Genomic DNA, 72,089 nt, shown 5'->3' on the forward strand with positions numbered 1-72,089 from the left:
TGAAGTATTGGAATGTTGCCGGGGCATTGCACAGGCCGAACGGCATCACTTGTTATTCATATAAGCCGTACTTGGTACGGAACACCATTTTCCACTCGTCCCCTTCTTTAATGCGCACAAGATGATAGGTCCCTCTAAGGTCCAATTTCGTGTAGATTTGGGCTTCCTTGACCTGGTCCAGCAATTCCGGGATCAGGGGTAGAGGGTAGCGGTTCTTGATGGTAACTTGGTTTAATGCACGGTAGTCGATGCAAGTCCTCAATTCTCCTTCCTTCTTCGGTACGAAGAATAAGGGAGACGCTGCTGATGACTTTGAGGGATGGATGAAACCGTTGGCCAGGTATTGCTTCAGATATGTCTTCAGATGTTGGTTCTTGGGTTCGGTGAGTGGGTAGATACGGGAACAAGGAATTCGGGCTCCAGGTATCAGATCGATCTGGCAATTATAGAGCCTATGGGGCAGTAAAGTATTTGCTTGTTCCTTTTGGAACACATCTTGAAAGTCCTGGTATTGAGTTGGTAATGTAGCAACCGCACCTAAGACACTTATCGCACCTTCCTGAACAGATGAGCCGGCATGCTTCCCCTTCCTCCCTTTGGGATAGCAGGTATGTGTGCAGTCATTGGAGAAGACCAACTCTCGGGCACGCCAGTTGATCCGTGGGTTATATGCGACCAGCCACGGCATTCCTAGGATTAACCGGAACTGCAGTGCTTTAATGAGATCAAAAGTGATGGTTTCTCAATGGCCATCTTGACATAGGAGGGTGAGTTCAGTGGTACATTCGGACACGGGACCGGAGGCGATTTCAGTGCCATCTACAGTGGTTACAGTCTCTGTGGTGGGCTTAGAGCAGAGTGGGAGCCCCATCTTTGCTGCAAGATCCTGGTCCATGTAATTCCCGCTATCAATGTAAGCTTCTAACAAATGCATCTTTGATGGCTGTTGATGGGTAATTAGGATCATGGGTAAAGCAAAATGGGAGGTCTGTAATTGGATTTCTTCGCTCGACAATTGGAACCCTACAATTGCTGGGCTTGGTAGTTTTCCAACTCCTCACTTGGTTTCTCTTTGTCTGTGGCTCCTACAGTTCTTCTTGGTGGTTTGACTGGACACTCCTTGAGGAAATGGCCTGCCTTTCCGCAGTACAAGCAAAACTGCTGTTCTCTCCTCTTGTCCCGTTCGGCTTTGGTTAAAGGGGGTCTAACTTCTCCTAGTTGCATTGGTTCGACAGAACTTTCTGCTCCCCGCTGGGCATGCTCCTTGGGGCGCACACACATGGGACGTGCATCCCGTTTGCTTCAATCTGATCTCCGATCTTGCAACCGATGGTCGAGTTGTACCACCAGATTAATGAACTCGACACAGTCCTTGGGTGGGTCCACTACTTGGGCCAGTACATCCTTTAACTCCCCTCGCAAGCCCCGGTGGAACAAGGTGGTTCGTTTGTCCTCTGGCCATTCTGCTTCGACCACCAGCCTATTAAAGGTGGCTATGTATGTCAACAGATCTTGGTTCCCTTGACGAAGGGACAAAAGTTTGTTGTCCAGGGCCTGTCCATGGGAGCGACGGGCGAATAATTTTTCCAGCTCCTGTTGAAAGCCCCCGAAATCATGTAACAGCGGATCATCCTGGCTGATGAATGGCACCGACCAGTCTGCTGCACTAGCACTCAAGTAGGACAAAACAAAGGCCACTCGCGACTGGTCATTGGGAAACGCCCCAGGTCTGCACAAAAAGTGGAGGCGACACTGATTCATGAAGGTCGCGTATCTTTAGGGATCCGCCGAGAAATGCTCTGGTGGAGCTAGTGGAACGGTGCCAGGTAGGTTGATCTGAAACGGATTACTTGTGGGGGTTGGCACTGATGGGCTAATTCTGGGCAACGGGGCTTGTCCGGCCTACGATTGAGGGAGTTGTCTGCCAAGATCATCAGTTCGTTCTTTGGCCACAATTGGTTCCCTCCGCAAGGCATTGGTTTCTTGTCGGGCTGAATGTACCTCCGCGCGTAACTGACCCAACAATTGAGCCAACTGGTCGGTTTCCGAGGTTTCCATACTAGGCGCCCGGGTGGATTATAATGTTTAGGCTTCGCGTTCTGTAACGCTCACCTTGTATCCACAGGGACACCACCCGACTGGACTGGAGCGCTTCTGTGTTGAATTCGCCTTCCCCGGGGACTCGTGCTGCCGTAGGTCTATTCTGGAAGACAGGAGTTCAGTTTTAGCAACAATCACCTTCTCTCAGGGCCCGCCTCCCACGTGTTCCCCTTGCAACCCCCTTGAGCCTCCCTCACCTTGTATTCAATAAGGTGGACTCTCCCTTTTGCTGTTCTGTGCAGGGGCACGTTGTGGCTGGGCACCTTTCGGCCAAGTTACTTAACTGGCGTGGGCCCGGGAGTCCAGGCCGGCTGCGACTCAACTCTTGAGGTAAGTCTTTAGTTTTGAAGAACGTGTGTCCGCAATAGTTGCTGCACTGTTAACCTTCTCCTTCTATCGTAGATGCAGAAGGGATGATGAAGACGCCGAGCTGATGGAGAGGGCGGTGCTTGAGAAGGTAAGAGAATGTGCGGAGCGCGGTGCTATTAGCGTCCTTTCAATAAGGCTAACCTGTGCTATTCTTCCTTGCAGGTCGCCAAGAAGTTCCTGGAAGAAATGCGGCCAGTTGGAAGCGCAGCGTCGTGTGGAAGATGTCCGGACTGCTGTTGAATTCCAAGAGAGCTTTGGTAGGTAAGCGGAGGCTGAAGGCAATGGATCGGTAGTCGAATGCTTACTAATTGTCCTCTTCTTGTCTCTCCTCTCTAGGATGTTGCTTGCGGAAGAAGACAAGCTCCAGGGAAGACTCTGAAGCGATTGGGGAGCTGGAAGCGAAACAGGTAAGGAGGAATAATGGTGTTCTTCTTCTCTCTGTAGATGCAGGCCAAGGATGCTGTGAGCAGGTCTTGGTGAACGTCACGCTGAGAGTGCATAACAATGCAAAGCGCGTGCCTCAGCTTGGGCGTGGCTTAAATAGCCAGCAGGTATCCCAGGTGCCTCCAGGGCGGACCACCCCCTGGATGCTAGACTGCATGAAGCAGTTCCACGCCGAACCTTGTGGGGGCAGCCATGTTGGTCCATTCCCCAATGGAAACTCCGCCTGCCATATGAGCCTGGCCCAAAGGCGCCAGGACTGGCTCCAGGACAACCGAGGGGGCATGATTGGGCCCTTGGGGCCTTGCAGGAATACTGTGGCAAGGGCCAGAGACCCCGTGTTCCCAGGCCAGGGGTTATGGTCGTGACAGTAGACAGGGGTGCGTGCGCCACTGAAATTGTTTCTGAGGACGTTGCCTGGTATTCCAGTTCTGGTGCGGCTGTTGGTCCAGATTTTGATCCGCAGTATGCAAATGCCGGTGCACAGTCGGGGTATCTTGATATTGATGTTGGCTGCGCTTCAGTTGTTGATGTCCGCGGTGAAGGTGGTTCTGAGGAAGCAACCGGAGTGGGAACCGGTGTGTCCACCTCAGACCCCACCGCCCGGTTAGAATTAGCAGTCATCCTGTGCGGGCGAGGAAGATGCCTTCCAAATTTAGAGATTATGTCGTAGGTGTCATTGTGCAGTAGGCCCTTGGGTCTTTTATGTTATATCACAGTTTTGATTCTAGTTTGGTCTAGTTTCTTCCCCTTATCCTTGTTGCGTGCATGATTGAATGGGGGTGCATAGTGTATGAATGGTTTGCGTGTGAGGGGGGGTTTAAGTTGTGATGCGTTGTGTATATATTGTCGGCGTAATGGTGTTTGGTAGAATTATGGGGGGGAGAAGTGTTATGATGTGTGTTTGCTTACCTTGCTGGAATCCTACAGTGGTAAGATTCCATCTCTGCTGCACGCACTTGTTTACTTCTAAGAGGGTTCCAGGTTCCACTGAGGAGCGGTTAGGGGGTGTGATGGCTGAGTCCTGCTGGGCTCAGGTTGGTTGCAATAAAGGTATTGCTTAACCCTCAAGTGTGTCGTCTTCATTACCACAAATGTGTGTGTGCATTTGGCTGAGATTAGAGAGTTAGGTGGGCTGGCAGAGATCCAGTATGCAACCCATGAAGGTCAGGCATGTGGATGGGTGCTGAGGTGGTCGCAAGAGTGTGCGTAGGCTGTTGCTGCATTCTGATGGCAGTGGTATTATTCTGTAGTCTGGTGCATGGAAGGGAAACATTATGTGTCCAGTTAGACCAAATGTTGTCATAAGTCGTTACTGCATTCTGATGCGTGCGGGAGGGTAGCCTGAATGGAGCGTGAATACGTACCTAGCCTAAGGGTAAGTGTAAATTGTATTTTAAGGAAAAAAAACAGATGAAAATAAAATGAGCACAATAAACCGGGCACACCCAAAAAAAAATAAAGCTCACAAAAATAGTGACAAAAGCTTTCGCTAACTTTAATTAACCTCTTACACTCCTCCTCTCTTGTCCTTTCGCCTTTTTTTCTCTAATTGTGGATTCACACTGTTCCTCCCACCAATATCATAGTAGAACAGGAAGTAAGCTGGGCCTTTTATAGATTTCCAAAGCCCTCCCCGAGGTTTAATGGCTCTGACTGGCTGACTCAAAGCTCTCGCTGACGCTTGAAGGTTCTGATTGGCTGACTCAAATTCTTATAGGTTGGGAATGTTTACTTGAGATTCGAGCAAGAGTTCAAGGAGCAGAAAAGCATACGGGTAGGCACGAGTCTGTTTGAACTTGACCCGCAGGCCTGTTTTTTCGAAAGTTTATTGAAGACTAACCAAGAGCTTTATAACGAAGCTACCTGTTGATAAGGAAGGAATAGAAAGATTCACCGTTTTTGGCTTAAACCTTTCCTCTCGCTTCAAATAGTGAGCAGAACTAGGTTGCTTTGTTGCCTGTCATATGACCTGTACAAATCATGTGGAACCAGTTAGCGCCATGTTCTTCCCCATTACATGTCGGTACGTAATTTGGCCCAGAATGTTTGCTGTATTTCTGTATTACTCAATCTTCGGAAATGCCACAAGGGGCATGTGCTCCAATGTTTCCGCTGGCTCTTCATAACTTTACATAATGGAGCAGACGGTGATGGGAGAGGCGCAAGTTGCTAAATTGTACATGTTTCTTCTGTTCTTCCCAGGCTTTCTGCTTACGTCTTTGCCCAGGCCTTCAGGTTCAGCTGGCGGCATGGTGCCCTGGGTCATGGGATCAAGTTGGGCTACAAGCTGGTGACATATTGTGAGCAACCACCGGGGTGCCCTGAGAAGATACTGAAAGATATTGAGACAAACCACTTAGATGGCCAGCAGACTGTGGTGACTGTGATCAACTATGGGAATATGTGGCCAGATTCTTCAAAGTCATTCCTTGTTCCAAAGGTAATGGTATCCATAGTTGTGTCATAATGCCTTCATCAGCCAATCAGAATTTAGTATCGCCTTCTGGCTGCATGATATTATATTGTGTGTGTAGTCATGCCTAGTACTGCCAACTACTGTATTATTTGAAGCGCTGGCAAAGCCAACAGTTTTGACTTTTTTGTAGGCATAGGATAGGCTTTTGCCAGGTACTGCCATAATGATACTGCCTGACCATGAGATGGCAACAGCTGGAAAATGGTGTGAATACCTGGGCATATGACACCAGTGTCAATGTCTATTTAATACCTGTACACAAGCTGCAACTGTTGGATTTATCAATGATTATTTCTTACAGGACTTCTGTTCATGGAACAGATACAAGGACATATATATTGCTTATAAATCAAGTGGCTGAAGGCGCTAGGAGCTCATTAAGCAAAACTCAAGCCATTAACTCTCAGAAGGCTTCCTAGAAATAGGACTGGCAGACCCTTTACAACAGAAAGTCTGATTTTACTGCATAATAGAACGAGGTCAAAGAGATCCCAGGAGGTTGTGTTTTGTGAAGGGGGGGGACGGGAAGTGGATGCGAATGGGCATGGGGATTAGCATGGCCATGGGCCTCATTCCGAGTTCGGAGGTAACCACGCCGCTATTTGCGGCATGGCTGCCTCCGAACTCGTCCAAACTCCAGCCTGGTGAATGGAGTAATTACCGGTCCATTCCGAGGTCGGAGGGACCGGTAATTCCCCATTCACCAGGGCCTTTCCCCATTCCCATTTGAGCCCCCATAGGGCTCAATGGGAAGGCGGCAATAACGGTACTGTAAATTACGGTACCGTTATTGACCCCGGAGTCCCTTTGCGGGTCCCGTCCTAACGACTGCTAAAAGCAGGCATTAAGGAAGGACCCGCAAAGGGAACTCGTTGTAGGGCGGTAAGAGTTTAACGGCACCGGTCTCGTTAACGGTGACCGTTAACCCTTACTGCCCTACTCGGAATGATGCCCCATGACTGGTCAATGAGTGGGTAAATAACCAAACACCGCCCAAAGGCAGTGTGTCTCTACTCGCATCCCATCGCCCTCCTATCTGTACTCCTATTCAGTAGTTTTGACTTATAGGTGGGACTAAGGTGCCACCTAACAGAAAGAAACTAAACATGGAGTCTGCCAATGGAAGGATTGTATCAAGAAATCAGCCTTTTCTAACATAGACAATGCACACGTCCAGGCTCCAAAGTAAAAATATGATTTATATTTTCACGGGACAGAGTTTGAAAAGGTAAATAAATACTTGTCTCTTTCAACAAGCAAAACATGGTACAACACATTGGGCCTCATTACACGGTAGGCGGTGAGCCATGGCGCTATTAGCGCCATGGCTCATGCCGGTAAAATACCGGCACTGCCTTGGTGGAAAGGGGATTTACCGCCCCATTCCAAGGTTGGAGGGGCGGTAAATCCCCCTTCCACCATTGCCCTTCCCCATTCCCATTTCTGCCCCATGGGGCTCTATGGGAATGGGGAAGGCGCTAATTACGGCACCGCAATTTTGCGGTGCCGTAATTAGCTCCGAGGTCCCTTTGCGGGTTGGATGTTAACGCCTGCAAAAAGCAGGCGTTAAATCCCCCAACCCGCAAAGGGACCTCGTAGTAAGGCGGTAAGGATTTACCGGTACCAGTATTTTACCGGTACCGGTAAATCCTTACCGCCATCCGTGTAATGAGGCCCATTGACTTACACACAAGCATCCTATTTCTAAATCTAATTAGGCTAAATTATACATGCCTGATATAACAAATACAAAATTCTGGTGATAGAAGAAAATAGCCTGTTTTCACATAGCTCTCACATTCTTGCTTTCTTGGCTATGCTCCTGGCAATAACCTTAATTTTCAAGTGTACCGTTTTCTTTACAACCACAATCTAATCTCAGTTTGCCAGTTCAACTTCACTTTTTATAAAAACACCTTTTTAGGTTTTTCTTTAGTTTACATCTTAGCACTATAGAGTCAGACAGATATTGAAAACACAGGTGCTTATCAGCGTCCTTCTGCGCTCAACTCTATTCCACTGTACTACTTACCGTGTATACCATGTGGATGTTGCAGCCGCACAATTGCTGCTAGCCAATCAGGTGGTCAGGAATACAGATGCATCTGCCAGTGACTTCCCATGTTCTTTGCCGGCCTCTCCTGCAGGTCTCAAATTTTCTTTTGGTCGTATTCCCAGGAATCCCTCACCACTTGCCTCATCACCCACCTGGAATCCCACTCCTCCTTCACTAATCTTTACGTTTTCTTTCTCCGGCCTCTTGCTCCTCCTTCAAGGTCTTCACTGCATAGCCACGGAAAACAGTCAAGAGACTCGCTCCCTTGACTATTTCATGAGGCCATCTTCATTTGTATATTTATTTAAGGGAAACCGTTACCTTAAAAAAAGGCCTATTAGCACTCGATTGTTACCTGACACAGCTGGTAACGGCCATCAGCCCTGGTGGAGGCCCTCGCTGCACTTGGGCCTTTTTGTATGTGTTGGGGTCGGCCTCCAGCCATCACACACGCATACAGCCACACGCACCCATGCATGCAAGGAAGACACGCCGGAGACGTGTGATGGCTCCGGTCTCCGGCGCGAACTGCCGGGCACCGCCTTTATTGAACTAACGCGCATGCGCGAGCCCCATAGCTGCTCGCGCATGCGTACTTCGTGTACGCAGTACACAACATCCCTCCTTTTCCCCCGGAAACAAACAATTAACACTTCCTTGCAGAAACAACAACAATTTACAACGGACTGCAGAAGTACAACCTGGTTCCTTCTTCAGATTTGCAACAACGCCTTTCCCCGCCTATGGTGCAGGGTCCATGATGAAGTCTCTGAACCTCTGGGGAAGTCGTCGTCCGGCCCTGCTCGGGTACCGTGGTGCACCGTCACCAGGGGCCTCCGATGTCTCGTGATCTGCAGTTGGGGTAGCTTCTTCCACCCTTGTCTCTTCCCCTTGTTCCGGGACTTGTTCTGCTGTTGCCTCGTCACTAGCGGCCTTGATGCGCTTGAAAAACGACACGTTTCTGGTGACGGTTCCTCTGGCATTGGCTGCGGTGACCATTGTACCTTTCACATGTGTTACCCCCAGTGGTTGGGTCTCGTACGTTGTCGACAGCTTTCCTTCTGCTCTTCTGTTTCGTACCAGCACGGTATCCCCAACCGCAATCTGTTTTTCTGGCAGTCTCCTCCGCGCTGTTTCATTCTCGTTTCTCCATGACCTTTCTAGTTGTACTTGGTCATTGTCGATCACTCCTGGTTGTCTCCCCTCTGACTCCGGTATGAGTCCTCTTGGGATCCTCTTGAAAAGTGCCTCCGCAGGGGCTATTCCAGTTGATCGATGCGGTGTTGTGCGATACTCCCGGAGAAAGTCGAACAAATTCCGTCGGAGGTCTTCACCTCCATTTTCGGATGTGCGACACACCTTATTTAGTGTCCGCATGAAGCGCTCCACTTCTCCATTGGCTCTTGGCCATAGTGGGGTGACCTTTCAGTGTTTTATGCCTCTCTCTTCGCAGTATCGAGCAAACGATTGTCCTTGGAAATGTGACCCATTGTCGGAACATAACTCGAGGGGAAACCCATGGGTAGCAAATATCTTGTCCAAGGCCAGGGTGGTGCGGTCAGTGGCCTGGGACTCGACCAGTCCCACCTCTGGATATCGGGACCATTGGTCAGTCACTACTAGGAAGTGTAGTCCTCTTCCGGTAGAGCCAGAATCGGCATGTACTGTCCCCCAGGGTGAATCGCTCCTTGCCATGGTCTGAATCGGGGGTCCCTTCTCCGTTGGGCTCGTTGCTTGGCACGGGATGCATGCCCTTACGTACTCTTCCACTCTCTTTTCCAATTTGGGGAACCAAACTTTGAGTCTGAGACGTGCCTTCATTCTAGTCATCCCTTGGTGTCCGTTGTGTGCCAACTGAAGGACCTTCGGCACGAGTGACCTGGGGATCACAATCCGGTGCCCTCTCAGCAGGAGATCATCGGCAGTCACTGATAGTTCCTGTCGTGCACCCCAGAGCAATTGCAAGTCCCTTTGCGTTTCTGCGTTTCTTCGGGCATTGTTCAGAAGGAGCTCCTGTGGCTACCGCACCTTTCACTCTCAGAAACGCCTCATCCGAGTTCGATTCGTTGGCAATTTCTTGTCTTGTCAAAGCAATGGGAAGCGCCGACTCGACGACCATGTGAATAGTGTCCATACAGTTTGCAACCTCTGTGGTGTCTCTGGGTCTTCCTGCGCCAGGGTGGCAAGACAAATAGTCTGCAGGTTTATGCGTACCTGGGCGGTATACCAGCTTCACCCCGTACTCCATGAGGGATAGCATCCACCTCTCTATCCGAGGTGGCGGTTTGGATGAAGCGCCTGCCAGGATGGGCAGTAGGGGCTTGTGGTCCGTCACCACAACAACAGGTTTCCCCAGAATATATAATCTAAAATGTTTACAGCCCCATAGTATTGCGAGGGCTTCGCGTTCAATTTGAGAATATCTTCTCTCTGTGTCTGTAAGAGCCTTGCTGGCGTATGCAACGGGTCGCATGGATCCCTGTTGATCCGCCTGCACGAGAACCGCCCCAAGTCCCACTGGACTGGCGTCCACTATGATTTCGGACTCCCGGGCTGGGTTGAAATACGCCATGGTGTCTTGTTCAGACAGGGCATCCTTGATGGCCGTGAATGCTCTCTGTTCCTTGCCAGTCCACGTCCATGCCACTTCGTTCCTCGTGAGTGCTCTCAGGGGTTCAGAGAGAGATGCTAAGTCTCGAATAAACCGCCCACAGTAGTTCACCATCCCTAAGAAACTGCGGACTTCTGCCGGGGACGTGGGAGGTGACGCCTCTCGAATGTCTCTCACCTTCTCAGGATCTAGGGATATGCCTCCCGCATGGAAGACAAATCCAAAAAATTCCAGGCGGTCCTTCAGGAATTCGCACTTTTCTTGGTGCAGCATCAGGACGAGGTTGTAGAGCCTGTGAAAAGTGTTTTCCAGACGCTTGATATGCTCTGCTTCAGATTTGGCAAAGACTAGGACATCGTCTGACATGTTTATGACTCCTTTTAGTCCGGACAGAGCCCCCCTGATAGCATTTTGGAAGACTTCTGCCACCGAGGAAATTCCAAAACTGAGCCTTTTATATTGATACAGTCCTTCGTGTGTTGTAAAGGTTGTAATATATCTAGACTCTGGGTGGAGCTCCATCTGGTGATAACCCGCTCTCAGGTCTAGTTTCGAAAACAAATTCGCACCCTGAAGTTCGCCAACGATGTCGTCCAGAGTGGGAGTGAGATGACGTTCTCTTTTTATGGCCAGATTAGGAAGTCTCATGTCTACGCAAATGCGTACAGCCCCAGGCTGTTTGGGCTTTGGGGCCACTACAATAGGAGAGACCCACGGGGTGGGCCCTTCCACCTTTTCAATGATATCTCGTTCCACTAAGTCTTGCAGCTCCTTTTCCACCTGAGCCCTCAGATGAAACGGTATGCGACGATGTTTCAGCGCCGTTGGTCTGACAGACTCATCAATGTGGAGCCTTATTGGCTCAGCCTTCAGTTTCCCTATGCCCCTGAAGAGCTTCTCAAAGCGTGTCAGCAGGCTGTCCAGATCTGTGTGATACACAGCAAAAGTGAAATGAACCAGGTCGAGTGCTTCAGATGCTGCGCAGCTTAAAAGAGAGTGCGGACTGACGTTGGTTACAAAAAACCTCGCTTTGATGCTGTTTTGGCCATGGGTCACTGGGGCTACAAATACCCCTTGGATGGGTAGCAGAGTATCTTCACCAAAAGCGTATATCTGGGCTTTGGAGGGCGACAGGGTTGGTGGGCCTGCCAGTGCGTTGTAATGTCTGTCTGCCAGTGCGCAGAGTGAAGCTCCCGTGTCAATGAGGACTGGGGTGGGAATCTCTCCAATGTCCACAGTACATATGGGTCTTCGTCTAGTACCAGGGCCATTTGCGATGCTGGAAATGAAGAACATTTCTTCCTCCTCTTCTTCCTCTTCTTTGGCAATGTGTAGGTCGTGCACGTCCTGTTCAAGGGACGATATGCCCCTTGCCGTGCGAGCGCCACCTCTACCGGCCCTCTCTGGTCCTCTGCTTGCTGCTACGGGCATGGCAGCCCTACACATCCTTGCGTAATGCCCCGGTATCCCACACCTGCCGCATGTTCGTGATTTGGCTGAGCATTCGCCCCTGTGTGGGAGGTCATATCCACAATAGGAGCACGACTGAGGGGTACCTGAAGTCGTGGGTCCTTCTCCCTTCTTCGGTGTCCATCTGGCCTTCCCAGGTGTGAACCGTCCGACTGCTAGAGCCTCCTCCTCATTCTTGGGATGCGTGGCTGCGTCCATTTTCGATCCTCTGGCCTCCGCCAGCTCATATGCTCTTCCCATGTCCAGGATTTGCCAGAGGGTCAGCCCTGGTTCCCTCAGGACTTGCCTCCTAAGTTTTCCTGAGCAGCAACCTTGCAGCAGTTGGTTGCGGACCATTTCCTCTTCGTTGACCCACCTGCAGGAGCTCGCTAGGTGTCCCAAACGGGCACAAAACTGGTCCAGTGACTCTTCGCTTTGTTGTTTTTCTGCCCCCATGACAAACCTGTCGAAATCAACATTGGCTAATCGTAGGAAGTGATCCCGAAGTGCTTGCTTGACAGCGTCATACGTCGCCACTGGAATGTCAAGGGAGTCATATATTTTCTGGACTTCAGTGCCTGCGGAGTACATCATGATGGCGATCTTTGCCTCGTCTTCAGTCTCCCACGAGGCTCTGAACATCATTTCCAGTCTTTTGACCCATGTGAGCCATTTTGGGCCAAGTTTTGATGGGGGCCCCATAGTATCAAATTCGGGCATGGGAGCCAGAGTGGTGCGCACTCTGCGTGGTATTGGGGCAACGGCGCCCTCATCATCTGTTTCTTCACCCATCACGATAGGTACTCACAGTATTGCCTTGGCAGGTTGATGGGTGATCCGACTCCCAACTGTGGCAGAGTCTACCTGTTGGCTCTTCTGCCACTTTCTGTGTCACAGCCCTGGTTCAGCTGGGCTGTGGAGTGTCCAAAAACTGTTGCAACTGCTTGCAACGGGCAGATGGCGCACGAGCACCCGGAACGGGCCGCAACCACTGCGTGTGCCGTAGTGAGTGAGCACTCAAAATGGCCGCCGGCTGTTAGAGCGGGTCCGCGACTGCGGAGTTGTGCTTCGTTTCGATGTTTGTTGCATTATTGCGAATTGTAATGACCCTCAGGAACTCAATAACGAATGTATTACCCCTTTGCTTCCTAACAAGTGAACAATAAATAAATAATTGCCCTGAAATGTCCCACAAGCTGAGGCAACCATTGTGACAATCGCTGCCACATCACCTATACCCGTTTCGGAAGAAGTCCATCATCAGGAGAATGGCCTTGTAAGCTCGGGAGAACAACCAATGATTGACGGCCTGGTACAGTTGGCTGTTCTCAAACGCTTTTATGTCTCTGTTTCCTGATACCTGGCCAGGTGTCGATATTCTCCTGATGATGGCTTTTTTTTCTGAAACAGAGATATTATGTAACATCGATTTTACATTTTAGCTGGGTGAACTGGTTTAAATTCAACAACTGTGCCCAACGCCTACAGCATATATAATTACATTTCTACATTTCATTAAACCCTCCTTTGGTGTCGCCATGACAGGGTTAAGCATAGTCCACCTTGAGGTAATCACTAGCAATGCAACAGCTCACCGGAAAGCTTGCAAGTCCTGTACCACAGTCCCAGCTTGTTTAGCATGTCATTTTGCGTTCTTGTGTGGTGTGGTGTGTCATATTATAAAAAGCGGAATTACAAGAACCAGCATGCAGTACGATGCGATCCGAATAGCCAGGACTTGCTGATCTTTTAAAACCTGATTTGGGATAACTTGATATTGCTCTGAGCTGCACCATATATTTTTCTACTTTTAAGCAGCAAAGACACAGGCCATAATAGACTCTGCGATAAAGTCCTCTACTTGTAATCATTGTTACATGCATTCTTGCAGAATATTTACCAGGAGGCAGATATTGAAAAGCCAGCTGGGGGCTTTGAAATGCATATTTGCTATCACATTTCTAATGATCAAACATTAACACTTAGCCGAAGCAGCATCTGATCAGAGAATACAGTCCCTCCCATGCTTCATTCATAGCAGCCCTGTGAACATCAAACACATATATATATATATTATTTTTATTAATTTGATTTAGTTGCTATGCAACTTTACAAATTAGACAAATTAAGAAAAATTATAAAAATACAATTTACCTATACACAATGTCGCAATAGATGAAAAAACAAACCACAATCAATTGAAATACCAGTCTATAAATGGTTACCTACAGTTTTAAAATTGTTCACAAGGAAGATGTTTATCAACCTTACAGTACACGTTGGTTCATTTCTTTTTCTAAACACTTCGTATTATCAATTGGTGGTATAATTGATGTTGAGATTATCAGAAATTGCTCTTAAACCCAAAATTGACTATAAGTTAGTTTTTGTTCTGAAAGGATGCATCTAGTTTGATTCTCTTTAAGTATCTAATAACGGCTAAGTTCATTGATATGTGTTGTGCATTACACATCTTGATCCATACATTTTTTAAGGTGATCGTTTTATACTCTTCAAAACTTTCGAAAAGTATTCTTCTCTTACGTTGATTAGAGCGTCACATTCACACATTATATGCTCAACTGTTTCCTGTTTAGTTCTACAGTATCTACAGCTCATGTCAAATTTCTCCATCTGGCTTGTTTCGCTCTAGTGGGGCACAGGTCAAATCGGAACCGCATGATATTCGACTGAAAAAATAGGTCAGGGTGTCTCAATAAATATTTCGGAAGCTCATTTAATTCTTTCCATCCTAGACTTTCTATTTTAAACCATTGGCATTTTTCTTATTGTTTTTGTCCAGTCCATCATCCAAAACTTCTTCTTAGCTCTATTTGGATTATTCAACGATAGATCATCACTTATGTCAGCTTCCTGCATCATGGACCTGCACTCCAGATTTCCAAACGTTTATCATATCTTTTCTATCATCGGCAAAAGCATGTGAGATAATGTTGATCATTGTAGATTCAAACCTAACTTTGTCGCTACATGTGGCATATAGGAGGAGAGCGTTCCAGTTAACAGCTCTCAGCGATACTAGGCCCAGCTCATAGCGGATGATGTGCATAGGAAAGCTTTTTGGGAGTCCCAAGATCCTTTTCCAAAATAGAGCCTCCAAATATATACAGTTTGGATGGTCTGCGGTTATTCTACGTGAGGCACCATGTGCAGCAGTTGGAAAAACTTTTTGCCTGTAGTATGTTATGATGGGAACACATGTGAATTTGCCATATTTGTTATGTATGTATGTTTCTTGAGAGCACAATGTTCGCATTTTAAGCATCACTTCATCTTTATATGGGGTGTCCATCATTTTATCATTTATGTTTGTTCCGAGGTATTTATACATCCTTGTTGCCTGTATTCGATTTCCGCCAATGGACCACAATTTAGTCTTGTTTTTGGAGAAGATTGTTTTTTTCCCAATTATCAGTATATTTGATTTGTCAGTGTTTATTCGCAGGTCGTTTTCCTTAGCATGGTTTTCAAGGGCACTGAGAGATCTATGTAGACCTATAGGAGTTCGGTCTATAATTATAAGATCATCTGTGTATAGAAGATGACCTATAATCTTGTTATTTATTTTAGGAGGGAAAGATCTTAGCTTTTGTAAGTGATTATTGATATCACGGATGTAAAAGTTAAATAATGTAGCCGCTAACAAACAATCCTGCCTAAGTCCAATATTTGTGGGTATAGACCTTGATAAGAGACCTTCTCTATTAAGCTTAACTTGAATTGATGTTCCTGTGTAGAACTGTTGTATTAGGATAAGTAGGTTAGCGGGACAACCAGCAGCTTTTAATTTATCCCATAACATTGGGCATGAAACTGTATCAAAGGCCTGTTTACAGTCTATGAAGGCAATATAGACACACTGCTTGCTTCTTAATGTTTTAGAGCTTGGACTATCAAAAGGTTTGGCGCATTGCCAATACCTGCAACAAATCCAGATTGTTTTGAGTCTAGTAGCTTATTGTCTTTTAGCCATTTATTAAGGGTATTTAACACAATTTTTGCAAAAATGTTCCCTATAGTATTTATTAAGGGCAATAGTGTATAATTGTTAGGGTTTAACCTATCACCTTTTTTGAAGACTGGAAGAATGATCGATTTCTTCAATGATTTAGGGATATATCTGAATTCTTCTATGTTTAAGTAGATCTACTTCAGTATTTGAGACCCTTTTGTTGGATTCTGTTTTAGTGTGGTTTTAGATATGTCGTTGGGCCCCGGCGCCCTAGATGTACTACATTTTTTATCATATTTTCGATGTCTATCAATTCCATTTCCAGTTTGTCTTCTTCTGGTCTATACTTTAGATAGAGGTCTTGCTGCTGGTATTTATCGTAGAAAAGGGAAGTGAAATAAGTAACCCATCCCTCTTCCCCAATACCATTCAATATATGTGAGAGTCTATCCGTCTTCTCACCATCTTTCAAAAGTGATATTTCTGCGCTTGATTTTGATGATATGGCTCTCAACATATATTCGTTCTGCGTTTGTATTTTTTTACTTTTATGCATTTTTATGAAGTTTTTATATTTCGTATTTACTTTGGCACATTCCTTATTATACTCACCATGATTGTTCATTCAGAGCAATCGAAGGGCTTTTCTTTTAGCTGCTTTGGTGTTTTTGATCACCGAGTCATAAGGTTTAGTAGCTATTTCCCAGACTCTATTATTCTCATCCGTTATTGCTTTGAAGTTACATAGCTTGTTGATATAATTTTCTTTCTTGTTCAAGATTAGTTCAACCAAAAGTCTGTCGAGTTTGGTGTTTGTTAATTTTATACGGTAGAGTCCTTGATTCAAGACAAGGCGAGGTTTATACTAACTTCGGGCAGAAATAGCGGGAGTAGCAAATGTTATAGGTATGATATTGTGGTCACTCCTGATAGTTGGAATGATCATGACATTTTCTATTAGGTCCAGGTAACTCTTTGATATAAATGCATAATCTATAATGGCCTGCGCTGAACCTTTTTTCCAAGCCGATTGTGGGGGAACATCACCTTGAACGCAACCGTTCAGCATACACATATTTCTGTCTTTCATTAGAGTCAGCCATTTGGTCGCTCGCATATAAGCATTCTCCTATTCATAGATATGCAGTTAATGTTTAAATCACCAGCGATCATAGTCAGGCACACGTTTGGGTCAGTAGCAATCATTCTAATAAGCTTACTACTAGATCCAGGAAATCATCACCATTGGTGATTATTGGGTTCCAGTATGCGTTGATTATGGCTATTGCAGGAGCCGTTGTGTGCTCTATATTTAAGGGCTCAAATATTTACAATTGTAGACCACGGTGTGGGTTAGCCCATGTAGTGAGTTTGCGTGGGGTATCTAGCTTAAGGGCAGCTATTAAGCCCATACTGGGCATTCCTTTGGCAGGTTTCAGAGCGGGGTACCCAACATATGTGATGGCTTAGCCAGACAGGTAAATATGTCATCTAGGTCTCTTGTAACAATATTAGATCATACAGCCTTAAAGGTTTACCACTCTCCATTTGCATCAAATGTGTATAGCCTCTTGAGTCCAGATGGCTATTTTTAATTTTGGTAATTGTTGCTCAGGGTTAATCTGTTGTGGTTGTTCATGGATGGCTGCGGGCACTGCTTTCTTTAGTCATGCCCATTAACTGATTTTGTTAACCGGAGATGCTGGGGTGACTTCTTCAAAAAACACATCTCTTTTTAATTGGCCATTTGGACCTTGACAATTTATTTGTAGCGGTATGTATTTAAGAGCAGGGCCGGGTGAAACGTCTCTTTTAGGGGAGAAGTCATAGTTCATGCTAGATTTTGTTTTCCCTTTCAATGATTTTTTAATTTGCATACTAAGGCCTCTTTCTTTTAAACTGTGCCTTTTCGGCCCAGAGTATATGCCCTATTATAAGGGATGGGACGTGGATGGTTGCTGTGTCCATCCGCCTGCTTCTGTCAATCTTTACCGCTTCAATGTACTTAGATTGAACAGATCTAAGAGCTGGGATTTTAGTGGAATGTCGTTAAAAAGGTGGATCCATTTGGTAAGGGGTCATTACGCTGTCTTTCAGGCAATATCGTAAAACTCCTAGTCGCATATAGCTCAGCTTCATTAGACTTATTTCTTCTAACCTGTTCTTTCCATATTTGTTTAATCTTTTTTAATGAGATGGGCTTCTGGCTCTTGAAGGTTTGCACATTCTACTTTGATGACTATCTGTTGGGTGCTTTTCATATTCGCCATTCAGGATCATGGATCTTTTCGAGTCTATAGATCCGATTATTTGGATTAACAAGTTCAAGCATCTTTTTTCCAATAGTTTTTTTCCTTTTCAACCTCTACTAACTACTTTTTCATGTAACGTGTCAGAGGAAGCTTCTGCACACACAGGTGAAGCACTCTTATCAGGCATAGCATTTGCGCTTTTATTTGTGTTTGTATTTTCATTCTCTGAAAGTAGCATTACTTGTATGCATGAGTCTACTCACTGTAACTTGCGAGTAAAGTCTTGGTAAATCCCTATTTTCGTTTGCCTGAATGCAAACTTGCACTATGTTTAGCGGATTAATAGGTACAGCTTGAGCAGCTTTTAGAGGGACTTGGTCACCAAAGGTCCTGAGGGTATTGAGAATTACAGCTGAGTATCCCTGGATCTGACACTTGATCAGCATGCACATCCGCTGATGATTCCGGTATAAGAGTTTTTAATGGCTCATTTAATGGCTCATTTATCAGTGTAACAGACTTTGTTGCCACAGATTTCTTGTTATTAGACCACAGATATCGTATATCAGTGCCTGCAGATTTCGGGCGCAGCATTGGTTTTTTTTATCATCTTTTTGGTGGCGGGGTTGGGACAATTAGTTGATTATTCGCATTGCTCTGTGGGTGGTGGAGGAGGAGCAGCTTTCAGCGCAAGGGCCTTTAGACCGCTCCGCATAGCAGTGGTAAGAGCATTCATTGTAAACTGAGTAAACAAACAGGCCTTGCCTCCTTAGATATGTCGAGTTACTCACTTTCCCAACTCGACAATCGGGGACAAGGTATTTGGAGGCCGCGAGAGGCAGTCTGCATGGCTGCTCAGCTGATCAGCTGAACAGCCAAACAGTCAGCAATCGCAGTCGGCACTCCCACGAATCGCGCGTGCAGGTAGCACGCATGCGCAATAATTTGAGCACTTCTGGGATATGTGGGAGGGGCCTAAGTTAAAAAAGGAAATAATGGTGTTTTAAAAGCTATACAAGTATATAATACAAGTATATACTATTAGGCCCTTCCAATAAGCCTAGCAGGCTTGGCACGTTGTAGAATTTGGAGTCCAGAGATAATGTTGATAAATGGCTCCATCCGTGAAGGAGCAGTACACACAGGCGAACAGTCAGCACTCGCAGTCGGCACTCCCAGGAAGCACGCCCACAGGTAGCGTGCATGCACAAGAATTTGAGCACTTCTGGGATATGTGGGAGGGGACAGGCTTGTCACTTTGTGGAATTTGGAGTCAAGAGATAATGTTGATAAACGTTTTGATCCGTGAAGGAGCAGCACACACAGCCGAACAGTCAGCAATTGCAGTCGGCACTCCTAGGAAGTGCGCGCCTGCGAACACTAAAGAGAGTGTGTGAAAAGACACAGTAATTTTTGCAATAGTGAGGCCCAGGATTGGGATATTTTATGACAGCTCTGCTCTGGGCTAGTTAACCATAACATGTTCATAATTGTGGAGAGGGTTCAAGCCCCCTCCCCAAGCCAGCGGTCAGTGCTGCCCCTGTAAATATACATTGATAGATGATACTGAGCCTCATTACGAGGAAGGCGGTAGGGGGTTAACGGCGCCGGTAGAAGTGCCGGCGCCGTTAACCCCCTACCGCCTCATTATGAGGTCTGCTTGTGGGACCCGCTGAAGCCTGGTAAAGCCAGGCGTCCTTAGCGGGTCCCGCGAGCAGACCAGGATGCTAACAACGGGCCCACCATTAACAGGCCCGTTGTTAGCATCCTCCCCATTCCCATTGAGCCCTAACAGGACTCAAATGGGGATGGACCTGGTCCAGGTTCCTTGAATGGTGAAATAGCAGGCTCTCCAAAGTTGGAATGGCCCGGCATTTCCCCATTCAAGGAACCCTCCTAGATAAAGCTGCATTCCTCTGTAAGGATCCTGATAACACTGAAAAGCAAGGCCTTCTATTTCATAGAGCTAAACTATGGTTACCTACACGTAAAAGTCAGGAAACAATATTATCATGGTGTTATGACCTTCCCGGAGCAGGGCATTTTGGTGTTAAAAAGACTTGGGAGAAACTACAAAGTATTGCTTGGTGGGATGCTCTGAGAAGAGATACCACAGAATATGTTAAAGGATGTGGGGTATTTGCTTGTGCCAAGGTCCTGAGGCAATGACCCCAAGGACTGTTAAAACCTCTCCCAGTCCCACCAGGTCCTTGGCATACCTGCTCACTTGACTTCATCACTGATCTTTCATCGGACAAGGGTCAAACAGCCTTTTTAAGAGTTGTCAATTCTTTACTAACATGGCTCATGTTATTGCTTTGGAAAAGGTGCCTTCTGCCCCGGTTTTTGCCAGCCAGTTTATTCATCATATTTTCCATCTATATGGCATACCCTGAGTATTGATTACTGATCAGGGGTTGCAGATTCTTTCAGTCTTTTAAGTTGGTAAACGATTGGGTATCCAACATCGCCTCTCATCGGCTTACCATCCCCAGACGGATGGTCAAAGTTAGAGGGGCAACCAAACTCTTGGCCAATACTTGCAATGTTACGTTATGGAAAATGAGTAAGAGTGGACAGATATTCCGTGGCAGAATTTGCGTACAATGACTCGTATCATGTTTCATTGGATGATACCCCATTTCATGCGCCTTATGGTTATCACACCCTTCCACTTCCTATGTTTAAGACATTCAATTATAGGGTGCCTTCTGTCAAGGAACAGATACTACGCATCTCCTCAGGACTTTGAATCAGTCGGAAACATTTGTACCTGGCTCAAGTACATGCTCAACGCTACTCTGCTTAGAGGAGAATACCCGCCCCTCTATACAAGAAGGGCAATCGCTTATGTTTGTCCACTACTCAAATTAATGTCCCATCAATTACCAAGAAATTCAAGCCTCGATTTATCGGTTCTTTTTCTATTCTCCTTGTCATCAACCCTATTGCCATGGAAATGGAGCTGCCCTCTCAGTATAAAATGGATCCTGTTTTTCATGTTTCCCTTTTGAAGTCTGCTGTTCAATCACAGGTATATCCCAGGTACTTGTCCTCATCACTTCCTGCGGTGGGGACCGCGGATGACTACGAGGTGCAGTACATTGTTGATTCCTGCTATGGGAGTCGTACTCTACAGTATCTGATTCACTAGGAAAGGGTATGCGGTGGAGGAGCGATCTTGGGTTTCTTGCCATGATGTCATGGCTCCGTGCTTGGTTAAGCGATTTCATAACAGGTATCCTTGCATGCGGGACGGGGTGGGGGCATGATTTTAGGATACGTCCTCGGATGTCATAGCTCCGCCCCCAAGCCTGCCTAATGCCAGGCGGATGCCCCGCTTGCAACAACGCTCACCGGTGACTGGTTGCAGGACATCACGGCTGGCACAGCGACCCGGGGGATCCCCCATTGCCGATACTGGGGGATCTCAGGCGCTGCAGTCTCCATTAACGCTTCCATAGAGTTAATGGAGTCTGAGGACCTTTCCTCTTGCTTTTAACTTTGCATGTTTTCATTCACATAAAAAGACCTCAGAAACAAGATGCAGTGTCTCTCAATGGTAATACTTTCTTGTTACCACGGACATGTGCATCCTGACGCCTTGTAAACCATGGTCATAGGTAATTAGGTTTAGATTAACAGATACGCTTATAAACGGCACCAGAACCATTCACAGGAGTTCCATTGGTGCCAGAAAGAAGTTAATCAAGCTGCTGATTGTGTTGTTGTTATATAGGTCTTGTATCTTCAGGCCACCCTACTTATATTTTCGTTTTGACATTCTGTAACTCCTGTTTTCTGTGTCACCAGTTCCAGAGGTGCTGTGTCCAGTAGCACTCCTGCCTGGGGGCTCTAGTCACACAGGCTGTTTATTAGGCTTTTGGGCTTGGTCCTTCAGGGAGGGGTAGCACAGCATCTCAAGACTTTCAAGAGTTACTGTCTTCACCAAGAGCAACCTGACAACAATTCCTTACTGATCACTCTACATGAGAGTCCATCCGCGGCCACCAGTACCTTTCCCTCACTTTCCTCTTAGTTATTGAAACACCCGGGTGTCCTTCGTGAGCAAGTTGGACAATCTGTTCCCTAACTTACAAAGGGTGTATCATTTTAAATTATCTCTGTAACCTTTTGTGGGGGTTATAAGAAAAGGGTTGACAGTTATTGTCAGTGACGTATTGGGAGTTAGTGGATGACAGTTACCTTGTTATGCTGTTGAGGTACTTTTATTTGGAATGATAAATTCAATTAATTACTTCATCTTTGTGTTCTGGAATTAATTACATCATTTTGTGGCAATAAGTGGTGTGTGGAATGACCTTGACAGTAACAGGTCGGTCAGTACGACAAGGTGCTGAGGAGGATCTCAATACAGAGATCGGTAGTGTGGGGACACACTAGGAGGTAGCTGGCAGAAGGAAGAAGGTGGCTACTGGAGAGCGGTGAATCACAAACTGCAGTGTCAGCTGGTGTGTGTGTACCCGTATATGTGGTACGCTAAGACTACTCGGCTGTCGTTTGAACAGTGAGGGCAGGGCACGTAAGGCAGGCGAGGGAGATGGACGTTGCTTATGGCTGTATGTAGGCAATCGCAACTGTGATTACACTGCTGGGACATAGTGCACTGCTGCATTAGAACCTGCGCCTGCCCTCAGGACATCACCAAAATATTTCTCGGTTAGGCGGGCGGACCATGGCCTGGAGACAGTCTATGCATATGTATAAAAGAGTGCAGGCCAATAAGAAAGGCCAGATTACATGACATGCATGTGGCAGCCATCTTTATGTCAGGCAATATTAGCCCAATCGAGCCCAGATAAGTGCAGTGGCCATTTCTGAGACAGTCAATGGCAGTTGGTGTCTGAGTGTCAGTGTACCTAAATATGCTATTTGGGAAGGAGTGTACTAAACAGCATTACTCACTGGTGAGCCTCCTCATCCCAATACAGTTCAAAGGTTATCTGCATTACTCACTGATGAGCATCCTTGTCCTTGTACAGTCCAAAGGCGATATGCATTACTCGCTGCTGAGCCTTCTCATCCCAGTATTGGGCAGTTAGCATTGGGGAATATTTTCAACAGTATTGAGTAGCTGGATGTATGCAGAACTTGGATCGCCCGCCGACATTTTTTGCCACCCAAGCAGAGCCTTCTATACCGTGGGAAGACTGGAAAGACCTAATCAAGGTTTATTTTATTGCATTAGGGGGTGAGAGGCTTTGAGACTTACTAAAGTTTTCAACCTTGATGTGCTGTTTGGGGACGAATGCGGTCAGAAATATAAAAAAGTTGTCTGAAGAGGGTGGAGAAGGGGGAAGAGGATGGTAGAGGTGAGGGTGGGGGGTATGTATGGGAAGGCCATGAAAAATAGAGGCACAATTTGGGAAACGAATAAATGTGGACTTGGAGAGATCCACATTTTTCTTGAGAAAACAAAATGTGTGAGAGTCTGTGGTCAGATTTATTGCTGACCTATGGGGTTTATTGGCATTGTGTAAGTTCACAGGGAGAGAGGATGAAAACATCCAGGATCGATTGATGATGCACACGTCGAATTCCAAGATTCAAGAACGGTTCTGGCAGGCCAGAAATCCACCTTTGCAGGAAGCATTGTCTATCACAAAGGGAATGGAACTATCGAGCATGTGTTTGAAGGAAGTCAATGCTAAAATGTCCAAAGAGAACACACAGGTGGCAAAGGAAGACAAGAATGATAGAGACACAAGGGGGGGTATAATAAAGAAAAATAACCGGTTGGGGCTGACTAGTGGTGGTGGGTGTTGTATAATAAATACTAGTAAACGTGAAATCAACTTTGAGTTTTATTGGAGAAGTCTCCGGCAAGCTACTCAACCAGCCAGCTATCTCCGAGTCATGTCCGTTTCGTTCTCCTCGAATCATAACAGTCTAGATCGAACAAAACGAAACGTTCACAACACGGCACGTCACCATACATTCTAGGTTAATACATTGTAACATCTCCCTTTCCAAGATTTCCAAAACATGGGGTTTAAACTATATACAACAATGCGCAAGCATGAGGAAGGAGAGATGGGGGAAAGGAGGAGAGGCAAGGAAAGGAGAAAAACAAATGAGTAACATGTATACCATGTGATGCATAACAATCTCCACTCTATTACCGGATCGCTAAAGGATGTCCCTGGATCCCAGGATATAAGGATTATAGGTTTAATAATAAATGAAATCTTTTCTGTAGTTGGGTGTAACTCTTCTGGCTCTTGACGATTCCCCAACTTCCCTGCATGAAGGTCTATGACCCACTCCATACACTGACTCGTTCACAAATCTTCTGTCCATTTTTCTCTCATCCACAGTTTGTTTGAATTCATGAGGGGTGTTGTTAATGTTCTTCAATTCATTTTCTCTTGCAATAGTGATGTCATCACAAGACCATTTCTCTCCATTATCAAGCACAACTGTTTTCTTAAAACACCTTGTTATTTTCTGAGGGTTGCGGAACTTGGACTCTCCCTTCAAAATTCTTTTGGGCTCTTTTACTCTGACCCAATCTCCAACTCGAACATCGTTTTCCTTCACATGTTTATGCTGATCATAGTATTTCCTGTACTGTTCCTGCCTCTTCTTAACTCTCTCCATGACTTCATCCATGTCAATGTTGGTACTCTTCTTAGTGGTCATCCAAGCCGGCTTAAGTCTATTATTGGCAAACCTGCCTCTCATTAAGGTAAACGGCTCTACACCGGTAACAGAATGAGGGGTGACCTTATACGTGTTCAAAGCTTCTTTGAGGGTATCTTTCCAGGACAAGTTATTCACCACTGCCAACTGAATTGTCCCCTTTATGAAACGATTTATCCTTTCCACTAATCCATTACTCATGGGATGGTATAAAGCTGTGGTAATATGTTTGATGGCCCGATTTCTTAAAAAGTTCTGAACTTCATGCGACATAAACTGAGCTCCATTGTCCGAAACTAGTTCCTGCGGGTCACCTTCTCTACTGAAAATCTCTTCTAAGAATCTGGCCACTTTGTGTGCAGAAACGGACTCCTCTACAATTCCACACTCCACCCAATTTGACGTGTAATCGACCAACACTATAAGATAAATCTTCATAGGTTCCAAAACTTCATAGGGACCCGCAATGTCAATGGCCAACTTGGACCATACAGCATCAGGAACCCTTACCGGTTGCAGTGGTGTGGCTCTTGTGATTTTACTTTTATCACTCGCCGCACAAGCAGAACATTCTTTAACAAGTGACTCCAAGTCTCCCCACATATTCGGCCACCAATATGTCCCTCTGACTCTTCTCTTCGTCAAATCTCTCCCAATATGTCCTTCGTGGGCAATGTCCATAATCTTTTTCCTCAACTTCACAGGTGGCACAATGCGATCACCCCGATAAACACAAACGTCATCACATGACAATTCATCTTTAATCTTTTCCCATATTCTGATTTCATTCTGATTATTCTTCCAACCTTCCACCACTGCTTTCCTCAACAACTTTTGTTCCAGATCTAATTCTGCAGCTGTCAACCACTCTTCTTTTCCAAAACTGGGATGAATCTGTGCAATAATTGAATCCATATCTTGGTCTTCCTTCATCCCCTCGTCGTTTGACAATTGAAGGTTTTCATCTACACACGTTAGGCAAGAGAAGCAATCAGCAACTTTGTTAGTTCTACCTGGAGTATATTTTATGACTACGTTATACTGCATGATAATCAATATCCATCTTCTGATTCGAGGCGATGTCAAATGAGAATTCTTGGGATTCAACACATGAATCAGAGGTTTGTGGTCTGTCTTCAATTCAATTGGGACTCCCCAAATCAGACTTTTAAAGTGTTCTAAAATCCATTTAACAGCCAATGCTTCCTTCTCAATGGTAGAATAGTTTCTCTCTGCTCCCTTTAAGGTTCTAGAGGCAAAAGCGATTGGAACACATGACCCATCATGGATCTGTTCTAAGACACCACCCAATCCAACATTACTTGCATCTACTGATAACACAGTCTTAGCCCCACAATTGAACATCTTGAGTGTTGGTGCTTTATTAATCAGGTTTTTGATTCTGTTAAATTCCTCTTGGCACTCCGCCGACCATTCAAATTTTGTGCCTTTAGTCATCAAATTCCTCATGTGAATGGTCTTGTCCGCATAATGGTCAACAAATTTGGAGTAGTATTCTGTGAGCCCTAACAGGCTCCTGAGTTGGTCTTTACTTGCAGGATCGGGGATTTTTAAAATAGTATTTATCAGAGTCTCTTTGGGTCTTATACCTTCCTCACTGATGCAGTGGCCCAAGTATGTGACTTCTTTTTTCTTAATCTTGCATTTGTCTATCTTGAGAGTCAAACCCTTCTGTTGTATTACTTGTAGCACCCCTAATAGTTTGGCATCATGATCTTCTTCATTCATATCAGACACGAGGATATCATCTTGAAAATAATATACTCCCTTAAGACCAGAAAATAGGTGTTGCATGAGTCTTTGAAATACGGCAGCCGCCGATGCCAAGGGGGGGGTATAATAAAGAAAAATAACCGGTTGGGGCTGACTAGTGGTGGTGGGCAAGCAACATCACAAGAGGCGTGCAAAGGTTTATGTACTAGATGTGGGGTTTTGAAAAACAACATGCCATGAGCCCTACGGAATGTCCTGCCATGATTGTCAAATGTAGAAAGTGTGGAAAAATGGGCCATTTTGCTAGGCTATGTAAAACCAACGAGTCAGGTAACAATGACAAGACTATCTGTGTCAGAAACTGTTCGCTCTGCTGGGGCTGGAGTTCTTTTTACTTTCTCCACCTCTTTTACTGGCACCGGTGGCTGCAGTAATTGTTTGTTGGTCAGAATTTGGATTTGTGTGAGCTTCCCCTGGCGTCAGCTGCTTTCTCTCAGTATTCCAAGATGGAGTCAGCATCTAGCAGTCTGAGTCTTGTGGCATTACTGTGAGTTTTCCCTGGAGTGTAGGCTTGCGTCCTTGATCTCACCAGAGCTCCTCTACATTCACCATACCTAGCTTGCCCTAATTATCCTCCATATCTGTTTTGTGGGGCCCACAGAGCCCCCTGTGGATCACATGGTGATTAAACTGTGGATGTTGCTTCACAGAAGTGGGACATTTCCCACAGTTTGTTGTGCTGCACTCCCCATCGCTCCCCAAAAATCCGGAGCACTTTCTGCAATATATGATTGGGTATTTGGCGTTAAGTAATTTGGGCCTACCAAAGTCACTTAGCTCATCCTCCTGATGGGGGATTCCTGGGGCCATCCCCATGGCATTGTTCCTGGTCAGTAACTTTTTGTACTAGTTGCGGCTGCACTCTCCAGCCCTCCACTACCATCTCACTTTTGATGCGCTAATTGGCTCTCTGGGGTATACTTTGTTTGGTTCTACCAAGGCTGTGCCATCTGGGCTATTTATGGAGGCTCCCTCAAGACAGCAACCATCAGCTCAGGTGAAAAGACACCTCTGGACATCACCATGGGCATTGTGGTTGCTTAGGAAAGGTTCTTTGTTTTTGTCCCGCCCACTTCCCCACCAAACCCTCTCCTGGTATTCTGAACACTTGACATGCTCCGACTGACTCTTTGGTGTCATTTGACCTTGGGTTGACCTCCCGACAAATTAGAGAAGCTGCTGCCAAAACCTACTATGCCAGTAAGGATCTGGCAGAAGCTCCATGTGTGTGATTTAAAGTGACCATTAATGGCATAGTTTGTCAGATCTATGCCATTAGCACCCGGCACGCGCAGCGCAACAGGAATACTGCGTGGTGATTGGCTCATTTGTGAGCCATACCACACGGTATTCCCTTTTACGCCGTGCGCAGCTGGCTACTCTGTTCCCGGCGAGGGGCGTAGCAGCCCCTCAGCCAATGAGGAGGCTCAAAACGGGGCAGTCCCCGCTCCGAGCCTCCCCATGGCTGGAGGCTTCCTTCGTCCCCCGCCGGTAATTTTTTTTACCTCCCACCCCACCCGACTTACCTTCTATCCTGCGATCTCCGGCGGGCGACGATGGAAACCTCCAGCCGTGTGGAGACTCGGACCGGGGCCATCCCTGCTCCAAGCCTCCACACGACTGGAGGCTTCCATCGTCCCCCGCCGGAGACCGCGGTACTTCTTTTTATTTTTTTTTATTTTCCTTCCGCGTCCCCCTCCCTTCTGCCCTCACAACCCCACTTACCTTCTTTTTTTCTTCTGATCTTGGGAGCGAACGCGCTGGGAACGGACTACGTTTTCCCTTTCCCGGCAGCCATTTTTTCATTTTTTTTTTTCTGTTTCGAAATAAGCGAAACAGAAAAAAAAATGACATTAGCACCCTGGTCTAATGGGCCGGGGTGCTAACAGTAATAAGACCCTCAGCGGCGGGCCAATACTGCCCATGCTAATGCCCTCTGGGCTTCGTTAAGGCCCTCGCTACGCTCGGTCCTGTAACTACGGCCCCGGGGGCATTACCTGGGGCGGTATTGGCCCACCGCTGAGGGTCTTATTGCCACAGTAATGGTCACTTGAAATCAGATGCATTAAGCGCGTCATCCATCATGGATGTAATTTTAACGTGATGAATGCTGGCAAGGTAGGTTGCCCTAGCTGTGCCAGTAATGGTAACTTTAAATCACATGCATGAATCTGCTGCTAAAACCTATTTATGCCAGAAATGGTCACTTTATATCATATGCATGGAGCTCTTCAGCCTACAATCCTCCTTAATTATTTAGGACTCTCACGCTTTGCTGAGTCGCTCGCGCTAACTTTAGGAAACATTTAGGATCCTTCACTGAAAACATTCCCCACCCCCGGGAGGGCTGGCCATGAATTGTTTAGAATATTGGTGCCCCTTCAGGAGCTATCCACCTCCTGGCACCAAAAGCTGCGTCCACCACTGTTATTTCCACTAAAAACTCAATTCCGCACCAAATGCAACAGCTAGAAGCATGACAAAGCCCTCACCAAAATGGAATATCTTTGTTCCATTTTTTTGGTCTTATTAGTGGTCAAAAGTGGTAGAGTATTACATACTAAATGAAGACTAAAAGACTATAAAGCAAGTATTTCTTTAGTATTCTGTTAGCAATCGACTAGAATCCAGAACGCTGCATAGTCTTCATATGGTAGTCTTCTGAAAAAGAATACTATGAATACTAAAAAAGACAAGCTATAGTCCCTCATGACAGTTTTGCCGGTATCCCAACGGAAATTCCGCCGGGACACAGGCAAAACTGTCTTACTGTTTCCACCACCCGATACCCCGGCATTACCGGGATATTGCGGGGACACCAGTAAGTTCCCATTCCATGGCGTCCCACAGGCTGCCATGGATGGGATTGCTGGTGTCGGGGCCTGAAATACCAGCAGGTCAGGCCTGCCGGTAGATCACTGCCCCCACCGGAAAACGTGTGTTCCCCCGGTATGAAGAAAATGCTGGTGCCGGAATAACCATTAAATTTACCATCATTTTTTGCAGACCGGGGAACTTATAATGATCCTCCTTGAATTCTATACAAAGACAAGTTAAATGCTATATTTCGACATTGATAAGCTCAAAAAGAAAACTAGCTCACAGAGCACCCCAGATGACCACAACCTTACAAAATGCCATAACAGACATCGGCCAAATAAGAAACATGTGCATCCCAGTTAATAGATATTATTTAGGGATAATAGTTAACTATAACACCCAGGTAATGAACAGCTTGAAACTTATCTGCACACAGAGCCGATTTCCTTATGAGCTCCACGCATCAGCACAAACAATACATTATTTAACACTTGTTCCAGCCTCACTGCGCCACCAACGGAACTGCTTTAGTTGCAGGATTATTTAATAAGAAGAAATGCAGCCTGACACATGTTTCGAGCAGTCCTTACTCTTCCTCTGAGGCTTGTTTTTGAAAGTCTGGTGTGGTTGATCGTGTTATTGGCTGTTTTGACTTTTGTTCATCGCGAGTGCAGAATGCATATTACCAGTGGTCTGCTGCATGTGTAACGTACCCACAACCTCCAGCCACCTGCTGCCTCCTTTGTGCTAACGTACTTTGCAAGAGCAGTGTCCTATTAGGCTTTTTTGCCCTACTCTCTTGTAAACAATACATTAGCCTATCCCTGCGCCCATGTTCCTACTAACCAAACCCAATCCATTATGTTGCAGGGCCCAAAGTGCCAAGACACCATGAACATTGCATCAGTTGTGCTATATAACACCCAATAACGTACATTTTTAAAGAAAGGGAATACATATATATGCCCATAAACATGTTATTTAAAACATTCAAACGTCGAATGCTTCACTGACCTACAACATAATCACTGATAATCCCCCTGAAGCAGGTCCCTATACATTCAGGAAAACTGTACACATGGTCCTGTTAAGGCAGACATTTAGACAATTCTACAGCATGCATAGGATCTCAGTGGGGGGAGGAGGGGCTTAAACAATTGACCCAGGATCAAAGTGCCTGTTTGTGTTCTTGTATTTCATCTCTACTTCCTGATCCTTGAAGAAGGACTCTGCCATTTTGCTGTAACACTGACTATCTTCTTGTAGGTTGAAGTCTTCAAGAACAAAATCAGTTTTCTCAACACTGCATGGAAGATTAATGAACAGGGCGCTCTTGAAAGCCTTCTCACCTTGTTGGAGCAATTTCAGTGGAACATAGTTGGGGTTGTCCATTATTATGACCAAGATCTCAGAAATGTGATCACAGGCTTTGAGCAAAGAGATAAAGAGGAAGTATGTCTGGAATTCATTGAGAAGAAAACCTACGATGGGAAGCGCCTGGTTGAGAAGATCTTGTCCTCAGCATCCAATGTCACAATCGCCATTGATACGTATTATACCACCATAGATTACATGGCAAGAGCCATAGAAAGCGGACAAGCTTCCCCAATCACTGGCAAGCAGATTGTTCAATGCTGCACTGATACTTTCTTTGACTTTGAAGATTATGCACCTGCGGCTTGCCAAGGGATGTTGGCACTTTTTCAGAGGCCACGTCAACTCTCCGAATTCCAGGATTACCTTCTCGGCATTGGCACGCAGGGTCTTGAGAACACAACTCTCGGCTATTTTTATAATTTGATATGCCACCCTTGCTCTGCTGGCTCCCTATCCTCAATGATCTGCAGGAATTATAACACCTACATTACAACCGACAGCATGGCAGGGCCTGCTCATACGGGCGATTTCAAGCAGTGCTCCAGTGACATATGCGGTGATTGTTTGCATAGAATAGCTGCCTTGGACACAATCTTCATGATGCATTCTTTAATTAATACTCTGGCACCTGCAATAGAAGATATGAATAATAGCCATCAGCCGACCATTCCGCAGAACACCTCTTCCTTCGATGGAGTTGAGGTACAACTTCACATTATTGACGTTCACTTTTAGACTTTGTAGTAGTAGTCCTTGAGATGTCAAAATATGTTCATCTATTAAATGCATTGTGTATTTATGAAACTGGGTGGAACTGACCCATTATGTGCTAACCCTCTCTCTCTCCTCTCCCTCTCTCTTTCTCGTTCTCGTTCTCTTTCTCTTTCTCTCTCTCTCTCCTCTCTCGCTGTGTCTCTGACAGCTGTCTTACTCTTTGTCTTTCTTACTCACTTCATGTCTCTGTCTCTATCTGGGTGAGAGTCAAATGATCGTGTGCATATTAGAGCTACCCCAGCAGTTGCTGTGAGCAGCAAAGCACAATGACAAACTCTGGCAAAGCTTGATGCAGGCGGGGTGCTGTTTTTTTTGTGCAAAAGAAGCTATGTAAAAAAAGGCAAATCATGTAATTGTGCTAACATTTTGTAACAGGCTCTTTTAAAAAAATGTGTACAGTGTTCATTATTAATGATGATTCCCAGCATATATTGTCGTCATGCTACGAATGTTACACTTGCATTTCTGAGCAAAGCATAGTGTCAAAGCCTAGAATGACCATATACATCTATTTCACGTAGGTCTTCATTTCAAGGTGGACAGTTCGTCTCAAACCTCTCGTACTCTTTTGAAATATCCCAGTGTTAAAGGGGAATGGGACACAAAGCACGAGTGTGGGTTCCTCTCTATGTTGCATTAAGTCAATTTACATTTTGGAAGCATAAGAAATGACCATATGTATATATATTTGACACACATATTTTTGACAGAAGGGTTGTTTGCTTGAACCACTAAATACATATTGCACTCTGGGCCTGGTGCTCATTTCATTTTTCATAACATTCACTCCAAGTTTAAGGTGTTTGTAGCCGTGAACAATATATACTGATTTAGACAGCCACAGAATTTGGGTGTGAGGTTAAAAGGGGACACGTGAGGTTTATTCTTTCCTTGCAGAATTTTAGAAGATGAGGGACTGACAGGTGAAGGCCACTCTCAGGATAAGAATGGCTGTGCATCTGCTCAGTCCCCAATACCTAGACACCTTAGATAATAACATAGGTAGGATTTGTAGAGTAAATATTACTAATATATTTCAAAAGGCTTCCTCTGGTGTATGATAAGGGGAATTGTAAAAATGATAAGCGATAAGGAACCTAATGATGGAGGATTTAGGGAAAGAATCAAGATAGGACATCACAAGGAGAAGATTGTTCAGGCAGGTATGAAATAGGTACATATTCGGTATTGAGTTGGTCTTCTAATGAAAATGTTTCCAGAGAGAGGGAGTCATTAAGGGGGTCTGAGCTGATGTAGTCTCCAGTAATGGAAAGACATTGACTTAAAGGTAGAGCACGTGAAACTCAGCAATGTAGAGAGTGATAAGAGAAGAACCACGGTGAAGCATGATGGTAAATGCATTTTAAGAGTTTTCATAAAATGATTGTGGAAAATACAAGTAAGTCGGTACAGGAAAGCTTAAAAAGTATGCATCTGTGAGGTTCAGGAAAGCTAGGCTAGAAGTGGGTCCATGGAGAAACAAATATTATTTGCGATACGAGGATGGAGTCATGTAGTTCTGTATTCTGTAAAGGGTACCTGGAATTAAACCCTTGAGCTCTGCCGTCTAGCTCCAGCAAAATAAATACACACACATGATCATAATTCACGCCTGCTTCACTCTTAAATAGTGCCATGTCCTTCTGATTGGAAGATGCCTTTTATATTATAAAATGGATGATTGGCAATCTGAATTCAGGGACACATGCTACTTCCAAATTACCCCACATGTAGGCCATAGTAACTTTCCAGGAATACCAAGCTTTAAGTTTCAGTTTGGATGTTCAGAACAGTAGAGGTCAATAATACATTATATTTTCATATGGTCAGCTGCATTGGTAACAACGTTTGGGCGTCATAGTTTCCATATGGGATAAGGGACTTTTTCCAATGCTCTGAAATGGCGAATGACCTTTCTAGTAACATCAGGGCATTGGCAAGTGGTGCTGTCATGGAATGCAGAAGCCACACCATGTTGCCATTTTTATATATCAGTGCCATTGGCCGAATGTTGATACTCTGGCCTGTTTACTTCAGTTCACTTTTAGTTATGTTCTATTTTGCAATTTTCTCCGATTTTGTATTTTCTCAGTTTAGAACCTTCCTGCTTAACAAGTATCCCCAGATTCTACCACCCAACCCGAATGCATTTGATGTCTACTACTGGAACATCACTGCCGATGGAGGCATGGCCTTCGTTAAAGTGGATGTCGATTTGGCAACAGGAGCGTCAAAGTCGTACCATCCAGAGAACAGATCTGTTCAAACACAGGACGGGGGAACCATAACAGTAAGTGCATAGTGCATGCTCTTCCGCCGAAGGATGCGATGGGAGCGACACAGTGAGAATAGCGGGGAAAAGGAAGATTGGCCAGGGTAGAGAGATGCAGCTGTAACACAACCATTGGATGACATGTCTAACTCAGGCCATGCCTTTGCATTTGTGTAACTGTAACTTTTTTTTAACAATCTTCTTTTTAACCCCAAAAAAACCCATAGATTGAAAAAGGTGGATTGGCGAATGGAAGAATAACGAAAATGGGGGCTTTAGGTGAAAGAGACAGTTTTGTAAAATAATTTGCCCTTACACCGATATATGTATCCGATATTTGTACACTTTTAAAATGTCAGTTGCAAACCAATTGCTGGATATATGTGATGGGACAACCATGCTAGGGCAGACTGGTGTAATTTGAGACACTTTCAAAATCATTTTTCCTTTCAGTGTACTTACTTGTAGAGAATGACACCAATGCAATTGTATGGAACTGAAATAGATCCACCTGTTCTTGTAAGTAGCGCATGTCACAGACTAAGGCAACAACACATTAATGAAGGCTCAAATAGATGGTATAACAAAGGCTTTTATGCAGACCAATGGGAGAGTTTGAAGCAAGGTTCTAACTAAACAGGGATTGGAATCAGTCCAGGGTCACAGAGAAAAAGATTGGTTGGAATGAGCTGCTTAGTCTTAAATGTAACTCTAACCCAGGGCTGAAGTTCATAGTCCAATTGTCCCACTCTCTGCTAGTTGGTGATCAAAGTTATATGCACTCATACACGGTTTCTGACAATTCATGTGATGTCGTCAAGGTCCATGACCATGTTGTAGCTCTAGACATGTGGTCCTGGTCTCTCTTTAAGAGACTGCTGGTGAGTGTTGACCCTCTTGGGCGTTGATCATTTGGCTTCCAGATGGCAGTTGATTTCTTCTTCAGCTGTCCTAGTCGACTTCTCAGGCTACAGTTGTTCCTGTTGCACCGCACAACCAAGGGCGGCATGTCATGCTTTGCATCCAGGCCCCACATTGGGCGATCCAGAACACTCCACAGGTTCAGTGCATTGCAAAACCCACCACAGGCTTAGTAGACCCGCAGGCTCAGGATTCTCACAGAGCCACCTCTGGCTCGACATTCATGTGAACACTGCCAAAAGACTCAGATGTTAGTTTTGAGCTAACCACAAGGTTGGACAATTCTATCAAGCCCATACATAATAAATGTTGTAATTAATTACCAATGTTTATTATGTTACCTTAATATTATTATTTCTACTGTTTCTGTTGGTCTAACCGTAACTATTTTGGAAAAAAGAAAAAAATCAAATATATATATATATATATATACACACACTATTTCATCATCTTGGTATCCACACAGATGTAAGACCTCCTAGCAAATTCAAACCTAAATCCATCTTCTGTCCTAACATCGTGTGTAGCTTCATTGAAGTCTTTGAATAATTAGTATCTAAAGATCTCAAGAAACTCTTGGAACCTGCCAAGTCCAGATCCAGAAATGTAATTTATGGCCAAAATGCAGCTCTAAATTGTCTCAGAACCGATTCCAGCATAGTCATTCGCCCCTCCAATAAAGGAGGAAGAGTGGTCATTATGGACAAGACCATGTATAAGAAGGAGGCATCTAGATAATTGGGTGATGAGAACTGTTATGAGATGGTTCAAGAGCTGGCTTTGACAGAAACCAAGAAATTATTCTTTACACTACTTCAGCAATGGCTGCAAAGGGAACTAATTAATTAAGATGGATATTTCTTTCTTAAGACTAAGCATCCCGTAACACCTGTGATCTATTTTATTCCAAAAAATACACAAGAGTCTCTCCCAACCTCCGGGTAGACCGATTGTTTCCTCTATCAATAGTCTCCTGGAAAATACCTCCAAACCTTTGGAACTTTTCGTTCAACCATTTGTCATTAGCCTAGGTTCTTACATACGAGATACTTCAGATCTGTTGAGCAAATTAAGCAATGTCAACTGGGATTTAAAGTACTTACTGGTATCTTTAGATGTGGTATCATTATATACCGCTATCAAACATCAATGTGTTCTTGCTGCATGTCAACATTTTTTAGACACTAGATCTGTCAGCCATCGCCAACATAATGACATGCTGTGACAAATGCTGCAATTTTGTCTAGAACACAACTAATTTGTGCTTGAAGACCATACGTACAAACAAATCCAGGGTACAGCCATGGGCTCATGTATGGCACCCACATATGCCAATTTGTACATGGGATGGAGAGTGGAATTGGAGCAGTACACTCAACACATAGTGGTGTGATATCATTATATCGATGATCTATTAATTATATGGGGCGGCTCAGAGCAATGTCTTTCCTAATACATAGACATCTTCTGTCAGAATGCCTTGAATCTCCAACTCACAACCTCTTGCAGTAAAAAAGAACTTGTGTTTCTCTATATTAAATATGAAATAGTAGAGAATACACTGAAATCTACACTGCATAGAAAGGACACTAGCTCAAATTCCACCCTCCATGCCAGTAGCCATCACCCAGTGGCTCTCAAGAAATCTATACCATATGGGGAATTTGCATTTGCAGTACTAATTTGGACTATCAGATTGAAGCCAAAATAATCGCCCAAAGATTTACTGAGAGAGGTTACAAACCACGTACTATAGAACAATAATTTAAAAAGGCTGTACAATGCTCGAGAAGTGACATTTTCAAGTCCAAATGCAAGGCACAAGATGAAAGCATTAGATTCATTTCAGGCTTCAATCATCAAGCGAAGGACGTTAGAGCAATTATGCTTAAACACGGGAAAATACTCACCAGTGATGGAGATCTGAGTAGAGTATTAGGCCCTTTCCCTCAAGTCACCTTCTATAAAGCCCAGTCACTTAAAAACATCTCATCGCCTAGCATGTTAAGGATGGAGAATGAAAATAGCAGCATCTCACTAACTAGGAGACGCGTAGTAGGTTTTAACAAATGCTCCCTATGCAAAATGTGCACATTTGTTACTAAATGGTTATACAAACACAACATCAATTGTCTAACAACATTTGTAATATATGTCATTTCATGTAGCTGTGGTTTGCCCTACATTGGATCTACTATAGGTGCACTGAGGTTGCGCATACTACAACACTATAGAGCCATTAAAAATGGTGACCTCAGTTATCCTTTTATACAACATTTTATGGAAAGACACAATGGTGATGTAGGAGCAATGTCTTTTCGAGGTCTGGCTCATGTTCCCCAACATAAGAGAATGGGCTCTGGGGAACTTAATTTACGTCAACTTGAAGCCAAGTTAATTTATAAATATAACACCTTGACACCGTTTGGCTTAAATGTCGATTCAGAGTTGTATGTATTCCTTAATTAAATTCTTAACTTTGGAGATGTACACACATTGGCGGAGGGATCTATAAAACGGTTACAGAATTCACATGGGTGTATAGAACAGAAAGGACACACATATGATGCAGCTGAATGTTCTAAAGTGGGTTTTAGATAGAATATGTCTCTTCTAATGGGATAATAGAGAGGCAATAGAGGGTGTTTTCATGATGCAGCACTAGAACTTTCTGTATGCTCCATATGCACTTAGTATTGATCATTGCACATTTATTAATTGCACTTTCAGAGTGATATTAAGTTAGACTACATATCATGTATATTTAGATACTGATTTTAGTCGTTAGATTGCATTTATTGTCTACTCGATAATTATTACTACAATAGAATGAGCAAGTTTGTATAGTAAATTTATGACACCCATTACATTTATGATGTAACTCAACTTGCTGCAAGACAATATAGTGAGAACATATCTTCTCTAATTGGTACGTCATAATGACAACATAGGCTGTAGCATGATATTGCATTTGCACTTTACACATGTTCTGTATGCACTGAGCAGCGATTTTTGCACAACTATCATTTGCACTCTTTGAGTGAGATAAAGCTGGTAGATGTAACACTTAAGCGTAGACAGCTACTTTAGCCATTGGACTATACCTGCTGCATTTTTGTGGGATCCAATATCAAGAGTAATATGGTTCCATTAGAGTTGCGAAATCTCACTTGAGATTCAACCAGGTTACAAACATAACACATAGATTCTAGTGTCTAGGAATACTTTATTTCGCCAAGACATGTTAGTGTCCAATATGAGCTAATGCTTGGTCATGCAATTCAAGTAGAAGACACGTGACTTCTGTGCTCGACCACTACGTAGCGGAACTGGCAGCATGTCAAAAGCTAAAGTGCATATTTGTCTTGCAGCATTTAAATACTGGCCATATACACATTAAAATGTATGTTAAGACATGAATACAATAGAAATCACAGTATGTCAAAACAAAAATGCCTGTTTGTACCGCGTTATTCGAGCTAGCAGCAAACATGGTAAAGTGTAACCTAGTGCCTTAGTGCAATTATTGCTTTTGAAGCACGACATAAAGTTATTTCAAACATGAAGGATAGAAGAATAAGGTGCATAGTGCATGGCTAGCCGTATTCAAAGCAAGGTGCAAAGCCACATGTGATCTGGGTTGATACATTTAAAAAAGCAGCATTTAAAAAATAAAGTGCATATTTATACCGCGTTATTCAATCTAGCAGTAGACATGGTAAAAAGTGACATAGTACATCAGTGCAATAATCACTTTTGAAGCACACCATATAATTCTTTCAAACATGGATAAAATAATAAAGTACGTAGTGCATGACTAGCAGCATATAAAGCAAAGTGCAAAGCCATATGCGATCTGGGTTGGTACATGGCAATATAGACACAATGACATCATATTTGGTTATTGCAGTATTAGAGAGAGATATATAGCCAAGTCAAGAAAGTCAAACTGACATTAAGGTGCACACAGGAAAATGCACCTGACTATTTGGCCTCAAAAAGTGCAAACGAGAAATACACTGAAGTTCTAGTCACTGCATGTCAAAATTGACGTAATTTCTGTTAAATTTACAGAATAGCGAGTGATGTAAAAGACAAACCCCATCATTGACAGATTGTATACTGTACCACAAAAATACTCTAGCAATGGAACGTGTGCATTTGCAAAGTCAAACACAAAAAAGACAAAGGTGCAGCAGTATAAACTTCAACCTACAAGAAGAAAAAAGTCAAACATGAATAATCATGCAGAGATCCCTCACATAGAGCAGTAATGGCAAACCATACAGGCGTGATCTTTCTTAGATAACAAATGAAAGCACACATGCAACAGGTAGAGAAAACACAAAGAAAAGAGAGAGAGGAAAAAAAAAACAATGTACAAATTATGAAAAACAGGAAGAATCAAATTATAGAAGAGGCAGAGTAGAAAATGACAGGATTATATACTCGAAGAAAGGTATAAAGCTCCTCATCTATATAGTGGCCATTAGGAGTCTTGGTGTCAAAATCAAGGATGAGCTTGGTTTCTAGCTGCCTTAAATTCAACATCCGATCACCGCTTATTTGATGTATGGAACGTGTGCCACTCCGAAGGTCAAAAGGTGAAAATCATTGCAATGGTCTTGCTTGAAATATTTTGCCATGGGGTACGTATGGTCAGAATTCTTTATAGCTCTTAAATGCTGAAGAATTCTCAGTTTGAGTTTACAGGTGGTACTGCCTACGTACCATTTCGAACATGGACATGAGAGCACATAAACTACAAATGCTGTATCGCAATTGATAGGGCATTTGATTTCAAAGAGGACATCACTAATTGGATGTTTAAATGACTTTTGTACCAATGCATGAGCACAAACCTTACATTTATGGCACTTAGTAAAACCTAACTGAGCACCAGACATCCAGTTAAAGAAGGAGTTATTTTGTAAGGGAGGCAAAAAGTTCGAAACCAATCTGTCTCTCAGAGAAGGTACTCGTTTATAGGTTAGGGTAGGATGCGCAGAAAGCAGAGGGCACAAATCTTTGTCTAAAGTGAGTACACACCAATGTTTCTGGACAATTCTGCGAACTTGCGAAGATGCATTGTCATAGGTTACAATCAAACGGAGAGCATCATTGTTAGTTGATTTGTTAGAACTTGTGCCATATCGGAGTTTATCCCTAGAGAGACCCCATGCCTTGACATAGGCAGATTCAATGATTTTTTTGTCATAACCTTGTATTACAAAGTCCATAGCAGCCAGAGCAAAGCACCTATCATATTGTTTCATATCAGTGCAATTGCAGTGAAAATGAATTAATTCGCCATATTGAATACACTTTCTGCAAGATGGTGGATGACAGCTACTGGCATGCAGTGGAAGGCCAGTGTTCGAGGATTTCTTATACAAGGATGTGTGAATACTCAGAGTTTCAAGAGTGACAATGACAACATGATATACAATTTCATGATTGCTATGGCATTCCGTAAATTTGAGGATAGCCAAACTATTGTTGATACTAGTAACAAATGATAATTAATCAACCTCAGTGCCCTTCCAAATTATAAAAACATTGTCAATCTAACGCCACCATGACACAATTTGTGTTGGAAAACTCAAAGAAATTAAATCAGACAGAAATATTTCCTCCCACCACCCCATGGTCAAAATAGCATAAGAAGGCCTCTAACCTGTCGAAAAAAAGAACCTTCAAACAGAAAAACATTATTGGTCAAACAAAAGTGCAGCATTTCAAGGATCATTGTACTCTGGCCCTATAAATTCAAAGATCGGGTGTCCAAGAAATATTTACAAGCTGCCATACCTACATTGTGGTTAATTGAGGTATATAAGGAGACCATATCAAGTGTGGCCAAAATGAAACCATTCTCCCACGATGTATCCGTAATATGTTGTAGGAAGTCTTTGGTGTCTAGTAGGTAGGAGGGTAACACTGAAACAAATAAGATCAGCGTTTCATCGATGAACTGTGCCAAATGATCTATTAGTGAGCCACATAGAGTCATAATAGGTCTCCCTGGCCGATGGAGTAAGGATTTATGCGTCTTGGGTAGAAAATAGGTAGTAGGAATGGTGTAACTAGAGGGAGCCAGAAATGTGAATAAATCATCCTTAAGTAAGTCCTTTTCCACCCACTTTGTACAGAGAGAAACCAAATCAGAATGCATTTCAGCAAATGGGTTCATTGGCAGCTCACAATAGCACAGACAATCTCGTAATTGTATATTTGCTTCTAACACATAGTCACTTCGATTCTGAATGACGCTGTTAGAGCCTTTATCGACCGGTTTGTTGACAACATTAGACAAGTTTTCCAATTCGGCGTTGGACAGCAGTTACATTTTGTTTAAGGCCAACAGATTGTTTACGTAGTGATCTTAGATCATCAACACGCAGGTCATGGAAGGCCTCTATACAACCCCCCACTGAAAACTGTGGGTTAAATTTGGATTTATTTTTTTGTTTGGTTCGAACATCCCAGTTAGGATTGATGTCAAAATCAGATAGATCGAGGTAGGAAGGATCAAAGGAAACATCATCCAGGCAAGCCAAATCCACTAATGCTGGAATATCCGAAATAAGTAGATTGGTGTGTCCTGTTCGCACTTGGGATGTTTTTTATATATTACAGGTAAAACCGAAAAACCGCAGAAATTCACGAGTTATGGTAAGCTAAGCAACCCTAACTCGCGCTACCCCTGTGCACTGCAAGGACTAACACCCATGACATCAAAGATGACATCACAAATGTCATTGATTAGATGGCTGATGACATCACATGTGTATAAAGTTTTAATAAACACCCTCCACATGGGATTGTCATTATAATGTTGGCAGAAACTATCAGAAATCATTGGAAGAACTATCATGAGATACATAGTTCTTTAAGGAATGCATTGCCTTAAACACCATTGCATTACAGATTTCTTTCCAGTACATGCGCCCAGTCATGTAGAAACATTGCATTTGTCTACAGCATGCGTCATACAGGTGCAATAATCAAAATCTTCGGATGTTGGATCGTACAATGATGAATGCTTTCGTTTGAGACCTTTCTGCTGTGTGACACATGCAATAAGTGCCTACAAATGCCTCTCTTACTACATTACTGTATTACTATACACAACACATAGAGACCACAACATATACAAATATGAGCATACATAGAGAAAGTAAAGTAAACAAAAAAGTACCACCAGAAAGTGTTCATACCCTCACCATTTATGTTCTTGCACAGAACTCATTGCTGTGTTTTAGGCTAGATTATTCCCCTATGGATATGCATCTTATGATGTGACTCAACTCTTCGTAAAGTAGCGTCAGAGCATATGAGAAGGGTAAGGTCAACAAATATAGCATCTTTCCCTCTTTTAGTTCCTGACTCCAGGTGAAGAAATGCACCCAGTGTACATATGTCACTGAACAAAAAAAGAGTTAGCCACAATTGTGATGTTATCAGTCATGTCATGAATGACATTTGTGATGTCATCTTTGATGTCATGGGTGTTAGTCCTGCAAAAACCAACAAAATATGTCCCCACAGGTTACATTCTACGGGTGATGCGGTATATCAATTACCTGTGTACACCTCGTTTTCTCTGAGCAAAAGGGGCAAAAAAATTGCAAGAGTGAAGGATCACTGCTTACTGGGTGTGCTAATCAGTATTCCCAGATGGTGTCCTAGTTTTGTCTGAATGTTCAAAGTAACATCTTATATGTACGTAGAGGCAACATTGATGCCATTATCTGGCTCATTTCACTGAGTTTTGTCACTTGACTGAACATCAGGTCTAACCAGAGACTTCAAAATGCTTTTCATCATTTAATTCAAAACATAAAACAATATTTTATACAAGAGCCTCAGCAACATTTTGCAAAACATGTAGCAGTATTCTTTTAAAGTAGGCTCAGCTTCAAACATATTACATATCGCAAAAATCATCTAAATAGAACACAAACCATACATGACAATAGTGGGTAAGTGTCAACAAGCAAGGCAGAAAAAACTGCAAAATAAGAAGAAACAGAAACAAAAGTAGCAGAAAAGGCCAACGATATATGTTCCAAAATGTCAAAAAGGATTCAATTATTGTTCGTTGTAAACATTGGGGGTTGATGGCTAGTGTAGATTGGTTCATGTGTAAGCACTAGCCCACCATTTCTTACAGTTCTGCTGGGGTCTACGTATGAGGCCTGGCCTTCCAAGCACAAGGGCCACCCCTTGGAAAAGTCAACCAGGCGTGGTCAGATACGTTTCGGCGTGTTGATCTAAAACAGAAAACGCCTTCCTCAGGAACAGAGGCCAGATATGTAAGAATTATGCCCCTGGGAAATGAGAGAGAAAAGAATGAAACACAACCCAGAGGCAACTCATATATGTGAAAAAGTTAAAAAGTTGCTAGCTCTCCAATCCTGTCCCAACACCACTTCACATTAGGGGCTAAAAATAATGAATAAACTAAGCTAGACAGTAAAGTGACTAAAAGTTGGAGAAGAAGAAGAAGATCAAGCACCGAATGAGAATGTGTAATAATTCAACATACACAAAACGTTAGTGCTCCCAGGTAGCAGAGTAAAAGATACACGTTAGTATGTAAAGTAAATAGGTAGCCACACTAGGTTCTCCTCAGGGAATCATGTCACACATGCAGATGAAGTCGCCTATTGAGAGTAAAGCAGGAGGAACAAAAGATGACACAAGCGCCATTCAACAACGATTGTCTTATCATTAGTTAGTAGAGGGTGTATTAATGAGAATAATCCGTCATCCCCCGATCTAGCCCTACGTGTCACATGGAGAGAGACTTACTCGTGCTAAGGTAACCTCAATGGTAGCCCAAGTCAAAAAAGGTATCTTTACCTGAACTAGGGCTGTGACTAGGGCAAAAGACTGATGTTTCAACCCAAATTCATCAATGACAGCGCTGGGGTGCGAAATTGCTGAAAAGCGCTGAGGTAAACTGCAACAAATGCAGCCTGCACCAAGTCAGAGTGACTGAAGGAAACAAAATGAGTTTGCACATATGTCAGCCTTGGTGCCCAAAAACATCAAGAAGGTAGAATCTGTCCAGACAGCATAAATTAACAAATTGCGATAGGCTGTACCTTATGCTGCAGTTATAGGGAGCACCATGTATAGCTGCGTGTTGTCGTCTTTCTTAGCCTCCCAGTGACGGCTGCGGGCGTTCACCTATAAAAGCGTCTGCAGAGAGAATGCAAGTAAAGCATATTTAGAAATGCGGTATCATAATGCGCTCACCGACACTATAGTGGAAGCTCCTGTCATATGCGAGCCGCGGAATGAATGCTTGCAATTACTCAATGTCACGAGACGCTCACCGCAGCTTCAACCGGGCTTTCATATTGTGTGCGGAACACGGGATACAAACTTACCGTGTTGTTCACTGGTGCCATCGAGTAGATGGAACGCACGGCAGAGTATCCACGTCTCTATGGAAACTCAGTACTAGGTACGCGGCCTCTATTCAAGGAAAGAGCGACATGATCTGATTGGTGGTCAAACATGGAATGGCACCCTGCATACATCTAGCTCTCACAAGTAAAGTCTGCAAGTGGCTAATAAAAAAGTAGCCTAAACTGCACGCGGATCTGCTGGTGGTCATACCAGTTTTGTGTAGAGTATCATGCTGCTTCACTAATGCTACGAAGCTGCATCTTATAATAAAATGCAGTGACCCAACAGTGTAAGGGTTAGAGTACATCTAAGTGTATATGTGTGCACCCAGTATAGTTATAGTCCCATCCTCGTATGGGCTGTATGGTCGCACTGTAGCCTATAACTCTGGAGGGCTCAGTAATGCAGTCCATAACCGTGCCTGCATAAAGACACAAGACAAGATATTAAAGTAGAGGGCACATGGCCCATGCTCCCTGGAAGTACCATATTCAAGCTCAACCGACTCAGGCCCATGTTAGATTGCGGCAAAACAAAACCACGATAAACTGATGTAATGCTGTACAAGTCATCTTAGAATGATGTAGGCTCAGTTTTGTAGCTGGAGTGATGTAGTTCGTGCTGTATCTGTGGTGGATGCAACATGGTGACACTTGAGTCAAGGCAAGCTCACTCAACAGATTTATCGACTAGGGAGTGGGTGATGCATATCCATTGGGACCCAATCGTGAATTCATGCTGTAGGTCCCTGAATTCAGGACTGTAGTTGGTAAGTAGGAGATACTTCATTGAGACCTCTTTGTCTGTCAAGTTTTCGCAGACGGTGGATCCATCTGGATTCTTTATTATTCAACACTCTCTGTGGGTTAGAATTGTTTTTGACCATATCAATAACCCACCATTGGATGTCCTCGGGGGAATGGGCAAAAGCGACATAGTGGGATACCATTGGTGCTTGATGGTTCTTGCATCTAATCCTGGATCGGTGTTCATTGATTCTCGTGTGGACTGGTCTCGTAGTCTGCTCCACATATCTCAGTCCACATGGACATTGGATACAGTATATCGCATTCGCTGTTTTGCAATTAGATAAAAAGCGTATATCCCATGTTCTATGTTCAATTTTGAAGTTGGACATTTTCTTAGTGAATGTGCAGGCACGGCAATTTCCACAAGGGAAATGGCCTAACAATGGTTGAAGAGTTCTGTGACTTGTGTTAGGTGCGCCATGGCTTGTGGAGTGCACCAATTTGTCTCTCAGGTTTCGCGATCTTTTAAAGGCAAACAAAGGTTTGCTTTTGTCTGGGAGACAACTGCTCACCATCGGCCAGTGCTTTAAAAGTGTCTTCTTGATTGCAAATGATTGTGTGCTGTAGGTTGTGACACATGTTATACGATTCTGGGTTTGACTTCTCAGACTAGGTTCCAGCAAATTTCCCCTGGGGGTAAATCTCGCTCTTATAAAGGCGTGAGATACTAATTTCTTGGGGTAGCCTCGTTTTTTCAGATCGCTGGCTAATTTGTTGGCGTGTACATAGTAATCGGCAATCTCTGTGCAATTTCTCTTTTAGAGATCTTGGGTGGAAGCTCTTAAAGTGCAGAAAAGTATTTCTATGCATTGTTTTTTTGTGCAAAGAGCAAGCAAGATGTCCCACTTTAGCTTGGATACACAGGTCCAAAAAGTTAATTGACGTTTTAGAGTGTTCCATTATGAACTCGATGGTGTTATGTTGGTGGTTAAGGTAAACAAAGAATTTCTGTAGGGACTCGATGTTACCCCGGCATAAAAAAATCACGTTGTCAATGTATCTGAGCCACTTTCTAATATGTGGTTTATAGATGTTATTTTCTTCGAGGACATATCTCGCCTTGAAGGCTGCCATAAACAGAATCGCAAGGCTGGGAGCAAAGGCTGCTCCCATCGCTGTGTCTCTTGTTTGCAAGTAAAACTGTCCAGAGTAGACAAAAAAGTTCCATTGTAGTGCGATGGTCATCAATTCAACGATAAAGGCTGCTGTAACCCTGTGTTGGGTGGCCTGATGGATGAGAAAAAGATGGACTATCTCTATCGCCTCCTCCTGAGGGATGTTTGTATAAAGCGATTTGATGTCCATCATAACTAAAAATCTTGTTCGCCGTGAAACGGTTGACCCTCAAAAAAATGTATGGTCACTGTAGTGTCTTTAAGGTATGTAAAGGTTTGTTGGCTGATGGGTTGCAAAAATAGGTCTATAAACTTGCACAAGGGTTCCAAGATGGAACCACAGCCTGACACAATAGGCCTCCCCGGAGGGTATATTTGATTTTTATGAATTTTGGGGAGGCTTTAAAAAGAGGGGATCCTTTTCTCTGAATGGTTTAAATATTCAAGTTCTTCCTTGGTGATCCATGAGCGATCTGCTGCATATTGAGTCACCTCCCTGATCTCATTTTCTATATCAGATGAAGGGTTCTTTCGTAGGGGACAATAGCTACGGGTGTCTCCCAGAAGATTTAAAACCATGCGGTTATACCCTGTTCATGAAAAGAGGACAATGCCTCCCCCCCTCTGTGGAATCAGAAACTACAATATTAAGGTTTTTACACCATGCAAAGAGAAATACACCAACACGGGCTTGTAAAGATTCCCGGAATCTTTATTGCAATACTGTACAGTTTACAAAACAAAGTGCACAAATAGCTATTTGGCCGTCAGTACATCACAGAGACCACCAGCAGGGTTCAATGTGAGCAGTGAACAGAAATTACTAGCTGGACATCAGCGTATTTATACAATTTCTTCATAACGATGTCCAGACTCCTACAAGTTAATCATGTACTGGGCTAGCGCCGCGCCAGGTTCATTCCTAATTTACATATCTCGTGCATGCGGTTTTACCTTTTAATACATTTACTAACAAGCACTATTATTCTATGGGTTTAACTTTACACTCTTTACACATTGCTTTAATGCAGGTCAAACAGATGTTTTGCATAACATGTTTTAACAGTGTTATTGTTCTTATATACTTGTAGGGTAACATCACCGATTCAAGTAATCCCCTGATCCCGAGGTCAACAAAGGACAAGGTCTACATGACCCTAACATGTAGCCTGCAGGCAGGTTGGACATTAACTCTCCTACAAAGGTTGAAGAGGTTAAGTTAGAACAAGAGAACACATGTCGGCCATTTTAGGCCACGGGGTGACTTTGCACGAATAACTAAAATGGCAGCTTTGACCTAAAATGGAGGCTCGATTAACTTAAGGTTACGACCTTGCAATGCAGATTTTCTTGCAGAGCGACTGGGCATAGGCCAACATATACAATGAGGACGAAACAATACTATATCAGTTTTAACAAACCCTCCTTTTGGCCTAGGCCAAGCGCTAAACTACCTTCAATCACTTTGCAACTAACTCCACATTTCAGTGTCTATACACCCTGAATCATTGTCAGACATATCTATTGCCATTAGATCTGACACTAGAGTTTCTTTCAACACATACTCCTTGGAAACCTTATCTGGGCGTATATTCTATGCCCTAATACACTTGTTGCTTGCGCGCAACACCCCCCTAATACCGAACATATACCAGGGAGACACTGCATACAACAACAAAGGAATAGAAAACTACCCAAGATAATCAGCAGGGCCGAAAACAACTTCCATCCCCATGACCGTAGGAGGTCCCAAAACCATGTACTAAGTTCCCAGGTTCCCTCAGGAACATGTACTTCCGAACTAAGAACATGTAGATTTTGGATCGCCCTAAAGATTGTTGGAGAGGAGTCTGGCGCGTAAACACAGCAAGCGGACCCCACCAATGTACATACTCCTCCACTCTCTGCCAGAATGACATCTAATGCCATCCGGTTCTGAAGAGCTACTAATCTTATCGCTTTCTGTTCTAACGTCATATTATAGAGTATGTCAGTGGTCCGGTCGATGGTTCTCCCCAGTACTCTCGCTAGTCTCCTGATATCTTCTGAATTCGTAATTTGCCCAAAAAATGGCACAAAGGATTTCATGATGTTTCCTAGAGTTTGCGCTGGAGTATCCCCCTTCACACCTCGTCGCAGACGAGTCTTCGAAATTTCTGCAGTACTGGCAATAAATACCCCAGGTAACAGAATCCCTAAATAGCAGATTCCTTGCCAATCCCTGGGCAACCATGGAAATGCCACATTACCGCAAACGAAATAGACAGGTTCACCTACGTACAGAGGTCTGTTCTCACTAGTCAAATTCGCAACGTTGACGCATTTTCTAAAATTAGCCATTGACCGTGTTCCATTCCTCTGTATGCAGAAGGAAACTGAATCGGGGCTATGGTTAACAGAATAAGATGGAGGCGTGGCATCCTTATTGCCTATAGGAGCCATTTTGAAAGAGATCAAAGACTGAAAAGGACGAGACAATCTATCAGAGGGCCTAACAGAAGCAACGTTTGGCTTACTACTATTTGCAAAAAGCGAACATCCCAGGGGCATCAAAACAAGTTTTTCAAAACTATTCAAATTTGTACCATCAAAGTTCCATGAGATGCTGTCATTCCATCGGCCAAAGAAAAGTGCTCTAAGAGAAGCATAACAAGGAGTTGTCAAAGGTAAAGGATGAATGTACCAATCTAGCCCCTTATCCCCATGTGGCGGTAGATGTGAACAGATCCAGCAGTTGGTCCTATTCAAAATTGCATGAGTGGCATTCATTATTAACAAAATAGTATTATTCTGATAATTCCGTCTATGCGAAGAATCTATAGGTGACAAGGTATGCAATTGCACGGAAGGAGTGGGGAAAACAGATACATTTTCAACAGGTAAAAAGTCCTCTAGCGGATATGCTTCCTCCAGATACCATAACCCAAAACCAATAGTTACTACAAACCCAGTTATTATTACTAAAAGGCAACAATACATTTTCAGGGTCCCCTTACACGCTTGATCATTGGCTCTGCTAGCCACATATTTATCTAAAAGTTCAGTGCGAGCGGTAGCGGGTGCAGGCATCGTCGTCTTCAATCGAAAAACACCAATTGTTTGTTTGCTGGCGACTCCAGTCGCGCGTCTTCTTAATGTCTTTCCCACAACCCTTAGCCCACAGAATCCTTTCGTACAGTCGGGCCAAAAGGCAAGCCCTCAAATGATTTCCTCGATCGCAGAGTCAAACCGTGCCGTACGTCTATCTTCTTGGACGTAAGTTATATTTCACAATTTCCGATGCTGAAGGATCAGAGAAAACTATGTCGTCACTTCCCACTGCAGGTGGCGAGTGAACGGAAATGGGATCAGAAAATGATTGATCCGGAAGTACCACTGTTGGAGAGTGCGGAGACAAGATGGCCGTTTTGTCTGGCCTTACGAACTCTGGACCGGTCTCCGATACTCTCTTGTCGATTGTTGCTGTTTCGGGCACGTTGGTTACAGCGTTGGAAAGGGATTCTGTGTCTTCTGTATCATATGGCACGGGCTCCGGGATCCGTTTGGTGTGTGTCGCGTGGATCCAGTTCTTTCGCCCTGCTACCTGCACAGCAGTCTGGGTGACTAGCAGGACCTGGTAGGGACCACTCCACCGAGGTGCAAGGCAAGTCGATCTTTCAAAACTTTCGTGAGAATCCAGTCCCCTGGTCGTAGACTTTGACCGGGACCCTCATATCGTACAGGTAATGCCTCTCGCACCTGGTGATAAATTGAAAATAGATTTTTAGTCAACTGGTTACAGTAATCTGAAAGAAGTACATTCTCTATATCCCGCAATGAGTGACTCTTAGGCATACCCCAAATATTAGCAAGTCTTCCCATTACCACCTCAAAGGGAGAGAGCCCAGTCTTAGTTTGAGGGGTTGTTCTCATCGACAGCAACATGATCGGTAAGGCGTCTGGACATTTTAACTTGGTGCCGGCACACGTCTTAGCGAGCTTGTTCTTTATAATGCCGTTGTGCCTTTCCACTAATCCGGCACTTTCGGCATGTCTGGCCGAATGGAACCGTTTATCAATCTGCAATCCTTTGCATATTTGTAGGATTACGGCAGCGATAAAGTGTGGCCCATTATCCGACCAGATGACTCTCGGCAGCCCGAACCTAGGAAAGAACTCCTTTAACAGAGTTTATGCTGTGGTTATGGCTATTGCATCTCTAACAGGGAAGGCCTCAACCCACTTGCTAAATGCACAAATGACAACCAACACATATTTAAGATTGTTGCAACGTTTCATCTCAATAAAATCAAAGTGGATAACTTCAAACGGAACAGAAGGTGGAGCAAAACTTCCTCTAGGTGTCAAAGTACCTTTTCCTATATTGTGCTGCAAGCAGACCATGCACCCTTGGACAAAGTGCTCCGCAATTTTGAAAATGTTATCATTGGCCCATACACTATGTAACATTTTAGTCAATTTACGTGCGCAGACATGGGTCGGACCATGAGCCATAATGACCATCATTGTAATATAGGCGTCAGGGAGTAACCATTTTCCTTCAACATTGTCCACCCAACACCCATCACCATCCAATCTCCCTGCACCCTCGACCCATTTCTTGGTCTTCTCTACAGTAGCATCTGCTTGAATGTCTTTTACAGAATTGATACTTTCACCAAAAGTGCAAACATTTACAGTTTCCCTTTACAGCATACATTTCTGAACTAAAATCAGTAGCAGTTTGTTTAGCTATCTGATCAGCGAAAGCATTCCCTTTTCCTATATCGTCTGTAACCTTTTGATGTGCTGCACATGTTATAATGGCTAACTGAACAGGGAGCGCGAGCGCTGAAAGTAATTGCACTATTAAAGTGCCATGCTGTATTTTCGTGCCATGTGAGGTCAAGAAACCTCATTCTTTCCACAGTCTACCGAAGTTGTGAACTACCCCAAAGGCATACTGACTGTCGGTATATATATTTACCGTAAGCCCTTCAGAAAGTTCACAAGCTCGAGTTAACGCTATAATTTCTGCAGCCTGCGCGGAATTATGCATAATTCTTTTGGTTTCCACAATCGTGCTTAAAGTAGTGACGGCATAAGCAGCCGTGGATGTACCATTCGGAAGTTTGAAACAAGAGCCATCACAAAATAGCTCTCCTTGTGGGCTATTCAAAGGCGTGTCTTTCAAATCAATTCTACCTTTAGTCTCTTGTTCTGTAGTGTAAAGGCAATCGTGTGACGTTTCATCACCATCAACAGTATCTTGCGGGACAGGTAAAAGTTCAGCCGGATTTAGTACACAACACCTCTTAATTTGAATGTGGGGAGCAAACCAGATCAATTCGTATCTTGTCAATCGTGCAGAAGTAAGGTGTTGTGTTTGAGTTCTATTCAATAAAATATTTACAGAGTGAGGTACCATTAGGGTTAACGCAGCAGCAGCAGCGACAGCTCTCAAACATCTCGGCAAAGCGCATGCAACAGGATCAAGGATGGATGAGAAATAGCCGCACGGCCTATTCTTCTCTCCATGTTCCTGCGTTAACACAGCCAAAGCACACCCATCACGTTCATGCACATACAACACAAAGGCCTTTTCATAATTTGCAGATCCTAAAACCGGTGCCGAACACAGCGCGGTTTTGAGCAAATCAAATGCTGTCTGGTGTTCCAAAGTCCATGGCAAGGGCAAAGAAATGCCCTTCTTTGTCAAAGCCAGCATTGGTTTAATCGTTAAGGAAAAGTTAGGGATCCACAATCTGCAGTAAGAAGCCATACCTATCAGGGCTCTAATTTCCTCTTACGTATTTGGGACAGACATGCCAGAAATAGTTTCTATCTGTTCAGGTGTCAACCTTCTTCCCTCCTTTGACAGGAGATAGCCTAGATAGGCGACCTCCTGACAACAATATTGGAATTTCTTGAGTGAAGCTTTGTGGCCATGTTTTGCTAGATGACAAAGCAACAACACGGCGCCTTCTTTACAGGCACGCTCGGAATCAGCAGCCAAGAGGAGATCATCTACATACTGTAGTAACGTGCAAGTAGTAGTCAACTCGAGAGTATCGAGTTGCTCTTTCAATGCTCTACTATAAATACTTAGACTCTCAGTGTACCCTTGTGGTGCACGAGTGAATGTGAACGAGCGTCCACCTAGGGTAAACGCGAACAAATACCTACTATCCTTATGTATAGGAATACTGAAAAACGCGTTTTTAAGGTCAACAACACTAAAGTGAGTGGCAGAAGCCGGAATCATAGTTAGTATCGTGGTAACATCAGGTACAATGGGAAATTGAGGAGCCACAATTTTGTTAATATCACGCAAATCAATTGTAAATCGAAAAGGAATCGCATTATCACCTTTTTTTATATACTGGCAAAATCGGACTATTACACACACTACCTGTAATTTCCTCAATTACTCCACGATGTACAAAATCAGAAACTATACATTTCAAAGCCTGTTCGCCTTCAACTGAAATCTTATATTGCGGGATGCGAGGCAATTTTACTCCATGCTTCAGAATAATTTTAACAGGGTCAATTTGAAGAATGCCCACATCATTATCATCAATTGCCCATAAGCATTCCGGAATGTTACTGAATTCTGGCGGTAAAGGTCGAGTCAAAAACTGAGAGGCGAGTGATTGCTGAGGTGAAATTGTTAACCGAACTCCGTCTGGGGAGCAATGTATTACTGCATTCAATTCCTTCAACAAATTCAACCCCAGCAAATTCTCCCCACAGTTCGTAGTAAGTAGAAATGGACACTGCTCCATAAAGGGACCCAGTGTTATCGGTACCAGCAAAGAGACCGGACAAACTACAGGTGTGCCTGAAAACCCTACGGAAACGTTGGACTGCCCTGACAGGGGAATGTTTGGAACCCGTGAATGGTCAATGGAACACTTTTGCGCTCCTGTATCTACTAAAAATAGATGCTTCCTATTTCCCACCGCCATCTCAACGTAGGGGCCTTTCTGATGAACGGGAATAGGCGTTGGTTCCAAATCCTGTTTTTGGCAATCCTAACGAAACAGAATGTCATCAAAAGGAAGCTCTTCAGAGAGGTACGCGGCAGAAGGGTGATAAAAAATGTTTCTATTATTCACATTCGATACTTGTTTATCCTGTGAAGGAGGTTGCTGTGATTCTGGTGCAAACTGACCTCTGCCAGGGCCCCCTGCACCTGGGCGACCTCTGGATCATCTACCCATGTTCCCAAATGACCTTTGCTGCAAGGTCGGACATTGTGCGTGCCAGTGACCTTCCTGTCGACAATAGGCACACTAGTTAATGGTTATCGGCGCCAGGGGCGTACTTCCCTGTGGAATGTATTGACCTCTAAATTGATTACCTCCTCTAGGATTTCTAACAATCTGTTGCAATAGTACTTTTGTTTTTAGGTCACCTTTTTTTTTCTCAAGTTTTTCCTTTTCATTATTTACACGATTTTCATATTACTGCGCCATGTGCAGTACTTCTGATTGAGACTTCGCCTGCCAAGCGCTTTCGGAGGACATAATCTCTAACTGGATGTCAGGCAGCAATCCACGTACAAATTTGTCGACAAACAGCCTTTTCCCCGACTCTGTGCCTAAGTCTTGTCCACTGAAATCTGAAAATACCTGTTCAAACCGATTGAAGAACTCGGTCGCTCGCCAGCTGGTCTTTCTCTGTAGAGCCTAACCATGTTATCCCATGTATCTACTAACCCAGGTACATCATCTACAGTCCTAATCTGTTTCCACAAATCAACTGGCAGGAGCACGGGAAATAATAAATCAATATCACTTAAGGTGAATACTGATGATTGTAAGACCGACTCTATTTCTTTATAGAACCCCGTCGGATTCTTTCTTATATCAGGAACAGATTGCTTTATGGTGTTCACTTCCTGTCTTGAGAACGGGATGTGAACAAACTGCGATACGTAATGTGCAGGAATGTCCCCCGCGAGTATTCCTCGTGCAGCATCGGCCGCAATCTCAACTTTTGGGACAAATGTCGGAGGTACCTCTCTCATAGGCAACTGAGAAATAGGCAGCTCCGAACGCTTACTAAGCAACAGAGCCAAATCAAGCGCTAAGGCAGTCGAAGAGGTATCCATCGAAAAGGCTCTCTTATAAACACTCAACAATTCTGCGGGACAACAAATCTTTCTTTTTACACACTCATTCTGCAGGTATTCTACCATAAATTGAATCACTTTCTTTTGCATTTCTAAAGTATACTGACCATGCATGTCACATACTTCATCTGGAGTTATCGACATATCCGAAATCCATCTTATTGCATCCTTTGTACAAATTCGTGCCTCCTCACCTATCAATTCACGGCGAGGAGAAAACCGTTTCTGTAAGAACATAGTACCTAAACTATCATCATCTAATTCTTCATTCTGTAACTCTTCCAACTCTTTCTTATACCCAAAAATCCTCTTGACATGCTCATATACTTTCTCTGCAGTATCTCTAGACAACGCTAAGGCGTTCAAATCCTGTAACCCTTGTAGGAGATCTACATCATTTAATCTATTCCACATTATACTCAATTGAATTCCTAACCCTTTAATAAAAACATTTTTCTCAGGAATACTTTTTAAGTTTTCGAGTGTGGAAAAAACATCCGCTTGTTCACCCTTCTCCATACAATGTTTAGCCCAAGCAATCAATTCCTTCTTTTTATCTTGGGACACAGTATTACGAGTCACAACCCTTGATCCCGCTCCCTGGTCTACTACAAGCGATACGGAATCAAGGAAGAGTAAGAGTAGGCACATTCTGAATGTCAACAGGTGTAGGCAAGGGGGCAGGCAAAGGAGCGGCGGCTGGAGGAACAACGGGAAGAACAGCAGGGAGGGCCGGAGGAACTATAGGAGGAGGAATAACAACAGGAAGGGGCAAAGCACCAGGAGGAGGGACATACGGAGGTTGTGCAGAGGCACCGGGCCTTCGTTCATGCAAAAGTTTGTTAATCAATTCATAGGACGTATGAAAATCTTTCGAAGGGTAGATTTTGTGAATGCCTAATTGAAACGCTCTGTCCGTGTTCCTAACTGATTCCAATTGCTTATTTTGATCATATAACCGTGCCTTTTCGACACTCGTCATATGTCGACGCATATGCTTCTCTCTATTCTTTTGTTGCTGCAAAGCTTCTGTTTTCCAACTGTGCAATGCGTCAAATGCTGCAGGTCTAGCCTTTTTCTTTACCAATACAGACTCTAAATATTCTATACGAGGGATTTCAAAGCTACCATTGGTTGGCCACCGAAGATTAGAATTATGTCTGGTCTGTCTGTGCCAAATGTCATTAAATGCTATACTACCAAAGCCTTTCTTACAGTACATAGTACATGTCGGCGACCCCTCCTGTGGTGCGGGACGGCTATCTTCCAAAGATTGTCTGTCGCTGCGGAATAATGCCCTGAAGCAGGCAGACAATTTCCCAGGCATATCAGAGTTCTGGTGTTACCTGATCAAATAATTGTGCTCGCGAGTACAATGCGCCAAATTCAAATTGTCAGGGTTAAATTAAGAATCGGGTCACGATTCACCTGACCAAAGGACTGGGAGGCCTGATCAGATTACTAAGAACAGTTCTAAGGACCCACGTGTCTGGTGATTTCGGCAAATTTACCCACCTCGATATATGGACCCTCGTCAAGACGACGTCTCAGGCTACAGCTCACCGTTCAGGGATCGGATCGTGCTGTTCCGCCGAGGAATTCGCTGCTCGTCCAGAGGGGCCGTTTTGTTCGCACCGTCCGATCCCGGTCCGATAGCCGAGCCAACCTTCAACGAGACTAAGTCAATCTTGAGGGTCCCTATTCGGGCGCCATCTGTGGAATCAGAAAATACAATATTAAGGTTTTTATACCATGCAAAGAGAAATACACCAACACGGGCTTGTAAAGATTCCCAGAATCATTATTGCAATACTGTACAGTTTACAAAACAAAGTGCACAAATAGCTATTTGGCCATCAGTACATCACAGAGACCACCAGCAGGGTTCAATGTGAGCAGTAAACAGGAATTACTAGCTGGACATCAGCGTATTTATACAATTTCTTCATAACGATGTCCAGCCTCCTACAAGTTAATCATGTACTGGGCTAGGATCGCGCCAGGTTCATTCCTAATTTACATATCTCTTGCATGCGGTTTTACCTTTTAATACATTAATCCCGGTCCGATAGCCGAGCCAACCTTCAACGAGACGAAGTCAATCTTGAGGGTCCCTATTCGGGCGCCATCTGTGGAATCAGAAAATACAATATTAAGGTTTTTATACCATGCAAAGAGAAATACAACAACACAGGCTTGTAAAAATTCCCAGAAGCTTTATTGCAATACTGTACAGTTTACAAAACAAAGTGCACAAATAGCTATTTGGCCATCAGTACATCACAGAGACCACCAGCAGGGTTCAATGTGAGCAGTAAACAGGAATTACTAGCTGGACATCAGCGTATTTATACAATTTCTTCATAACAATGTCCAGCCTCCTCCAAGTTAATCATGTACTGGGCTAGGATCGCGCCAGGTTTATTCCTAATTTACATATCTCATGCATGCGGTTTTACCTTTTAATACATTTACTAACAAGCACTATTATTCTCTGGGTTTAACTTTACACTCTTTACACATTGCTTTAATGCAGGTCAAACAGATGTTTCGCATAACATGTTTTAACAGTGTTATTGTTCTTATATACTTGTAGGTTAACATCACTGATTCAAGTAATCCCCTGATCCCGAGGTCAACAAAGGACACGGTCTACATGACCCGAACATGTAGCCTACCGGCAGGTTGGACATTAACTCTCCTACAAAGGTTGAAGAGGTTAAGTTAGAACAAGAGAATACAGGTCGGCCATTTTAGGCCACGGGGTGACTTTGCACGAATAACTAAAATGGCAGCTTTGACCTAAAATGGAGGCTCGATTAACTTAAGGTTACGACCTTGCAATGCGGATTTTCTCGCAGAGCGACTGGGCATAGGCCAACATATACAATGAGGATGAAACAATACTATATCAGTTATAACACCTTTTCTGCGGGTTTAATGATCAGATTGGGATTAGATGTTAATTCTTCCAGTGCTTTCTTCTCTTTGTTGGAGAGGTTATTCCTGACCTGATGATTGGTATTCTGGAGTCTTTTTAGGTTGTTCAGAATGCATTTTGCAAATAAGACAATTTCCTGGGCCACCTGGTTATCTGATGGGGTGAAAGTAGAGGGAACCCTCAACCCAATGTCTAATACAGTTTCATGTTCCTCATGTTCACAAAAGAAATTACTAAGTCTGACTTTTTGAAAGAATTGTTTAATCTCTACTTCCGTTGAGTACCAGTCCGTCCTGTTAGTAGGGACGTAGGAAAGGCCCTTTGCAAGGAGCTGAGTTTGTTGGTCAGATAATATTACCTCTGACAGGTTAAAAACTGGAATTGTTTCAACTACCATATTTGTTGTCCGAGGGGTGTACACAGCCTCTATTGGTTGTATCCTCTCCTGCATGGCCATTGCCGCCTTCTGCCTCCCCATGTGTCCCATGGCTGGCTGTAAAAATCCCCTTGGTAACCTCGAAACTAGCCTCTTCCTAAAAAAGGTCTTTGGCCCGTAGTTCTAAAGGTTTGTTGGGGTCCCGGTTGGTATTGATCTTCCCCTGCAGAGTCACTGCTGGTGTCAGAGAATGTGACCCACCTCCTAGTACCTCTTCTATTAATGTCCGGTCTGTTGGGATCTTTCTTGATTTTTTTGTTGCAGAATTCCACACTGAGGTATGGATATATTCTCTCTAGTCTAAATTCTTGAATATCTTTGCTGAGTTTTTTTGTTTTTTTGGACAATGTAGATGTTTTAAATTCTTCGAAGAGCTTGTCAATCTCTCTTAATTTATCCTCTGGGTTAACAATCAGAGGATTAGATTTAAATTTGAGTTCATCTGGCTCGATCTCCTTCTGTAGCGTTACCGCTAATCTTTGTGCTGTTGATATCGTCAAAGCCTTCAAATCTCTACTACATTTAGTAGCAATTTTACTGAAACCCGTTTTGTATTCTTCCTCTTCCAGGAATAGTCCTGGTTCATTGTGTATAACCAGTCCGGCTGATATGATGCTCGCTCTTAAGTACTCTCTTAAAAAGTGACCATACAGTTCTGTTCTAAATCCCTTTTTCTTCAGTTTTAACAATTCTTCAGTATTACTTTGTGTTAGTATAGGAGCTGCATTGCTCCCTTGGTCAAAAAACGAAGGGCCTCCAATGATATAAAGTATTTGTTCCTCACTGAAGCTTAGTGTGGCATTCTCTGCCATATCCTGGCTGATAAATGTAGAAACAGAGAAACAGTGTAGCAGAAAAAGTGAAATAGTAGATAGTTGTTCAGAGAAATAAAGATAGAAACATGAGAGGATAATAAAAGTAAAAAGGTAAATAATCGGGGAAGCCTGCTGGAGCCCTTATTAGAGGGCAGGCTGGGTGTTAGTCCTTGCAGTGCACAGGGGTAGCTCTAGTTATGATTGCTTAGCTTACCAAAACTGGCAAATTTCTGGGGTTTTTCGGTTTTACCTGTAACCATAACATCTCTGTAACAACATTTGTCCATTGAATTGCATAGGTTTTTACTAGTGCAACTTAACTATAATGTCCCTTTATCAACGTTTTTTGTCAGTGAATTTCATTGGTTTTTAGCAGGATACCCTTAGTTTGTAAAGAAGAACTGTGCAACATAGTGCAATTGCTGGCACCTTGTGAATGCGAATATATAGAACAAGAAGAGTCAAGGCTACCTCTCCCTTCGGCGCTAAGTGGAGGTTGACACACCACAGGAGTCTAATGTAACATAATTAGATGACACTAGTTAGGCACACATAGTTAAAACAAGATTTATTCTAAAAGAAAATTTACAAAATGGTGACATCGAAACAAAACAGAAAGAATTATCAACTGTGTGTGTGCAAAAAAAACGAGTTAAGTTCAACATTTTTCACAATACTCAATACTAAGATGTTTGATGAGCTATAGAACATTACATAGCACATTACAAAAAATGTCTTCAGTGGCACACAGTCCTTGTTGCAATGACCGCAAGTAAGAAAAAATGTAGGTGCAAGTATACGCATGTGTATCTGTTCCTCTGTGTCCTGGTAACATTGCCACTGTGCAGCATATGCAAAGGAATGTTAATTAGGTTGGGGCGTCCACCCACGTCCTCCAGGTAGCTATACACATAAACATCCCACCTGCTGTACCCTATAAATAGCCAGCATCTCCCAAAAGGGTCGGCGCACATGTGGCGCACATTTAGTCAGTAGAGAAGAGGCAACAGTGTGCCTAGGACACACATGCACGTGCACACAATGCATTCCACCCAAAACGCGTCCAGTGGACAGCCATCCCAAAGGAGAACAGTGGCGACGTCACCATGCGACCGCACCCACGCTGCACGTGGGTTCTTATTTCGGGGGTAGGAGCTGGACCCTCGCACAGCCACAAAGTGCAGGGTTGAGCAATGTACACAGTGTTTATCGGAAAGTACATGCTTACAAACACACCACAATGTGCCGTTGCACATGTATGTATGTATGTTTTAGAAAAATGTAGGCCTGCTTTCCTGGTGAAAGTTGTCCACAGCAACCCTACAAAAGGGCACACCCCAGAGGTGCTGTGCAATCTGTATGCAGCTTTTCAGAACAGGGTGGCAGGCCACATAGGTTTGCCCTGTAAGTAATGGTGCACCAAATCTGCTGTGCTACAGTGCGTCTGCAACTAATAACAACCATGTCAGTCCGGCTGAGTACGCACAGTAATGGAGAAAATTATGAATGGGCCTTGCTGTGACCCACACCCGCAGCTGTGATAGTCCCCATTGTCCCAATCTCATGGGTAGCTAGTGGCAAAGGGGAGTATTCACACGTGCGTTTCCCCAAGGATGGCGAGGGCTGTGTCCCAATGAAGCAGAAACATTCCTTCTTCCCTTTCCAGTTTCTTCTTTGCAGCACGCCGTCATTGCGTACTGTTAAAAAGTTCCACACGCTTCCACCAATGACACTGAAGTGCTCTCCATGTAACAGTATCAGTTCTGTACAACAGGCCTCTGCGTACACACCACATCCAGAAACGTTGTTGCGCAACCCCTGTGGCTCCACAGTCCTATTTCCATGGCCGACATCCTGAAAATCCCTGGATGTGGCTTTCGTGCTGCATGCGAGCGTGGGGGAATAACTTGCAACCAGGGTAGGGGGAGTTTGTTGTAAGGGGCAGCACTGAAAATAACTTTTTTTTTTCTTTTTAGATGCTTCTAGATAAACACCTTTTTTCACTTTTTATTTGATTTTGTGTTTTCTTGTGCGGACATTGTTACAGTAAACTCTTCATCGCATCTTGTAGACGGGCAAATAAAACAGCATTACCAATGGGCGACAAAAAAATGCCACTTGCGGTGAACAATTCCACATTTCCACAACTAATGAGGTCATTGTTGCAGAAGAACATCCCAGCAGCGGACAAAAAAAGTATACATGCTTGTGTTGATGAGACACCTTCCTGCCTCTTGCTCGGAACAACTTCCAGGAGCAATGTTCCATACTCTTCGTGGTGTTATGGATGAGAAAAGCACCTCAGCAGTGGGAAAAAGCCTCTTCACTAGATTTAGCAATCTCTTCAGTCGTCTGACAAGCCTAAAGAAGAAATGTAACCCATCTGCATGCCGCCGTAGTGGATAACGATAACATCGGCTCTAGCAAAACTGGCCAGGTCTTTGCAAAGTACATGCATGTCGGCGAAACTGCGCTTGTAGACACTGTTCCACAATGCAACCACTCCTTGCAACCCAAAATTCTCATCAAAGTTATTTTCCAGGGCATACTTGTGTAGATCTAGTACAAAGGCCTCACCTATAGGCAACACAATGCGTTTCACCATTTCAGCTAGCCTCACTACGCAGAGTGTAATGTATAGCAGTTTGACTGCCCCTTCCTGTGAACCACACCCATAGTCCCATGTCCATTGGCCAGCAAGGTAAGAAGCACAGATTGTGGCAAGTGCGGTGCCCAAAGTACCACGAGGGCTGCACCCCAGTAAAGCAGGAGCAGTCCTTCTTCCCTTTCCACTACCTTTTGTCCAGCACAACCTCATTGGGTATGGGTAAATGGACATACACGATTCCACTAGTGCCATCCAAGATGTTACCATCTAACACTGTTAGTTCTGCACAACACTTCATTGGTACCGTTGCAAATTCAGCCTGCTGGTGTGCTGTCACTGGACAGCACGTCCAGTGCAAGACCAATTCCCCTCCCATCTAGAGAAACTCTGCGCCTGTAACGCTCACCTGACTCCCACGGGGGCGCTGGCCTGGTTCGCGCTGCTGTGACCTCGTCTAAGGTGATGCGCAGGGTTCGGAAGACGGACTGGACCGGGCCCCAGATCTGGCTTGTCTGACTCGCAGAAGTATCCTTCTTAGGGTCTGGAAGGACGAGCTCTCCATCCTGCTTCTGATGCAGGGGCGCGTTGGTATCCAGTTACGTCACTGGATTTTTGGATGGGTGAGAACCAAACTTGCTTGGCTTCCAGGTAAGTTTTTCTATAAGTGGTTCCCCTTGTGTCCATGCATTAATGTTCTAATGCTAGTGTCTTTTTCCCCATTGGGGCCGGGGTACGGAATGCCGGGGAACAGGCACCGACCCGAGGTGAGCGGTGAAATCCTTGTGGAAATCAGGTAAGTCTTTAATGAGTGTTTTGGTAATGTCTTTTCATTCATTCATTAACGCTGATGTCTTTTTCCCCTTAGGGGCCGGGGTCCGAAAATGCCTGGATGCGGCGCGGACCCGAAATGAAAAGGGAATGACCCAACAGGTAAGTCTTGACATGGAGTTTTAGCTTCCCTTTTCCCTTCTTTCTCTCACCTTTGTTCTTGTCTTTTTCACCCTAAGCGCGGGGGCGCGACTGTGAATCCGGATGGTCGCTGCTGAACATGGAGGCGCCCTGTAAAGGGGAGTAGAATGCGGCGCTGCAGCGATCGATGCGATGTGCTTTTAAAAATAAATGTCTTCCTTTTCAGGATTGTCGGCGAAATGTCTCTGGGATGCAGATTTAGCAGGTGAGGCCTTTTCCTTCTTCTGTTCTCTTGTTCCCTTCCTTTGCAGGTGATTCAGGATGCTGGCAGGTGTGGCAGAAGTCAAGATGCAGGAGCAGACACGGTGATCGTCCAGCTGCTAGATGCAGAACAACGCGAAGCACGTGTGGCTGATCGGGTGTGGTTTAAATAGCTTTGGAAGAAGTTCCTAGAATGTGTCCTTCCTCCAATCAGGTATGTATCCTTCCCCGACCACGCCCGGGTGGTAAATGAGTCCCACAGGTAAAGTAGTTCCTTTCAGGCCTCAAGGAGGCCGGGGTTCTGCAGCATGGTCTGCATCAGGTAAGTGCACCCAAACACATTCATAATGAGCCTGGCGCCTATGGCGCCAGGACTGACGTTTTCTATGAGCCTGGAGCCATAGGCGCCAGGACGTTGTCCAAAGGGCGCCTATAAGGGGTTGCTGGGACCTTCCCCGGGGACTTGATGTCCGCTTTCGGGGACGCAGGGCCTGAGCCGGCTCCCCGGGAGCGGGCATCGTGACAGCACTCCCCCCCATGGCCCCTCCCAAGGTTGTTCCCTCCGGGGGTTTTGGTTTGTTTGGGAAGAGTCGGTGGAATTTCCTGACTAATCGAGGTGCATGCACATGGTCACTGGGTTCCCACGACCTCTCCTGAGGTCTGTACCCCTTCCAATCAATTAGGTAGAAAAGCTTTGACCTAAACATTTTTGAATCTAAAATGTTCTTCACTTCGAATTTGGGTTCCCCATCTATTTGATTAGGTTCTGGAGGTTTGAGTAGTCGGGTTCCGGGTACCACTGGTTTCAGAAGTGACACATGAAAAACAGGGTGAATTTGCATATTAGCTGGTAAATCAAGTTTAACCGCTACTGGGTTAATTATTGCCGTAATAGAATAAGGTCCCAGATATTTTGGGTTAAAAGTTTGAGGCCCTTTGAGCGGTAAATGTCTGGTAGCTAACCACACTTGATCCCCAATCTGATACGGAGGTGCTTCACTCCGATGTAGGTCAGCATTCTCCTTGTATTTTCTCTTGGCTTGTTGTAAATGCGTGGTTGCCTCTTTGAAGGCTCGGGTAATGGTAGAATGCAGATGTTCTACTGCGGGCACTCCGAGGTTCTGAGGTGAGTCGAGGTTTGAGGTTCGAGGGTGATGTCCAAACAAGGTATAAAAAGGACTATGGCCAGTTCCAGAGTGTACCGAATTATTATATGCGTATTCGGCTATCCAAAGAATGTCTTTCCAGTTGCTTTCAGATTGCTGTAACATACATCGTAAGTACTGCTCAAGGGTCTGATTTGTCCTCTCGGTCTGACCATCGGTCTGAGGGTGGTGACTGGTCGATAATCTTACGTTGATTTGTGCCATTTGACAACATTTGTGCCAGAAGTGGGAAATGAATTGGCTTCCCCGGTCAGAGATTAGTATAGATGGGAATCCATGTAGCCGAACAATATTTTCGAGGAATTCTTTGGCTAGGACAGAAGCTGAAGGTAAACCTTTCAAAGGAATGAAGTGGGCCATTTTGGAAAACAAATCCACAATTACCAGAATGGTATTGTATCCCGAACAAGGAGGCAAGTCCGTAATAAAATACATTGATAGGGTGTGCCAGGGTGCTGTGGTTGTCTAGAGGTTGAAGGAGACCGGCTGGTCTTTTCTTTTGACCTTTATTTCGGGCGCAAACACCACAGGACATCACAAAAGATTTAACACCTTTTCGCCAAGAGGGCCACCAGAATTGTCGTTTCACCTTTTCCATTGTCTTGGCAATACCGGGGTGTCCCTCCATTAATGTATCATGATAACCTGAAGTAACTAGTTCGTGTAAATCCTTGTGCGGCAGGAATAAGCGTCCTTGGTAATAAGGTAAACCATTATCTATGGTAAAGTCTGATCCCTTTTGTATCCAATCCTGTAGGACTGTAGGGTCCAGGAGTTGTTTCACTCTGACTTGAATGTCTTCAAGCGTCTGTAACGAAGTCATGCCTAGAATTCTCTGTTCGGGAATTATTGGTACTGGTTCTGAGTTTGTATCAGATTCTCCCATTCCAATTCGGGATAAGGCATCTGCTTTGCCGTTCTTGCAGCCAGGTCGATAGGTAATCACGAAATCAAATTCAGCGAAAAACAAAGCCCATCGGAGCTGCCGTGATGACTGAGCCTTGGCGGTTTTCAAATACTGTAAATTCCGGTGATCAGTGATCACCGTGATGGTATGTTGAGCGCCAAGCAGGTAATGCCGCCAGGCTTTAAAAGCGGACTTTATGGCTAACAGTTCTTTGTCAGTGATTGCGTAATTAATCTCTGGTGCCGAGAATTTTCTGGACCAAAATGCTACGGGATGCAGTTGGTTGGTTTCAGGATCTCTTTGAGACAGAACTGCTCCCATGGCTAGGCTAGATGCGTCAGTTTCGACGACATACGGGAGATCTGGACGTGGGTGTTTCAATATAGGTGCAGAGGTAAACTTAGCTTTTAAATCCTGGAAGGCCTGCTCGGCTTCTTCAGACCATTCAAAACGTTTATTTTTCCTCAAGAGTGCAGTAATGGGTTGTACTATGCGTGAAAATTCCGGGATAAACCTGCGATAGAAATTGGCAAAGCCGAGCATGCTTTGAACCCCTTTTACAGAGCTAGGTGATGGCCATTTGAGGATGGCATCCACTTTTCTTGAGTCCATTCGGACTCCTTTGGGTGTCAGGATGAAACCAAGAAACTCAACTTCTGTGGTATGGAAAACACATTTCTCCAGTTTAGCAAATAGTTTGTGTTGGCGCAGTTTTTCCAGAACTGCCCTAACGTGTTTTCTGTGATCAGATTCCGAAGAGGAGTACACTAGAATGTCATCGATATAGACAACAATACAAACATCGATGAGTTCCCGAAGGACATCATTCATGAAGAATTGGAAGGCAGCAGGCGCATTGCACAACCCGAAAGGCATTACCTGGTATTCGAATAATCCATATTTTGTACAGAAGGCTGTTTTCCATTCGTCGCCTTCTTTTACTCGCACCAGATGATATGCCCCCCGGAGATCTAACTTGGTGTATATGCAAGCGTCCTTCACCTGGTCAAGGAGTCAGGAATCAGAGGCAGAGGATAACGGTTTTTAACCATTATCTGGTTCAATGCGCGGTAATCGATACAAGTTCTAAGGTCGCCTTCTTTTTTAGGCACGAAGAACAAAGCCGAGGATGCAGGGGACTTTGACGGGCGAATAAAACCATTGGCGAGGTATTGATCCAAATATTGTCTCAAATGCAGGTTCTCAGGTTCGGTAAGGGCATAAATCCTGCTACAAGGGGGTTGTGCACCATGCACCAGATCGATTTGGCAATCGTACGATCGGTGAGGAGGTAACGTGTTGGCCTGTTCCTTTTGGAAGACGTCCTGAAAGTCCTGGTATTCCGGAGGTAATTGCATGGAGGCAGAGGTTACAGATGCTAGATTAATCTTCAGGTTTTCTGGGTAGCAGGTTTGTGCACAATCCGGGAAGGTTATTCTCTTAGCTCGCCAATCAATTCGAGGATTATGTGTCTCTAACCAAGGAATTCCAAGAATAACCTGAAACTGTGGAGCCTTGATTACATCAAACACAACTGCCTCCCGATGGCCGTCAGGACCAATAAGAGTCACCTCAGTAGTGGAATGTGTTACCGGTCCAGAGGCAATTTCAGTTCCATCGACTGTGGTGATGACATCTTTGCTGGTTTTAGGACGGAGAGGGAGGTTAATCCTAGAGACCAATTCACGATCCACATAGTTTCCAATAGCCCCACTATCGATGTATGCCTTTATTGCATGCAACCGCTTAGGCTTTTCTGGATCTACGAGAACCATTGGCACAATGAAATGTGAGGTCTGAGAGTTAGTTTTCAAGCTCGGCAAGCGGACCCCTACGCTTGTCGGGCTGAGTCGTTTCCCGAAACAGAGTCTTCATGGTTTTTATCAGCGGCTCCTACCGCTTTTCGGGGCGGTTTTGCCGGGCAATCTCGTAGAAAGTGTCCAGAGTTCCCACAATAAAGACATAATTTTAACTGCCGCCTCCTTTCACGTTCCTTTTGAGTTAAGGGTTCTTTAACCCCTCCAATTTGCATAGGCTCAGAGACATCAACTCCCTTGGGGTTAGCGTGGGTCTTGACCAACACCCGGGTATCAAACTTGGACCGATCTGTTTTTCTGTTTTGAAGTCTGTGATCCAATTGGACCACTAAGTCTATATATTCTGTGCATTCTTGGGGCGGATTTACAACTTGGGCCAAGACATCTTTAAGTTCTCTGCGTAGACCTCGATAAAATAACGTGACTCTTTTATCCTCTGGCCATCCCGTTTCCACAATTAGTCTATTAAAGGTTGCAATATAGGATAGGAGGTCCTGATTGCCCTGTCGCAGGGATAGAAGTTCGTCATCCAGAGCCTGCCCCTGAGAGTGTCGAGCAAATAACCTTTCCATGCTTGCTTGAAATCCTTGAAAATCACGGAGAATCGGGTCATCTTGAGTAACCAGTGGAACTGACCAATCGGCAGCGCAGCCGCTGAGATATGACAATACAAAGGCTACTTTGGTCTGATCATTAGGGAAGGCCCCAGGTCTGCATAGGAAGTGCAAACGACACTGATTCATGAATACGGCGAATCGTTTGGGGTCCCCAGCAAAGCGTTCAGGTGGGGCCAGCGGCATGTTTCCAGGTAGATTGATCTGCACAGGGTTACTGGGAATCACAGGAGCGGGGTTCCCTCCGGAACAGGGTAGAGGAGTTTGTCCAGCTTGACCTTGCAAAAGCTGTCTGGCCAGGTCATCAGTTCTTTCCTTTGATATTATTAATTCCCTCTTGAGGGCATTAGTCTCTTGACGAGCGGCATGTACTTCGGCCCGTAATTCCCCCAGTAATTGGGCCAACTGATCAGTCTCAGAAGTTTCCATAGCGCCTGGGTGGGAATTTGTAGGAAGGCTTCGCGTTCTGTAACGCTCACCTGACACCCACGGGGGCGCTGGCCTGGTTCACGCTGCTGTGACCTCGTCTAAGGTGATGCGCAGGGTTCGGAAGATGGACTGGACCAGGCCCCAGATCTGGCTTGTCTGACTCGCAGAAGTATCCTTCTTAGGGTCTGGAAGGACGAGCTCTCCATCCTGCTTCTGATGCAGGGGCGCGTTGGTATCAAGTTACGTCACTGGATTTCGGATAGGTGAGAACCAAACTTGCTTGGCTTCCAGGTAAGTTTTTCTATAAGTGGTTCCCCTTGTGTCCATGCATTAATGTTCTAATGCTAGTGTCTTTTTCCCCATAGGGGCCGGGGTACAGAATGCCGGGGAACAGGCACCGACCCGAGGTGAGCGGTGAAATCCTTGTGGAAATCAGGTAAGTCTTTAATGAGTGTTTTGGTAATGTCTTTTCATTCACTCATTAACGCTGATGTCTTTTTCCCCTTAGAGGCCGGGGTTCGAAAATGCCTGGATGCGGCGCGGACCCGAAATGAAAAGGGAATGACCCAACAGGTAAGTCTTGACATGGAGTTTTAGCTTCCCTTTTCCCTTTCTCTCACCTTTGTTCTTGTCTTTTTCACCCTAGGCGCGGGGGCGCGACTGCGAATCCGGATGGTCGCTGCTGAACATGGAGGCGCCCTGTAAAGGTGAGTAGAATGCGGCGCTGCAGCGATCGATGCGATGTGCTTTTAAAAATAAATGTCTTCCTTTTCAGGATTGTCGGTGAAATGTCTCTGGGATGCAGATTTAGCAGGTGAGGCCTTTTCCTTCTTCTGTTCTCTTGTTCCCTTCCTTTGCAGGTGATTCAGGATGCTGGCAGGTGTGGCAGAAGTCAAGATGCAGGAGCAGACACGGTGAGCGTCCAGCTGCTAGATGCAGAACAACGCGAAGCACGTGTGGCTGATCGGGTGTGGTTTAAATAGCCTTGGAAGAAGTTCCTAGAATGTGTCCTTCCTCCAATCAGGTATGTATCCTTCCCCGACCACGCCCGGGTGGTAAATGAGTCCCACAGGTAAAGTAGTTCCTTTCAGGCCTCAAGGAGGCCGGGGTTCTGCAGCATGGTCTGCATCAGGTAAGTGCACCCAAACACTTTCATAATGAGCCTGGCGCCTATGGCGCCAGGACTGATGTTTTCTATGAGCCTGGCGCCATAGGCGCCAGGACGCTGTCCAAAGGGCCCCTATAAGGGGTTGCTGGGACCTTCCCCGGGGACTTGATGTCTGCTTTCGGGGACGCAGGGCCTGAGCCGGCTCCCTGGGAGCGGGCATCGTGACAGCGCCCTCCCCCCTTACACCGATCATTACCGAGTTTGTCAATGCCTCATTTCTCACCAACTCAGTTCCCACCAGCATTAAAAAAAGCTTGGGTGACACCCCTTCTAAAAAAAACACACTGGATCCAACCATTCCTACCAACTACCGACCCATCACAACTGTCCCATTTCTCCTGAAAATAATTGATAAAATAGCCTACTCCCAAATTCAAAACCATCTTGAACAATACCAACTGTTAGGAGACAGACAGTCAGGCTTCCACCCAAACATAGCACAGAGACAGCCCTTCTTGATTTAAAGATCCAAATGGATGCCACCAGAGAAGCAGGCAAACCTCTGCCTACTAATGCTGCTGGACCTCTCTGCGGCCTTTGATCTGGTTGACCATGACAAACTCTGCAATACATTAGCCAATAATTTCAATCTAGCAAAGAATGCAACTGACTAGATCAAGTCATTCTTGGCAGATAGGACCTCTAGAGTATCCATCTGCAAAGAATCAGCAGACCCTGTGCCAGTCCCCACTGGCGTTCCGCAAGGCTCTTGCCTATCTCCCACACTGTACAATGCCTATACTAAATTGCTATTCGCAGCCTTGGACGCTATGGGTATCATCTACACCAACTTTGCTGATGACACCCAGATCCTCATCCCACTCTCAGGTAATTACGAACAAGACTCGCTATTAGTCAACCAAATCTACTCTCTCATACAAAACTGGATGGCCAACAACAGCCTCTGTCTTAACGACGATAAAACCGAGCTCCTCATAGTAGGCTCCTCCTCCAAAATTGAAACCCTTAAGCCTGTCTTTAAATCATTCACCATTGACGGTACCACGATCCCCGTTCTTAAACAAGTTAAGACCCTTGGCGTTTACTTAGATGCCACCTTAACGTTGTCTACACAAGTAAACACACTAGCTTCATCCATTTCATACACCTCCAAACTCATCACCCTTAGTCACAATTTCCTCTCAGCCAAAAACTGTGTCATACTAGCTAGAGCGCTCATACTCTCCAAGCTAGACTATTGTAATATCCTTTTCCTCGGCACCTCCAAATCTAACCTAGCCAAACTTCAACTTATGCAGAACAAATCCCTCAGAGCTGCCCTAGGTATCAAAAGATTCTAACACATCTCCAACATCAGAAGAGACTATCACTGGCTCCCCATCCAAGCCAGAATTATATTCAAACCCCTGAGCATCACACATAAATGTCTGGCCAACAAAGCACCCAAATACCTCAACAACACAATCTCTAAGAAACCCCAGACCAGACCTCTCAGATCCAACAAGAATGCATACCTCGAAAATCAAGATACAAAAGAGAGAAAGCGGGGGGTAGTAGTTTTAAAATCCTGGGTCCCAAACATTGGAATTCTCTTCCCGCCAACATTATGAATGAAACATCTTTCCCAAAGTTTAAAAAGTCGGTGAAAACCTGGCTTTTCAACAAGTACCAATTCAATGTATAACACCACCCTGCCCTGTCCTAACTAATTGTACATATCTGACTGTAATGTTTCTAATTGATTGTAATGCTTATAACTGACTGCTTTTCCTGTCTATCTTATTGCTCACTTTGAAGATTGCACTTTTTCCACTGTCTGTAACTACACTGTGTTACCTTCAGGTGTGGGGGCATAACAAATGTAATAAAATAAAATAAAATAAAAATTCATCCACTTGCACACCCCTAGCCACATAATGGAGGACAGAAACTTTTTCTGCACTATATGTATGACTGTGTTACAAGTGACTCTGCGCATGATATCTGCCACTGAGCGGCCATTACGTTTGTTAAAAGCATAATGGTTTTTTCCCATCCCCTACCATGAAGTGGCACTTCAGTGATATGTGCTTGCAAAGTTCTTATTTACCCATATCATACAGTGTAATATCTAAACAGGAACTGTCTGCTTTCCTTCCGACAATGCTACAAAATGTTTTCCCCACTAACCCACCTCCTAAATAAATCATAAAAAAATGCCACTAATAGCAGCATTGAATCTATCGTACCAAGCAAAAGGAACTTTCCAAAAGATCACTGTCTGCACAGCTGTACGTCCATCTACACTGCACGAACAGGCTCTTTTTAAATCTGCCCCCTTCTACTCTCAGCCTCCTGGAAAACATCCAGAAGAGGAGTGCGCGAATTGGGGTGGTATCTCTCCTGCACTGAAATGTCGCCAATAGCTCCCAGTGGCTGCAAGGAATAAATTGAGAATACTCTGCATTATGCAGAAGGCCTTCTGGCCCCTGGCACCTCAATACCTTCAACTGTAACTCCCTATATATTTGCGTGCGCAAGCTCTTCCCTCATCCGCCTCCAACTGCCTTAGGGTCACGTGCTTCTGCAAAAACCAGTTGGTGGTAGTTTAATTTTTTGCCTGGGGCCTCCCTCTGCAACGGCCTCCCTGGCTCCCTGACACTTGAGGGGAACCATCGCCGGTTCCAGAAGCACCTCAAAGCCTTTCTCTTAGCGTCTGCTGTTTCTGCTCCTCTCCCCGGCTATCTGCCTGCTGTAAACTGATTCTTCACTACTTACCTGGTGACTATATGATGTCGGCCCCATGTTACCTCCCCCCACCAGGCAAACCCCTGCTCTGGCTTTCCAGCACACCCCGCACTTGAGGACTGTTTTCTGTATGCCTAACAGTGCATCCACCACCTTTTGTGTGCACTTATCCATGCACTTGGCACAATTGGCCCTTATTTTTACTTATTGTCATTTGTTCTTCTTCCCATGTACTGTACCTTACCCTCCCTCCACCCATGCACTTGGGCGTTTTAAGTCACACCTGGTCTAGTAGGGTCGTTGTCTCTGTCTCCCCTCTGTTTCTCCTTCCTCTCCTCGTTGCGCTTTGCTAGACGTGTGTGTAGGCGCCTTACGAATGCCATACCATACAATTGCACATCATATGATATCATCCACACAATGCATGCACACCAGTAGGATGCCTGCCATTTACCGTGCACACTGCAAAGTTGTTTCTTGTTCTCCGCAGTACCCTACTTACTGCACACTTTTCAAAAATATTGCGCAAACGTAGCACAGCTTCCATGTTACTAACTGCAAATAAATACATACAGTTCATGCATACACCCAGGATGCCTGCCCCTTACCTTGCACACTTCCTCCATAGCCTTCGGCACTTCTCTTTGCAAAGAGACCTTCTGGCACAGTGTTTGCGTACACACCAGACCCACCAACCTTATAGAGCAGTGTCTTTCACTCCACAATTTCCTTTCCATGACTCCCATCCAGAAAATGGCTGGATGTGGCACGTGGAAGCGTGAAAGTAATCCGCTGAGTTTTCGTGCTAGGGAGGGAGGGGGTTGGGGGTATATTGGGAGGGGGGTAAATGTAACACAGGGTAGGGGTTGGGGTCTGTAGTACTGTCTCAGAAAACAAAAGGGTTTTTTTAAATGTCATTTTTTTGTCCTGTTTTTGTTATGTACGTGCTTGCATACAATTTTATTTTTTATCTCTTTCGATGGGTTTCTGTTTTCTTCTCCTCACATTTGTACCGACTGAACGTCAATGCTTCTCTTACAGTTCTACAGGGTTGTCTGCAACGCTGCTTGCAGAGTGGCAAACAAAACAGCATTGCCAATGGAGGTAAAAAAAATGCCATTTCCTTGGAACCACTGCAAATCTTGCTCGTTAATGCTGTCATAGTCGGTGCAAAACATCCCAGCACTGCATTTAAAGTCACACATGCTTCTGGTCATGAAACACCTCCCGACCTACGGCTGTGGGCAAATTACACTGGCATGGTCCCATGCACCTCTTGGTGGTATGGAGGAGAAAATCACCTTGGCAGTGGGAACAATCTGTATCACTGCTGTCATCAACTTCTTGAGGTGACAGAGCAAACATAAGCACGACATGTACCCCAAATGTCGTGCTCTTAATGCACAACCACAACACCCACACTGCCGACAGAGGCCACACATGTACAAAGGAGAACCATGGCACTGAAACGCCACTCATACACTGTGCCCCAAAAAGCCTCCACTCCTTCCAA

General features: G+C 44.4%; 1 protein-coding gene across 1 annotated transcript; it reads left to right on the forward strand.

Annotated features, from left to right (window-relative positions):
• Positions 1–5,098: 5,098 nt before the first annotated feature.
• Positions 5,099–56,545, forward strand: LOC138553491 (uncharacterized). The gene is made up of 4 exons (XM_069642538.1): positions 5,099–5,353; positions 30,274–31,086; positions 33,251–33,448; positions 56,414–56,545. Exons 1-4 carry the CDS (start codon positions 5,315–5,317, stop codon positions 56,543–56,545), a joined length of 1,182 nt encoding a protein of 393 aa, XP_069498639.1. The 5' UTR covers positions 5,099–5,314.
• The last annotated feature ends 15,544 nt before the right edge of the window (positions 56,546–72,089 follow it).

The sequence above is a fragment of the Ambystoma mexicanum genome, chromosome 1q (genome assembly GCF_040938575.1).
Source record: "Ambystoma mexicanum isolate Mex_15411 chromosome 1q, UKY_AmexF1_1, whole genome shotgun sequence".
Classification (NCBI taxonomy): domain Eukaryota; kingdom Metazoa; phylum Chordata; class Amphibia; order Caudata; family Ambystomatidae; genus Ambystoma; species Ambystoma mexicanum.

Excerpts from the sequence above, each read along its gene's own strand:
- LOC138553491 (XM_069642538.1), top strand. The coding sequence starts at position 5,315 with ATGTGGCCAGATTCTTCAAAGTCATTCCTTGTTCCAAAG. Across the intron at positions 5,354-30,273 it reads AGTCATTCCTTGTTCCAAAG|GTTGAAGTCTTCAAGAACAA; the intron begins GTAATGGTATCC and ends ATCTTCTTGTAG. Across the intron at positions 31,087-33,250 it reads CTTCCTTCGATGGAGTTGAG|TTTAGAACCTTCCTGCTTAA; the intron begins GTACAACTTCAC and ends GTATTTTCTCAG.